We start from the raw sequence: 72,089 nt of genomic DNA, 5'->3' as shown, positions 1-72,089 counted from the left end.
AAAAATTGGAAAGGAAGAAGTCAAACTTTTAATAATTGCAGATGGTATGATAGTTTACATGAGTGACCCAAATAATTCTACCAGGGAAGCTCATACACCTGATAACACCCTCAGTAAAGTGACAAGATACAAGATTAAGTCAAAAAAATCACTAGCCCTACTATATATAGACAACAAATGAGTTGAGAATAAAATCAGAGAAAAATCATCCCTTACAATAGCCACAAACTACATAACATATCTTGGAGTAACTCTAACCAAACAAGTGAAAGACCTGTATAACAAGAACTTTGAGTCTTTAAAGAAAGAAATCAAAGAGGATACCAAAAAAAAAAATGGAAAGATCCCACATGCTCTTGGATAGGTAGAATCACTATAGTAAACATGACAATCATAACAAAGCAGTCTGCAGATTCAATGCTATCTCCATCAAAATCCCCACACTATTGTTCACAGATCTTGAAAGAATAATACTCAGTTTTATATGGAAAAACAAAAAACCCAGGATAGCAAAAACAACTGTGAACCATAAAGGAACTTCTAGAGGCATCATCATCCCTGACTTCAAGCTCTACTATAGAGCTATGGTAATTAAAACAGCTTATATTGGCACAAAAATAGACAAGTATGACAAGAAAGTCGAATTGAAATCCCTGATATTAATCCCCACTCTTACAAACACCTGATTTTTGACAAAGAACATAAAATATTACAATGGAAAAAAGATATCATCTTCAATAAATAGTGCTGGCATAACTGAATGCTAACATGTAAAAGATGGCAGACATTTCCATATACATCACCATGCACAAATGTAAGTCCAAATGGATCAAAGACCTCAACATAAACCCAGCCAAACTGAACCTCTTAAAATGGAAAGTGGGAGGTACAGGAGACTACTTCCTGAACATAATACCAGTAGCACAGACACTGAGACTGACAATTAATAAATGGAACCTCCTGAAACTGTGAAGTTTCTGTAAGGCAAATGACACAAGTCAGCAAGACAAAACAGCAGCCCAAAGAATGGGAAAAGATCTTCAACAATCCAATAGGTACAGAGGTCTGATTTCCAAAATATACCAAGAACTCAAGAAGCTAGTCCCCAAAATGGCAAACAATGTAATTAAAAAGTGGGGTACAGAACTAAATAGAGAATTCTCAATATAGTAATCTAAAATGGCTGAAAGACACATAAGAAAGTACTCAACATCCTTAGCCATCAGGGAAATGAAAATCAAAACAACTCTGAGACACCATCTTTCTCCAGTCAGAAAGGGTAAAATCAAAAACAGCAAGGACAATTTATGCTGGGGAGGATATGAAAAAAGGGGAACTTTCCACTGCTGATGAGAGTACAAGCTTGTACAGCCACTTTGGAAATCAGTATGGCAATTCCTCAGGAAAATGGGAGTCAGTCTACCTCAAGATCCAGCAATTCCTCTCTTTGGCTTATACCCAAAGAATTCACATTCACTCTCTCTGCTTCTTCTCTGCTCTCTGTTTGCCTCTGCTTCTCTTCTCTCTCTCTCTCTCTCTCTCTCTCTCTCTCTCTCTCTCTCTCTCTCTCTCTCTCTTTCCTCTGTCTCTCTCTCTCTCTGGCGACCAGCCGTGGCAGACAGCCTTTACCCCTGTTCCTCTTATCTCTTTGTCTCCCTACTCGGTCAGGCCTTAAATAAACTAGTCAATATGTCTCAAAAAAAGATGCACATTCATACAACAAGGACATATATTCAACTATGTTGATAGCAGCATTAAGCAAGTCTTTGTGAGTGTTTATATTGTTAATTTATTTCAGCATTGATTTTTGTTTCTTCCTGATTAGTGTTTTTCTTAATGTTTTGTTTTTTAAGAAAGCATAGCCTTGGTTGTCTAAAAATTTATCATGTATACCAGGCTGGTCTTGAATTCACTGATATCTACCTGTCTCTGACTGCTGAGTACTAGGATTAAGAGCATGTACAAACCAACTTGGTCTTCTTCCTATCTACATTTTATGATATTATTTGTTCATTTTTGAAGATTTTTTAGGTGAAACATTAACCTATTAATTTCAGATTTCTCAAAATTTTTGTATAGTCTAGCTCTCATAATGTTGGAATGTGCTATGTGGGCTACTAAATAAAAAAGTAATAATCAATATTGCCCAGCTCTAAACTGTGCAAGTTACAGTAACAGCTTGCCTGGCAAGGCATATCAACAGGTGCCAAAGTAGCATGAGTATCTTGGAAGTTACAAACAGCATTCATTTTCAGTTTAAGGCCTGTTCCCCGAGGAAAATTCATACTTGCATCCATTATCAGGCTAAGGTCCTGTGCCTAGACATATAATCAACCTTGATGGAGAATCTACTACTGTTTCTCTGCTACATGGTTATAGTATTAACCAACACCAAATAATGTCACAATACCTATTCATTACTGCATCTCTCAAACCACATCAGAGAAACTCATAATGTGGTAGATGATTAATAACACAGAGAGCCACAGCCACTCAAGTACAGAGCAAAAAGAGACTGTGGTAAGCTCAGCCATACTTGGAACAACTGTATCTCACAGCTTCTTCCTAAGGCTTAGTGATCATTATGGACACAGGAGCAGAAAATAGCAGAGGTGGTATGAGAAATAGTGTCTCATGAACACATCAAGGCAGCTACAAATGTTTCCTTGCAACAGTTGAGACAATATTTACAAGACCCATGTAAGTTTAAGCCAGACTGAATCACAATATGGAGAGAGTAGGTAGGTACAAAGTCCCAATAATAATCAGGAAGCTACTGGCACTATTTAGCTCTCCAAAGTTGAGTCAGTTTTTTTTAAGGGTATAGCCCCTGGTAAGTAAAACATAATCCAAAAGAAAGCCAGACATAAAATACATGTCTCCATGACCACTAGAGAAGCTTTTGTTTACAGTAGATGATAACAAATACTGAGGCTACAAAAGCTGAAGGCACACAGAGAGGTCTTGGAGAGATCATGGATACAAGGAACATAGCTAAACATAATAAAGGCAGTATACAGTGAGATTACTGCAAACATCAAACTAAATGTAGAGAAATTCAAAGCAATCCCACTAAAATCAGGACCAAGACAAGACAGTCCACTCTTCCATATCTATTCAATATAGTATTCAAAGTTCTAGCTAGAGACATAAGACAACCAAAGGAGATCAAGGGGATACAAATTAGAAGGGAAGAATTCAGACTTCTACTATTTACATATGATATGATAGTATATATAAGTGACGCCAACTACTGTACCAGGAAAATCCTAGAGCTGATAAACACATTCAGTAATGTAACAGGATACAAGGTTAACTAAAAAAAAAGTAACCCTCATGTATAGAAATGATAAAATGGATGATAAATAAATCAGAGAAACATCACTCTTCACAATAGCCACAAATAGTATGAAATATATTGGGGTAATGATAGCCAAATAAGTAAAAATCTATATGACAAGAACTTTAAGTCTTTGAAAAAGAAACTGAAGAAGATATCAAAAATAGAAAGATCTCCCATGCTCTTGGATAATTAGGATATACATAGTAAAAGTGGCAATGTTACCAATAGAAATCGACACATTCAGTGCAATCCACATTAAAATCCCAAAACATTTCTTCACAGACCTCGAAAGAACAGCTTCATATGGGAAAACAAAAACCTCAGGGACACCATCCCTGACCTCAAGGTCCACTATAGAGCTGCAGCAATAAAAACAGGTTGGTATTGGCATTAAAACTGACAAATGGATCAAGGGAATTGAATCAAAGACTCAAACATTAATCCACACATTTATGAACTCCTGATTTTTTACAAAGAATGCAAAATTGTGCAGTGGAAAGAAAGAAAACAACTTCAACAAATGTTGCTGGGTTAACTGGTGGTTGACATATAGAAGAATACAAATAATTCCATATCTAGTGCCATGCACATACTCAAGTCTAATTGAATCAAAGACCTCAACAGAAATCCAGTTACACTGAACCAGATAGAAGGGAAAGTGGGAAGTAACCTTGTACATTTGGGCACATGGTAACACTTCATGAATATAACAGCAATAGCACAGATTGTGAGAGCAGCAACCAATAAATGGGACCTCCTAAAACTGAGAAGCTTCTCTAAAGCAAAGGACATGGTCAACAATATAAAACAGCAGCCTACAGAACTGGAAAATATCTTCACCAATCCCATGCAAGACACAGGACTGAACTCCAAAATATATAAAGAACTGAAGAAACTAGACACCAAAACAAAAATAATCCAATTTATAAAATCAAGTACAGACCTAAACAGTGAATTCTCAACATAAGAAACTGAAATGGCCAAAAACATCTAAGGAATTGATCAACATCCATAGCCATCAGGGAAATACAAATCTAAACAATTCTGGGATACCATTTTACAGCTATCAGAAGGGCTAAGGTTAAGAACATTGATGACAGTAGAGTAATGAGAACACTCCTCCATTGCAGATGGTAGTGCAAACTTATACAGTCACTTTGGAAATCAGAATTGCAGTTTCTCAGAAAATTGGGAATCAATCTACTTCAAGACTCACCAATACCATGCTTGGGTATATACAAAAAGGATGCACAGTCACACCACAATGACATTTGTGTAACTTTGTTAATAGCAGCAGCGTTATTTGTAACAGCCAGAATCTGGAAACAACCTAGATGCCCCAAAACCAAACACTAGATAAAGAAAATGTTGTACATTTACACAATGGAGTATTACTCATCAGCAAAAAAAATGACATCTTGACATTTTCAGGTAAATAAATGGAACTAGAAAAAATCCTGAGAGAGGTAACCCAGAGCCAGAAAGGAAAATATAGCATGAACCCACTCATAAGTAGATATTAGATGTAAGGGGAAAGAACCAGGCTACAGTTCACAAACCCAAAGAATCTAGGTAAAAAGGGAACCCTAAGAGGGACACACACGGAAGCCCGCAGGAAGGAAAAATTGTTACGATCTGCTGGGTATACAGAGAAGGTTGGTATAAAGGAGGGGATGTGGAATGGGAACATAAGGGATGAAGGAGAGTTATGTCAGGGGGTGGAGGGTGGGAGCAATGAAAGAGATACCCTGATAGAGGGAGCCATTATGGGGGTAGGGGGAAACCTGATGCTAGAGAAATTCTCAGGAATCTACATGGATGACCTCAGCTAAGACTCCTAGAAATAGTGTAGAGGGAGTCTGAATGGACCTTCCCCTTTAAAAAGATTAGGGACTACCCTAATTTTCATCATAGAACCTATATCCAGCAACTGAATTTAGCAGATGCAGTGACTTATAGACAAGCACTGGTTTGAGTTCCTGGAGTTCAGCTGAAGAGAGCGAGGAGAAATCATATGAACAAGGCAGGGTCCAGAGCATGATGTGGATAACCACAGAGACAGCTGACCTGAACTAGTGGGAGCTCATGCACTATTTTACTGGCAGCTTGCAAACCTGTGCAGGACCAAAATAGACTCTCTGATTGTGGGTGAGCATTATGTGGCTTGATCTTTTGGGTGGGGTGGAAGTTGTATACATATGTGTCTATGTACATGCACATATACAATAATACTCAAAGACAAGTGGCTAACAATTAAAGAATGGGAAAAGAATGAAAAGGGGCAAGGGAGGGCATATTGAAATGAATAGATGGGAAAATAGGAATTAATTCTATTTCAATTAACACATACTTTTAAAGAAGTAAAGAATTGTGAAAGCACTAAAGAAATTTTTCTTTAAAAATCATATAGGTCAAGTGCAAGTCAGGTTTAGTTAATAATAAATAAAGAAACTTCACAAAGTAGGATAGATAGGAAAGTTGGGGTATGTCTCTGAAGAGTTGCTGGGGGATCATGATCTAAACACAATTATGTAATATTCACAATTTAATAAATAATTTTTCAATAAATAACAAAACAATTTGATATCATGTTATAGAAGACACAGCCATTGATAAAAATTTGATACACTCAACTGAGAAAGGAAGCCATATATAACATCATTGTTACCCAGGACTGAAAACATGGGCCTAGAAGAATCCCTGTACAGCTCAGTTAATTTACTCAAACCACTGTGATCCAAGAAAATGTAAACAAATGTCCTCTGATTCTGCTCTGTCACTATTAACATAACTACTTATTCCATGGTAAAATGAACCACAAAGACAAATTACTCCTGTGCTAATGGAAATGCTTAGTTCTAGAGCTCAATGAAAAATGAACATGAAACATATAATCATTGTTTATGATTTCAAAACAAAAAATATAGATAGGATATGATTAATATGACATACACACATACCTAACTGGATTGCAAATGTTTAAACCTGAACTTAAAATTGGTTTTCTTCAGTTCCTCCACAAGGCACTGTGCTTCCTCTTGAACACAATCCCCTATGCTCCTTTTGCCCATGCCCAGATTCCTCAGAGTCTTGACTGTGAAGCACCTTGTCTCTTTAAATATGCTTCCATTGCTAAAAACAACGCCTGAAGAAATGGTAAAACACTGAAATAGATTCTGGGAACAGATGAGAGATCTGATAGTTGAAACCATAGAGAAGGCTAACTTTTCTCTCAGGAAGAAGTCCAGCCCCTCCTTTCAGTCTTTACTTTCACCGTCAATACTAGGCAGCACTCACATGAACATGCACACTTACTTTCCAAGACCTTTATTAAGTCTTTCGGCCATAGGTAAGCTTCCTCTTCCAGCAAACTCCTCCCCATGGTCAATCAGAGCTTCCTTCACTGCTTCATACCCATGCAGAACCACAGTGGGCTTCATATCCAGGTACAGTGTGAACACAGGGCCATAGGCTTTTGAGAACTGGAAATAGGAAAGAAAATTTTAAATACTAGCAAATAAAAGTTACTTTAATCTCCATGGAGTCAACCTCCTTCACACTAACATTATAATTCACTGTATTTTAATATTTTTGCTCTGGCAAAACTCAGCTTCCAATGGTTCTGAAGTCTATTTATATCACATTATAATGATTATCAGTTATTGATCACCTACAATGAAGTACATAACTTCTGAGAGCTCATGTACTTGTTGCACAAAGATTGCAAGGAATTTTCACATCAAAACTGTCAGCAAGAAGCTGACCACCAAAACCCATGTAGACCACATACTTGACTGTTGACTGCCCCCTGTTTCTCAGTGCCTGCCTCCCCTGCCAAAATCACCCCTCCCATCCTTCCCACCATGTCCCAGTCCTCTAATTTGGGCAGAAATGCCCTGTTTGAACAAAGGGCACTCCACTCCGACATGCAGAAGTCCATCCCACAGGTGTGGGGATGCTCTACTCTAACACTCCAGCCAGTAGACCAGAGAAGAAGCAGAAACCAAGGAAAAAACACCCAATGTACTAAACCCGTACATCTGTATTTTTACATTGAATGCTATGCATCAGATTTCTGATGCCATATTTACAGTTTTAGAAAAAAACAGAGGACTTCATATGGGACCACAAAGAAAGAATAATAATCAAGGGACTCCTAAGAACAAAAATTCTGTTCAAGTTATAACAAGACCTGACCTCAAATTATATTATGGAGCTATAGTGATAACAGCAGTCTGGCACTAACAAGAAATAGAAATGTAGACCAAAGAAACAGATGAACTGATGCAGAAATAAAGCAACAAACCCAAGCCCATTTAGATATGGGATGAAAATTTACAAGTCAGCACAAAAGATTCTGTTGAGTAGTCCAAGTTTGGCAGCCTGCTATTACAAACATAGAGTGTGGGCTCCACTGACACTGCACATAGGCATGCAATATTTCCTGGAAAAATCGTTCCTGCTCTGGCAGCATTCTTAGCCCCAGACTTAGATTTTACAAATATTAAAGCTAGATATAAATATCACCAAATATGCTGGAAGCTTGACTTATTTCTTGAATTTCTTGTGTTATTAGAGGCCAGCATCATATAGATAACCTCAGTAAAAATGGATATCTAAAATTCTACCTGACTTACTGAATAACCTATTACTCGATATTGACATTCAACCAAAATAATAGAAAAAGCTGTTTAAGACAGGAAATGGTCACAAATTTTGCAATTTTATGGGATTTTTTTTCTTTTTTATCAAATGCAATGATGTAAATGTCCTTTCACCTGAAACTTCTCTCATTACTGAATTACTGCAAAGACCTGCTGTATAAGTCATAAAGAACACAATCCTTTGAAAGCATTTTGACTTCATGGCTATCTAAACGGCATACTTACTCCCCAAGGTTTACCATAGATTCTTAAAGAAAGGTATTTGAATTCTCCTAGTTCAACCAGTGCAAATGAAAACCGGGATGAGCACAATAGTCTATAGTATGTAACAATAATTGATATAATCTAACCTCCCGACAAACAGCACCACCAAGTGGGTACTAAGTATTAAAATTCCTGAGCCAAATGGGGCATTTATAACTTAACCCATATTTCTTACATATTACCCACTTGCCTACATAAAGACATAGAGTTCAATTATATCCATCATAAATCCTTAACTGTGAAATATGGCACTATACTGATCAAAATTACTAAAATTCATAGAACCACGAACCTAGTTAATAATTATGCCATCATTGATTTAACATAGAAGTCAGAAAAGGTTGCTCAAGTTTTGTGATCTTGCTCAAACATTACAAAAATAGGTACACAGGGAGCTAAGTTAAATTTCAGTAACCCAAACTCATCATTATCCTCATTATATACAACACAGTAAACAATAAATTGTTGACCAAATAATATTACTCTAAAATCCCAGAGAGTAGGTTTGAATAAAACAGTCTCAGTAGATTTCGTTTTATGCCTGGCGTGATACTTGGTCTGTCACATTTTTAAGTCAGCATGATGCTTTGGATTAACTTTTTCTTTTATAAAATATAAGAACTGATGAACACTTAGAGATGGGCCACTGAGCTCAACTTGTCTGCATTTTGCTTTGCTTTTTAAGGAAAGAGCTGATGGTAATACATGGAGCATAACCAATCACTGTAACTCAATAAAATTGAATTGACTCTTGAGAAAACTTTTTATTTATTAGTTCAAATTTGAAACAAGCCTGCTTCACATGTCAATTCCTGCTCCCTTTCCCTCCCCTCCTCCCCCATGCCCCACCAACCTCCCACTCCATCTTCTCTCTGCTCCCCAGGGAGGGTAAGGCCCTCCATGGGGCATACCCTAGGTCTGTCATATCATCCTGGGCAGGGCCAAGGCCCTCCCCAATATATCCAGGATGAGAAAGCATCCTTCCCCATGAGATGGGCTCCGAAAGTCCTTTCTTACTACATGGATAAATATTGATCTACTACCAGAGTCCCCATAGAGTGCTGAGGACTCCTCACTGACATTCTGACTCCTCACAGACTGTTCAGGGGTCTGGGGTAGCCTTATGCTTGCCTCCCAGCCATCAGTCATAGTTCCATGTGCTCCCCTTTGTTCAGGTCAGCGGTTTTTGTGGTTTTCAAAAGCCCAGGCTTGACCTCTTTGCTCATTACTCTTCTCTCTCTGCACCTGGGTTTCAAAGTTCAGTTCAGTGTTTAGCTGTGGGTGTCTTCCTCTGCCTCCATCAGCCATATGATGAAGTCTCTAGGGTGGCATGTAACGTAGTCATAAGTCTCATTATAGGGAAAGTGAAGTTATGTAGCCTCTCAACTATTGCTTAGATTGCCAGATGGTATAATCCTTATAGATCCTTGGAATTCTTCTTAGTACCAGATCTCTCCTGGAATCTATAATGTCTCCCTCTATTATGATATCTTTCATCCTGCTATCCTCTTATTTTCCCCTGCTCAACCTTCCTTTTGCCTCATATCATCATCTCCTCTCCCATCCTCTTCTCCCCCTCTCTCCCAGCTCCCTCTCCTATACCCACAAGCTCCCAATTAGCTCAGGAGAGCCTGTCCCCTTCTATTTCCATCCATTTGCCTGCAAATTTCAAGATTCCATTGCTTTTTCCACTATGTAGTGCTCCATTTTGGAAATGTACCACATTTTCTCTATCCATTTTTCAGTTGTGGGGCATCTAGTTTGCTTTCAGGTTCTGCCTATTACAAATAACACTGCTATGAATGTAGTTGAACACATGTCCTTATTGTATGAATGTACATTCTTTCAACATATGCCAAGGAGAGGAATTGCTCAATCTTGAGGTAGACTAATTCCCACTTTCCTGAGAAACCGCCATACTGATTTCCAAAGTGGTCATATAAGTTTGCACTCCCACAAGGAATGGAGGAGTGTTCCTCTTTTACCATACCATCCCCAACTTAGACCATTATTGGTGTTTTTTATTTTAGCCATTCTGGCAGGTGTAAGATGGCACACCCAAGCCACACAAAGACACAACTAAAAAAATAGAACTACAAACCAATATCCCTCATGGACATTGATGTAAAAATACTCAACAAAATACTGGCAAATCAAATCCAAAAACACATCAGAAATATCATCCACCATGATCAAGTAGGAATCATCCAAGGGATGCATGGATGATTCACCATATGAAAATCCATCAATGAAATCCACCATGTAAACAAACTGGAAAAGAAAAACCCCGTGATCATCTCACTAGATGCTGAAAAAGCCTGTGACAAAAGCAGACAACCCTTCACGATAAAGGTCTTGGAGAGATCAGGGATAAAAGCAACATAAACAAACATAATAAAAACAATATATAGTAAACCAACAGCCAACATCAAACTTCATGGAGACAAACTCAAAACATTCCTCTAAAATCAGAAACAAGATAATTCTGTCCACTCTCTCCATATCTTCAATATTGTACTTGAAGTTCCAGCTAGAGCAACAAGACAATAAAAGGAGACCAAGAGGATAAAAATTGGAAGGGAGGAAGTCAAATTTTCAATATTTCCAGATGATATGATAGTTGACATGAGTGCCTGGAAAATCTCTACCAGGGAACTACAGCTGATAAACACCTTCAGCAAAATGGCAAGATACAAAAATTAACTCAAAAAATCATTAGCCCTACTATATACAGATGATAAATTAAATGATAAAAAGGGATCAGAGAAACATCACCCTTTACAATAGCCACAAATAATATAAAATATTTCAGGGTAACCCTAACCAAACAAGAGAAAGACATGTACAGTTAGAACTTTGAGTCTTTAAAGACAGACATTTAAAAAGATACCAGAAAATTGAAAGATCTCCCATGCTCTTGGATAGGTAGGATCAACATTGTAAAAATGACAATCTTGCCAAAAGCAATCTACAGATTCAACGAGATCCCCATCAAAATCCCAAAGCACTTCTTCACAGACCTTGAAAGAACAATACTCAACTTTATATGGAAAAACAAAAAATCGAGGATAGCCACAACCCTGTACAATAAAGGAACTTCTGCAGGCATCACCATTTTACTTCAAGCTCTATTATATAGCCATTGTCCTGAAAACAGCTTGGTATTGGCACAAAAGTAGACAGATACACCAATAGAATCGCATTGAAAACCCTGATACTATCCCATGCAACTACAAAAACCTGATTTTTTAAGAGAAAAAATTTCATTGACACTTCCTACATTTTGTTTGTCAGCTTCTCTCCATTCTCATCAGCATCACATAATGCTAAAATGGGTTTTTTTGGTATTTTTATGAAAAAATTACTGTTTATATTCATTACACTGGAAAAGATTTCATAGTGACATTTTTCAAGTATATCATGATTTTGACATTAACACACCCTTTCTTTTCCGTATTTGTTCCTCCTCATTCTGGCTCTCACTCACCTTTTCTTCTGAAATAGTCCCTCTTCTGTGGTTAAGAAATAGCTGTCACTCAAAGGATTTAAAAGAAATAGTTTATTCTGGAGTCAAACATGAGGTAAAATGGCTGAGAAAACTGGAACAATGTTTCCTGCAACACCTTGTTCAACCATGGGAACAATTTCAAAATAAAAAACACAAAAACATTTGTTAAATTTATGAATGGAAGCTTTAGATTAGGTGATTGTGAAATATGGAGAAATCTCAGATACTCTCTGACACGATTAGCATTTTTGTTAGTAGAAGATAGGGATCCATTTATATATTCTAAAAGATTACCTAACACTCACAAAGAAGATACATCATAAAAAGACTTGGGAACAATCACTGCAAAGGAAACTAAGATGGTCTGAAATCATTTGATTCTGGACTTCTAAAGTTCTAGCCTCTTCACAACACTGAGGTTCTTCTTTTTTTTTTGAACATGCAAAAATTTATTAAACAAACTTGGGATGAGTATTATTACTGTATAAATTAGACTGCAGAAGAATTTTCCTAGAGCAAACATATTGTGATACAAATAGTTTTAAAGAAAAAACACAATGGTTTTTAATTGTTCAAAGGGTTAGATTTTTTATAAAGGATTTATCATTCTACCTGATGAATCTGAGGTGCTCAGGAAGAGGGGGCCAAGGGAGGATCTGCAAACTCTATATGGTATCTGTTACCACATGAAGAAACATGATCAGTCCCCCCACTCTAAGAAGGACTGATGCCACTACCAATAGGGGTTGAACCTGACCTGTGAGGACCAGGGTGAGGAGTAGGAGGCCACAAAGGCTCCTGCCTATTTCCCCTAAGTTATAGGTAATGATATGTATTACAAATCAAGAAAATCAAACATCTCTGCCACCCTGAAATGGCAGAGTGTAGAGGAATGCAAGGCTGTGAGGTTGTCAAGGAAAACTTGATGGGAATATGTCAGTTTAACCAGTCAGTTGGCCTTCATGTTTACCTCTTCTTTCTAGGAAGTAGCATTCACAGGCAGAAGCCTATAGAGAGATGTCTTTTTGACATGTAACCTCAAACCATTAAAATAAAGCAAATAGCTGTATTGCCAATAGATTAAGTATCTACCTTAACTTATGGAGGAATTTCAATCCAATGCCTTAAAAATAAAGAGGTATGTTATGAATTCGCTGTGTATTCTTGTTGTAATTAATACTTTTATCATTTTAAGAATCTGTGCTACCAGGCTGGATGTTCTTATAACTTACAGACAGCTTTTCAAAGAGTAATGAGTAAGGTCCTCCTGTGGGTCAGTTTCCCAAAGACACACTATTTGAATAGGTATTCTTAGACCAAGTTAAAAGCTAAGTCATTCAAGTGAGAATATATAATGCCCAGACTTAGTATAATAGAAGCATAACAGTCGGGAATGTCAGAATCAAGGATTATGCCTGTCACATCTACTTCCCTGTAGCTAGCCAGTGGCAGTGGATACATTCATAAGATGGGAAAGTCAATGCCATGGACTCTAAACCATTATTGAGCGAGTCACGATAACACTTCATTGCCCCATTCCCATTGTGTGTCTGTCTATTGACGTTCTGGAATAACATTAACCTGCCAGCCATGAACTATGACCACCACCCTCCCCCACTCCCTGTGATGTGAAGAGAGATTAAGACTGCACCTGTGGGGTGGCACAGAAACTTGAATTGGACTCAGTGTTTGCTACAATTCTGTGAGCTATTACAGGCAGGGACTGATGTGCCTATGCTTAAGTCAAAGCTTACACATGGAGCCATAGGACAGACATGCCTTATACCACTAGGAGCTTTATCATGGCTACAAAACCACAATATGTCTGAATGGAGTATTGGTGGGGAACTGACTCTCTACAAGTCTTCCCACACAATTCAGGCCCCAAAGCCAGGAAGCAAAATTTAATATAATCATCCTTTGTGGGAAAAGAATTAACATGTAGCAACAGGTGGTGTTACAAATGTCTGGTAATTATCTCTTCATGGTTATTCTGCCAAGAGCCATGTAGAATAGTACAGTTCTTGACCACATGCTAGTGGCTATGGAAAATGTGTATGGGATTATGCCAACCCAGAAGACAGACTTTACAGGTCATGTTGAAGCACAAATAACCTCTGGACTTAGGAAAACCTGGCTTTGGTCTTTCTCTACTGGTAAAATAGCAAAGACATACAATGTAAGACTGTCAGCAAATCTTAATTGAAGTATGCAATTATCTCTTCATGGTTATTCTGCTAAGAGCCAAACCAGGTCCAAATATTTTTATGCATCAGTTTAAAGTAAATTCAAAAATAAAATAATCATATCCATGTTTGGTTATCTTGGGGTCTTTTCTGGATTATGTTTTAGTAAAAGAAGTAGTTAATTATACAAAATGTAAGTATTTGAGTCCACATTTATGAAGAACCATGTTTTCTATTGGACATAATCTTTGTGTATATTGTATTATATGTGAGAACACATGCCCATGTGCTCATGTATTTGCAGATATGTGTCTGGATGAGGCCTTCATATTGTGACTTTTAAATACCAGACTAGGAGATGAGGAAATGACTCAATAGTTAAGATCACTAGCTACACTTCCATAGTTCCTGGGTTCAATTCCCAGCAACAACATGGTGGCTCACAACTGTCTTTAACTGTAGATATAAGGAATACAATGCAGACATACCTGCTAACAAAATGTCTATATACATAAAATAAATCAGTAAGATAAAAATATTAAACAAAAAACAACAGAAGGTTAAATATACCAATCAAAATATAGGAAATAATAATATCACACCAAAACCCTAAAGAATGGAATCTTGTACACACACACACACACACACACACACACACACACACACACACACCACCACCACCACCACCACCACCACCACCATCAAAATGGTAGCAACAACAAAATAACAGAAAGTAGTAATCATTAGTCATTGATATGTCTCAATACCACTGGACCAATTCCCTATTAAAAAGACACAGACTAACAAAATAAGTATGAAAACAGAATCCTGTGCAGCCACCTGAGACCATGTTGATGTCTGTGATCTGTACTGCAACCAGGACCGTGTCTGGGTCCATGTTCCTGCTGCAGCTTGGGCTATACCTATGTCCATGTTCTGGGTTATCACTGAAGGCCATGGATATCAATGGTCTGTGATGTGGAGTAATGATCTTGTACAATGTAAAGATTTGTCACTCATTTGGTTTAATAAAACTCTGACAGGCCAGTAGCCAGATAGTACTACCAAACTAGGAGAATGTTGGAAATAGGAAGGCATAGAGTGAGTTGCTAGCCAGACATAGAGAAAGTAAGATGAGAACTGTTTACTGAGAAAAGATACCAAGCCACATGGCTAAACATAGATAAGAACTATGGGTAATTTAAATTGCGAGAACTTGATATTAATAAGCCTGAGCAATAAGCCAAGTAATTTATAATTAGTATAATATCTGTGTTTATTTGGGGCTAAACTGCTGTGGGACTGGGTGGGACAGAATCTTCCATCCACATGTCTGCGCCACTGTGAGTATTAACTGTTAAATAAAAGTGAATCAAACAACAACACATAGACCCATAGAGACTAAGTTACAAGGAGGGCTGGGGTTGGGGAGTGAACATGTGTCTCCCTGGGAAAGGGAAATAGAATTTATTTTTTGTGGACTGGAGATCCCTGTATATGAGAACAGGATGGATCAGGTGGGAGAGGGAGGGACAGGGAGGGAGTACATGGAGGGAAAAATGGAACGAGGAAATGCAGGGGGCAATGTGGAAATCTAATGCAATGGAAATTCCCTGGAACATATTAGGGTATCCCTAGTATGTTTTTCTGAAACTAAATCCCAAGCTTACAATATTACCAACGAAGACTTGGGAGACAGATGCTGGGCTGAAAACAGCTAGCAATGAAAGCCCAAGAAGCAAGCAGCTCACATTACTGCTTAGTCAGCATCTCAGAAAGGTAAGTGTCTCTTCCACTGTCCCAAAACAAAAAAGGCACTAAACTCAGCCCCTCCTCACTACTTCCTTGTGTTTTCCTATCCATTTTACAGACTCCCTCTTACTCTCTATAGCTGCTTCCTGTCAAATAGTTGCTGGCTGTACCTCTTGATCTAATGTTGATTTTATTTAATTAATGCTATCTCAGGGATCACAGTAGAATATCCCACAACTCTAGTGAAGACTCCAAGTAATGGAGGATACAGAGCCTAACCAGGTCATCTTCTGTAACCAGGCAAGTTTCCCAGTGGTAGGATTGGGACACCAATCCAAACACAAAGCTTTTGACCCATACCTGTCCTGCCTCCAATCTGTGCTGGGGTAAAAGTGGCTCAGAGCTTATGGGAGTGTCCAACCAATGACTCCTCTATTTGAGGCCCAAGCCACAAGAGGCAGCCCATGCCTGACACTGCCTGGATGGCCAGGAACTGGATGCTGGCTGGCTCAGAGACCTAGGGTAGAACCAAACACAAATGACTCCACCCCCTAAAAAGTCAATGAAATGATTCCTAATGGTTTTCACCTATACTCATAGATTGGTGCCTTACCCAGTCATCATCAGAGAGGTTTTCTCTGGTAACTGATGGGGGCAGATGCAGAGACTAACAGCCAAACATTATGCAGAGCTTGAAAAACCCTGTGCAAGAGTGAGAGAAAGGATTGTAGGGGTCAAGAACACCAGGAGAACAGAGCCCACAGATTCAACTAAGTAGTGTTCATGGGGGCTTGCAGAGACTAAAACAGCTGTCACAGAGCCTACATGGGTTTATGCTAGATCCTCTGAATACCGGATGTGATTGTTTAGCTTATTTTTTATGGGATTCTTAACAGTGGGAGTAGTGATGTCTCTGACTTTTTGCCTGCTCTTGGGACCCTTTTCCTCATAGTAGGTTGTCTTGTCCAGCTTTGATATGAGGTGTTGTGCCTAGTCTCATGAGATCTTGTTATGCTGTGTTTGATTGATATGCCTAGGAGGCCTGTTCTTTTCTGAAACAAATAGTAGGGAGTGGGTCTTAGTGAGAAGGGAGGTGGAAGGGGACTGGGGGGAAAATAGAGGGCGTAGAGGCTATATTCTGCATGTATTGTATGATACTAGTAAATAAAAATAATTAAAATGTTACCTTTTAGCATTGTAAAATGTTAAAGCAGGGCACAACCCCCACCCTATGTGTTTATTTCTCCCTGCAATTTGTCCTCACTGTATTTTTCTATAGGGTGCTTCTGCTCTGGTTAATGTTTATCTGTTTCAAATACAAACACTGACAGCTACTCCAGTGGAAGCTCAAAGAGCTTTCTTACTGTCTTTCACCTTACATTCTCTTTTGTGTTTGGGAAGGGGAAGGTAGGGGGTACATGATTAGGTGCTGTTTGAGAACAAAAACATCCATGTAGAGGCCAAAGGTATTCCTTAGGTGCTGTTTCTCAGGAATTCATCTTGTTTGTGGGACTCTATCAGAGACACTAGGACCTAAATGTGAGTAAGCAGTTATCCCAAGGGATCCTCGTGTCTCTGCCTCCTAAACACTGGGATAACAATTATATGCTACCATGCCTGGACGGTGATTGAATTCTTTCCCCAGGACTACCTGTTTACATGTTCTCTTCTCCCCCTTACATGGATCAGCATGATATGTTGAGAATCTATGTTGTTTTGTTTCTAGCCTGAACAGTAATAAAAGTCTGAGCAAAGACTTTTATCAATCAAAAGACCTTATTATTGATAACACCCATAAGATAATTTACTATGAATTATCATAAGATAATAAATACTTGGTGTTATAGGTTTTTAATTCTTTAATTACTACTCATATTTACATATCCATCTCCCCATTCCCTTGCCCTCCAATCCTCCCATGTTCGCCCCCATCTCCCAACCCACACCCAACTCCTCCCCAGGGATAGTGAGGCCCTCCATGGAGGACCTTCAAGTCCATCATATCATTTATGGGAGGGACCTCGTCCTACTTGCTGTATCTGGGTTGCAATAGTATCCCTCCATAGGTAATGGGTTCCCAAAGTCCATTTGTACTCTAGGGTTAAACACTGGCTCCACTGTTAGAGGTCCCCTAGACTGTCTTGGCCTCCTAGCTGGCACCCTCATTTAGAGGGCTTGGTTTCGTCCAATTCTGTTTCCCCAGTACCTCTGGCAGTGTGGATTATACACTGGAAATCCTTTTCTCTATGTCTAAAAATCATATATGAGTGAAAACATACCATGTTTATCTTTTTATGATTGAGTTACCTTGTTCAGGACGGTTTCTTCTAGTTCCATCATTTGCCTGCGAATTTCAAGATTCCATTGTTTTTTTTTCCCACTGGGTAGTACTCCATTGTGTAAATGTAACACATTTTCTCTATTCATTCTTCAGTTGAGGGGCATCTAGAATGCTTCCAGCTTCTGGCTATTACAAATAATGCTGCTGTGAACATAGTTGAACATATGACCTTATTGTTGAGTGTGCAATCTTTGGGTATATGCCCAAGAGAGAAATTGCTGGATCTTGAGGTAGAATGATCCTGAGAAACCACCATACTGACTTCCAAAGTGGTTGCACAAATTTGTACTCCCACCATCAATGGAAGAGAGTTCCTCTTTCTCCACATCCTCTCCAGGATAGATTGTCATTGGTGTTACTGATTTTAGCCATTCTGACAGGAGTAAAATGGTATTTCAGAGTGGTTTTGAGTTGCATTTCCCTGATGGCTAAGGATGTCGAGCACTTTTTCAAGTGTCTTTTAGCCATTTTGGATTCCTATGTTGAGAATTCTATATTGAATTCTGCACTCCAACATTTAATTGCATTGTTTGGTGTTTTGGTGGCTAGCTTCTTGAGTTAATTGTATATTTTGGTGATCAGCCCTCTGTCAGATGTGGGGTTGGTGAATAGCTTTTCCTACTCTGTGGGTTGGGATTTTCTTGATGACTGTGTTCTTTGCCTTATAGAAGCTTCTCAGTTTCAGGGGGTCCCATTTGTTAATTGCGATCTCAATGTTTGTGCTACTGGTGTGATGTTCAGAAAGAGGTCTCCTGTACCAATTTGTTCAAGGGTACCACCTACCTTCTCTTCAAGGATGTTCAGTTTGGCTGAATTTATGTTGAGGTCTTTGATTCATTTGGATTTATGTTTTGTGCATGGTTGTAGATATGGACCTAACTGCAATCTTCTACAAGTCCAAATCCAGTCATAGCTACACCATTTGTTGAAGATACTTTCTTTTTTCCATTTTATAACTTTAGCTTCTTTGTCAAAAAATCAGATGTACATATGTGTGTGGGTTAATATCAGGGTTTTCAATTCAAATTCATTGGTCTATCTGTCTATTTTTGTGCTAATACCAAGATGTTTTCAGGACTATGGCTCTATAATAGACCTTGAATTCAGGGATTGTGATGCATCTGCAAGTTCCTTTATTGTACAGGGTTGTTTTGTCTATCCTGGGCTTTCTGTTTTTCCATATGAAGTTGAGTATTATTCTATCAAGGTCTGTGAAGAATTGTGTTGGCATTTTGATGGGGATTGCGTTGAATCTATAGATTTCTTTTGGCAAGATTGCCATTTTATCTATGTTGATCCTACCTTACCAAGAGTATGGGAGATCTTTCCATTTTATGACTTCTTCTTTAATTTCTTTCTTTCTTGGTTCCCAGACTGATACCTGGGAAACCAACAGGGGACTGATCCAGAACCCTTGAATGTGGATGTCAGTGAGGAGACCTTAGAATTCTATGGGACCTCTTGTAGTGGTTCAGTACTTATCCCTAGCATACGAATGGATTTGGGGAGCCCATCCCACATGGAGGGATACCACCTGAGCCTAGACACAAGTGGGTTGGCCTAGGCCCTATCCCAATGAATAAGACAGATTTTGAAGACCCCATATGGAAGGCCTCACCCTCCCTTAGGAAGAGAAAGGACAAGGGATAGGTAGGGTGTTAGTTGGGGGGCAGGGGAGGAGGGGAGGAAAAGAGACCTGGGATTGACATGTAAAATAATTTTCTTTTTAATTAAAATAAAAAGAAAAACAACAAACAAAGAGAATATATAATTTTCTTTCTTTAAAGACTCAAGGTTCTTACTATACAGGCCTTTCACATTTTTTGTTAGTGTTACCCCAAGATATTTTACATTGTTAGTTGCTATTGTAAAGGGTGATGTTCCTCTGACTTTGTTCTCAGCGAATTTATCATCTGTATATAGTAGGACTACTGTTTTTTTAGTTAATCTTGTATCCTGAAACATTGCTGAAGGTGTTTATCAGAAGTAGGAGTTCCCCGGAAGACTTTTTCAGGGTCACTTATATAAACTATCATATCATATGCAAATATTGAATGTTTGACTTCTTCCTTTCCAACTTGAATCCCCTGATCTCCTTTTCTTTCCTTATTTCTCTAGCCTGAACTTCAAGAACAATATTGAAGAGGTATGGAGAGAGTTGGCAGCCTTGTCTTGTTCCTGATTTTACAGGAATTGCCTTGAGTTTCTCTTCATTTAGTTTGATGTTGGCTGTAGGCTTGCTGTATATTGCTTTTATCATGTTTAGGTATGTTCCTGTTATTCCTAATCTCTCCAAGACCTTTATCATGAATGCATGGTAGATTTTGTCAAAGGCTTTTTCAGCATCTAGTGACATGATCATATGGTTTTTCTTTTTCAGTTTGATTATATGGTGGATTACATTGATGGATTTTCATATGTTGAACCATCCCTGCATCCCTCAGATGAAGCCTACTTGATCATGGTGGATGATTTTACTGATGTTTTCTTGAATTTGCTTTGCCAGTATTTTATTTGCTTCAATGTTCATGATGGAGATTGGTCTGTAGTTCTCTTTCTTAGTTGTGTCTTTGTGTGGTTGGGGGACCAGGGTAATTGTAGCCTCATAAAAAGAGTTTGGCAATGACCCCTCTGCTTCTATTGTGTTGAACCCTTTGAGGAGTATTTGTATTGGCTGTTCTTTGAATTTCTGGTAAAATACTGCACTGAAACAATTTGGCTCTCAGCTTTTTGTTGTTGTTGTTTTGTTTGGAGACATTTGATAACTCTTTCTATTTCATTAGGTATTATAGGTCTTATTTAAGTTGCTTATCTTTGATTCAGTTTTGGTAAGTGATATCTATCCAGAGAATTGTCCATTTCCTTTAAAATTTTCAATTTGTGGAGTACAGGTTTTCATAGTATGACCTAATTATTCTCTGAATAACCTCAGTGTCTATTGTTATGTCCCCCTTTTCATTTATGATTTTGTTAATTTGCATATGCTCTCTCTGCCTTTTGGTTAGTTTGGATAAAGGTTTGGCTATCTTGTTGATACTCTTGAGAATCAAGTCTTTGTTTCATTGATTCTTTCTATACTTTTCTTTGCTTTTTACTTGATTGATTTCAGCCTTCAATTTGATTATTTCCTAGAGTGTACTCCTGGGCAAGTTTACTTCTTTTTGTTCTAGAGCATTCAGGTGTGCTGTCATTTCTCTAGTGTGACTATTCTCCAGTTTCTTTATAAGGGCACTTAGTACTATGAAATTTATCCTTAGCTCTACTTTCATAGTGTCCCATAAGTCTGGGTATGTTGTGTCTTCATTTCATTTGAATTCTATGAAATCTTTAATTTCTTTTTTATTTCTCCCTGGCCTACAAGTGATGCAATTGAGCATTGTTGAATTTTCTTGAGCTTTTAGGTTTTTGGCAATTTGTGTTGTTGTTAAATTATAGCTTTAAGCCATGGTGATCTATAAATATATGGGGGATTATTTCAGTTTTTTGGTATCTGTAGAGGTTTTCTTTATTAATTAGTATGTGGTTGATTTTAGAGAAGGTTCCATGTGGCACTGAGAAGGTATGTTCTTTTGTGTTTGGATGGAATGTTATAGCTGTTGGTTAAATGCAAATGGGTATAACAAGAACTTGGAGACTATAAAAGGGAAATCGAAGAAGATTCCAGAAAATGGAAAAATGTCCCATGCTCTTGGATAGGTAGGATCAACATAGTAAAAACAGCAATTTTACCAAAAGTAATCTATAGATTCAATGAAATCCCCTTCAAAATCCCAGAACAATACTTCACAGACCTTGAAAGAACAATACTCATCTTTATATGGAAAAAACCCATGGGAGCCAAAACAGCCCTGTGCAATAAAGGTAATTGTGAAGGCAACACCATCCTTGATTTCAAGTTCTACTATAGTAATATAGTAAAGAAAAGAGTTTTGTATTCATACAAGTACAGAGAGGTAGACCAATGAATGGAAATAAAAACCCTGATATTAATCCACACACCCATGAATATCTGATTTTGATATTCATGAATGTCAGAGAAGCTAAAATTATACAATGGACAAAAGAAAGCATCTTCAACAAACAATGCTGGCATAACTGGATGCTGACATGTAGGTATTGCAGATAGATCCTTATCTATTGCCATTCACAAAACTTAAGTTCCAATGGATCTAACAACTCAACATAAATTCAGCCACACTGAACCTCTTAGTGAAATGTACCATTGAATAAATTGGTACAAGAGATCACTTCCTGAACGTAACTACATTAGCACAGACACCGAGATCGACAATTAGTAGATGGGAACTACTAAAACTGAGAAGCTTCTCTAATGCAAAGGACACCATCAACAAGATAAAATAGAAGTCCACAGAATGGAAAAAGATCTTCAACAACCTCACATCTGGCAGAGGACTGATTTCCAAAATATACAAAGAAGTCAAAAGCTAGTCAGCAAAACACATAATGATCAAATTAAAAAGTGGGGTACAGAATTAAATAGTGAATCCAGAAAAGAGGAACTTAAAATAGCTGAAAAACTATTAATAAATTGCTCAACATCCTTAGCCATCAGGGAAATGCAAATCAAAGCAAGTCTGGGATATCATCTTACACAAGCCAGAATGGGTAAAACTTAAAAAAACACCTATGGCAGTCTGTGCTAAAGAGGATGTGGAGAAAGGGGAACACTCCTCTACTGCTGGTAGGAGTGCAAACTTGTGAGGCCACTTTGGAAATCAGTATGGTGGCCTCTCAGGAAAATGGGAATCAGTCTACCTCAAGATCCATCAGTTCCACACTTAGGCATATATGGAAAGGATGCACATTCATACAACAAGTATATCTGTTCACCTACGTTCATAGCAGCATTCTTTGTAATAGCCAGAACCTGGAAGTAACCTAGATGCCCCTCAACTGAAGAGTGGATAAAGAATATTTGGTAAATTTACACAATGGAACAAAACGAATGAAATCTTGAAATCTGAAGGCAAATGCATAGAACTAGAAGAAACCATTCTGAATGAGGTAACCCAGTCAAAGAAAGACTAGCATGGTATGTACTCACTCATATATGGATATTAGATATAGAACAAAGGACTACCAGCCTACAATCCCCTCCTCCAGAGAAACTAGGAATCAAGGAGGACCCTAAGAGAGACACATGGACCCCTGGAGAAGGGTAAAGTGACAAGAGCTCCTGAGCATGGAGGGCAGGATGGGGGAAGGTGGGAAAAAGAGAAGGCAAGAAGAGGAGGGGGAGAGGAGAACATGAGGGATCAGGAAGACTGAGCTCAGGGAAGAATAGTGGAGAGCAAGAAAAGATACCTTGTTAAAGGGAGCCATAATAAGTTTAAAGAGAAATCTTGCTCAAGGGAAATGACCAGGGACCCATAAAGATGACCCCAGCTAAGAATCTAAGCAATAGTAGAGATGCTACCTTAAATTCCCTCCCCCTATAATGAGATTGATGACTACCCTAAATGCCAATCTAGAGCATTCATGCAGTAGCTGATGGATGCAGAAGCATACGCTTACAGCTAAGCTCCTGGAATCCTTTTAGAGAAGGAGAAGGGATGAGAAAAGAGGTCAAGACCATGAAGGAGAAACCCACAGAGATAGCTGACATGACGAAGTGAGAGCACAGGGATCCCAGTCATAAAGAGGAGAACCAGCACTGGAGCAAACTAAGCCCTCTGAATGTGGGTGCTAGTTAGGAGGCCCAGGCAATCTATGAGGCCTCTCAAAGTTGAATCAGTATTTATCCCTAGTGCACAAATGGACTTTGGAAGCCCATTCACCAAGTAGGGTTACTATCTGAGCCCACATACACAGAGGAGGGCCTAGGCTCTACCCCAAATGATGTGACAGTCTTTGATGATTCCCCCATGGAAGGCCTCACAATCTTGGGACATGGGTGTGGAATGGGATGTGTGGGTCGGTGGAGGGCATGTGAGGATGGGAGGGAGAGGTAACTGGGATTGATATCTAAAATAAGATTGTTTCTAAATTAAATAAATACATTTAATTAAAAAAACCCAAATACTCCAATTATTTTAAGTGATGCTCAGCCAAAGAACTTTGATACCTTCCTCTTCACATCCTGTTTTGCATGTATGTATGTGGGTATGCAGATGTGTGTGCATAATCAGAGGCATATATGGAAGAGAATGTATGTACTTGTACATACACATATGTGGAAGTCAGAGGTGAACTTTTGGTGTTATTTGGAAGATAACAAGCTTGCTTTTTGAGAAGGGGAAATGGGACTCACTAATTAGGCTTGGTTGGGTGTCCAGCAATATTGAAGAATCTCATGTTCTGTCTCCCCAGTATTGGTATAACAAGCACATACCACCATGCCTGGCCATTATATACATACCAGAGATTAGATTTAGGTTTCAAGTTTGTGTGGCAATCACTCAAGTGAAGGAAACATCTCTCTAGCACTCACCCTTGCATTCTCTACCCTTCACAGTATGTAGTCCAGCACGATGTGTTGGGAACTGTGTTTTCTTTCATTTCTTAATTAAATTGTATGCTACTCTCAGAACAAGTACACTACTAAAATACATTTATTATTTAAATCATGAAGAAGAAAAATGACAATGAATTATATTATTACATTAATTATATAACAGTAAAGTTCTATTTTAGCTCAAGACAAGAAACATTAGCCCAAGGGACAATAACACTGTTCAAAGAATAGAAAATAGCAGTATATTTGTGCAGTGACTCGAGAAATTTCAAAATTATTGACAGGTGTTTCTTGGGATATGACAGAATGGGAATAGATAAGAGGGGAGGAAGGACACTTTGTCCCTGATGGAATGAAGGTCTAGAGGGGATTGCAGAAAACAACAGAGTCTGGGCCAGGAAGCCTAATCTTCTTTACACTGGAATGAAGCAGAGCTTGTAGGGGGGTGGCAGAGAGCCAAATCCATTTAGCGCTGGGGTTGTATCTATGTCCTTTGGTTGAACCAAAGATTTCAGCTTAAAGTTCTGTAAAATGGTGGTCAGGAATAGAAACAGCTCCATATGTGCCAGACCCTCTCCTGCACACATCCGTTTTCCTAGGGGAAAATGTCAAAAGAGATTATTATTATTGTTTGAAAATGTGAGAATCACTGTACTTGTAACTGACACAGAGGCTATGAATGAAGGGTAAGTTATTGGCTGGGTTGGTAGAAAGATGGCTACATGAAAGAACAGATACCTAGGCAAATAGAAAAATGTGGAACAAAGTGGTTGTCCAATTAACCTACACTATTGAAAATTACATTGTTTAAAAATACTTTTTAGTTAGGTGTGGTTGTTCACATCTGTAATCAGACTGCCTTGGAGACTGAGGAAGATGGATTCTGTGTTCATTATCAAAAATAACAAAGCTAATATATCAAACATATCAAAACATATCAAAAATAACACATACAATGGCAGCATGCACAATGAAGATGCTGACTCAATATCCCTTACTCTCACCCTGAATAAGAAGGAACAGGGTTCTCGATCATTTGTGCTGACAGAGTGTCCTGCCACATCGACAATGTCTCCATCATCTCATGAGATCTAGAAGCTTCTGTCATTCTGAACTGTGTAAAAATGCTCTAATCTAATATCTCATGAACTTCTTTTAATGATATGTGACTTCTTTTTATAATTCTTCATTAACCATGCTTTGAGGAAGCAAAGAATTCATGTATTATAATGTTGCTCCATTTTTGGCATTAACATATAAAGTTTGTGTGATAAATGTGCTGATTTATTCATAATAATCCAGAGATCTGGGAGACCTTCTCATTGCCCTAGTCCAATTGATAATTGATAAGTATTGTTCATTCAGGTGTTTACGAAGGCCACTTGAGACTTTGAAGAAGTGTCTGTGTATTTGGCGACATGTAATTACATAGTTGACCAAGAAGGTGATTGACACAGCAAAACAGACACGAATGTAAGTTATAATGTCTCCATTTTCATTGTGAATGAAAAAAAAAGTTTAAATGGAGTTTGCTTTCTTTGGTATTACTGTGATGTAGCTAAAGGAAGAAAACAAATAGTCTGCATTCTATCTTTCTCAATTTTGAACAATGATTAAACAATCAAGGCTTCATTTCAATATCCTGACATGGAAGGAATCTCTTTTTCATGACAATGCATGAACACTGAAAATCATACCCCTGATCATTGCAAGTCTTCTGGCCATTAGGGAGCCACTATGTAAGCCTTCACAGATTCTCATGTCAATGGATTCATGGAAATGAATTTCTCTCACCTATTGAAAAAGGCACGAAGTAGTCACTTTTCTTGAAGTTTCCATCCTTATCTAGAAAGTGGCCAGGGTCAAATACCTCTGGGTTGGGGAATTCCTTGCTGTCAAGCAGCACTGATGTCAGTGATGTGATTACCATTGTTCCCTATAACAACACACAGAGAGAAATCAAGGTACAAAAAGATCATAGGGCTAAAACACATTAGGGAAATAACCTAGTTCACTTTCAGCTCCATAGTTGGGATAAGATTCAAAGAACAGTAGGAAACTTTTAACACAGAGAGCAGATTTGGAGCATGGAAGATTTTGAGGCCAGGCATAGTGGTGAAGCTAAAGAGCCATCAGTGACATTTCACATGAGTACTTAAGCTAAAACTCCTGAGTCTCTTCTTCCTTTCCTTCAGATTAGACTCATGCTTCTCTGACTACTGTCTGATATAACTCATCACATCTGTCTATATACCCCACATATGAATAATGTTCCAGATGGAATAGTTCATTGAGTGTTTTGAACAGAATAGGAGACCATTCATTAAGAATAATGTGGAAAATTTGGGAAGAAAAATATGACTCCTTTCTTCTCATTTACAGAATCGATCCATCTATCTGTCTATCTAGATATCTATCTATCTATCTATCTATCTATCTATGTGATAAGAAGGTAAGTGTAGGGCTAAGTACCAGAGTAGATGTGTGCAGACATGTATCCAATCTATCTATATGAATGCACAGAAACAAGCAAAGAAATGCACATATGTCTATGTGTCACACAACAGGATGAAGACTATTTGGGAGAAGGAAAGGAAGTAATGGAATGGGAGGATATGGAGAAAATAAAATAAAATCCAAATAAGATGAAGGGTAAGTTATGATGTCATGATCTGATGACAGCTGAATCAATATAACTTCGGAATATATACAGAAATTGCTGTAGCTGGTGTTTACAAGGTCTTATCAACTATCACAAAAACCAACCTTATATTATGTCAAAGTTTCTGTGATCATGGTCTAAAAGCTTTTACAGGGTGGCCACACAAATTAGAATGTGGCTAAACTAAATACGTTTATGTTATTAAACCAAAAAGACTGACATGTCTAAATTACATGAAAATTAAATTCTAGTGTCAATAGGACTTGAATGAATTATACCCATAAGCATCTGTTTACATGCTGCCTGTGACTGCTTCTCTGCTATAATGACAGCATCTCTAAAGGGCCAGCACATTTCTTATGGACTAGAAAGCCTGAAATCTACCAGAACAATTATGGACAAGATCATTGGTTCCTTCATATCTTATTAGTTCTGTTGAGATCAGTGACTCCATTCTGATAAAAAAAAAAAAACCACTTATCCAATTTTCAGAAGGGAGAATCAGCTGTGAAATAGCCAGATGTTTCATAAAGGAAAAGAATGCTATATTCTACTGGAATAGACCCCAAAGACACCAGTCATAACATCATCCACCAGCAGAGGACAATGGGATATAAGTTTAGCTGAGGCAATACTCCCCTTAAAATGGGCATTAAACCAAAGGAACCTATGAGAGGATATACTGTTCTAAACTTTTTCTTTGTTCAACTTATCATTTAGTTGGGATAATGACATAAGCCTAACCCAGTTTTATATATTAGCCATAGGCCTCAACAGTCTTAACTCAGGAGTGTTATTTTTAGCCAAACAGAGCACACTTGCCACCGAACCCATATACTAAACCTGTTTTCACAAATCCATTTCTGCATGAAAAAATTAGTTCCTTCATCACTACATAATGTTAGTAACTGGAACCTTACCAATGTCTTTTTGACAGACCCCACTCTGAAGAAATACAAGACTTTCCAGGAGCGAGCAACTTCATCCTTTATGAATGAAGATATTCTTATAAAAATTCTGAATTTTTCATCAGTAGTATCTGGCACACAATAAGAAATTTTATAGTGTCTTCAATGTAGAACTAAGTGGCCACAGAAATGAAATAAGTACAAACAGAACCAAATCAGGGAATGTTTTTAACTTAGTTTTGTGCCAACAACTTGGTTTTAATACAAAAATTCTACCAACCACGAGGAAGAAAAAAATATGGACAGAATTTTGTTAACATAGAAGTCATAAGAATTATGTGGTAGGGAAAAACCAATATACTTATATGTTTGCAACATGTACAGCCAGTGATCAAAAAGGAAATAATACATAGAACCAAAAATGGGTTCAGAGGGCTGTTTTGAAAAAAATGGACAGACTTTTGAGAATAAAAATGATCTCAATGTAAAACTCTGTTTTCCTGGGACATGCTCATTTATAATTGGATCCCGATAAAGTGCCTCTTGTATCCTTATGAAAATTAGAAAAAAACTTTTCATCTGATCTACACAACTATCTTTGTATTCCTAAAACATCAAACTTGATAGGGAGATATTAAACTTACAATTGTCATTCTCATGAGAAATGTGACAAGTTATGTGCTGTGGAATAATCCTTTTGCACACTGTGAAGATTTGCCACACAGATAGACTAATAAAATGCTGATTGGCCAGTAGGCAGGCAGAAGTTGTAGGTGGGACAACCAAATTAGGAGAATGATGGGAAAAAGAAAGGGCAAATAAATGATTGAATGAAGTAGCTTTATTATGGAGTTGAAGATTTCAGGATATAGATTCTTTCCATTTTGAAGATATTTTTCTCATAATGATGAAAATCTAGAAAAGACTTTTAGGATTTTGACAAAATATTTGAACATTCAGACAGAAAAACCTAAGGTTGGCCCAACAGTTTTTGGAAGAGAGAGCAAATGTGGAAGTATCATTACCAGATATCTGTGTATCTGCAGCAGTGCTGCCTTCAGATCATGGAGCAGTACAAACCACAAGCAGCCCTGGGTGGCTCAGAGGACTGGAACCACACTGTGAACCTGGGAGCATCAAGAGGACACAGGGGCAGCAGAGAAGAGACAAGCTTACCTTAGGGATGTAGTAGTCCCTGAATTTAATGTCATTGGTCACTGCATGGGGCATATTGGTGGGGACCAGTTTTATGACTCTCTGGACCTCATGAACCGTGTCATCTGTGTAGGGCATATGGCTCCTGTCCTGCATGGAAGGGCTTCGGTCTCTGCCAACCACTTGATCAATCTCTTCCTGTACTTTAGCTGGTTGGTCACAGTGAGAAATGGAGGGATAGAAAAGTGACATTTTTGGCACAGTGTCAGGCCATACACAGCATAATGTAGGTGTTCTAAGAGAATTATAAATGTTCATTATTTCATTTAAGGGTAAAATTATTTATACATATATTTATGCAGAAATGCTGTATAGTAGGTTTATATTACTATCTTTCTGTATACATATTTTAATGTCTCAGCATATAATTTTTATTTAGTAGCCTTAATGGCAAATAAAGCATAAGTAATTAAAATTATCATGTAAAACAATGTAGTCACAATGTTTTAGACTGTGGTAAAGGACATGAGAAGTCAGATAGTAAATCTCTATCTAAATACAGAGTTCTCTTACAGTCACATTCTATTCTGTGTATATTTATGAGCTTGTGTATTTGTTGCATGTATACAATATAAGTCTTTTTTTTCTCACATCATATTGAACAAATTGAAACTCTTCAACTATTTCTGAAATCTATTCATATATTTTATATGCCCACACATGTACAACATTTATGTCTTTCAGAAATGGGAAATGGATTTTTCAGTTTTATCTACATCATCTATATGAACAAGCATATGCAAAACACATAACCTTCCCTTTAACCCTCACTTCATTGCCAGTAGCATATTGGGACCTCTTGAAACTGAAAAGCTTCTGTGTGGCAAAAGACACCATCATTAGGACAAAAATGGCAGGCTACAGAATGGGAAAAGATTTTTGGCAGCTACACATCTAATAGAGAGTTAATATCCAAAACATATAAACAATTCAAGCAACAAGACACCAACAAATCCAATAACCCAATTAATAAATGGGATAAAGTTATTAGCAGACAGTTCTCAAAAGTTGAAACTCAAATGGCTGAGAAAAACTTAATAAGCTTAGAAATATGATCAAAAACCTTTGTCATCAGAGAAATGCAAATCAAAACTACTTTGAGATTTCATCTTACACCCAACAGAATGGAGAATATCAGTTTTTAAAAAGTGACAGCTCATGCTGGTGAGGATGTGGATCTAAAGGAATATTTGTCCATTGTTGGTGGGAATGCAAACCTGTACAGCCACTATGGATATCAATGTGACAAGCATTAAGGAAGGTGGGAACCAAGCTACATCATGATGCAGCTATACCACTCCTGGGGATTCATCTAACAATTGCTTCATCCTATCGCAGAAATACATGCTTGTCCATGTTCATTGCTGCATTATTCATAATATCCAGGAATTAGAAACAATGTAGATGTCACTAAACAGAAGGATAGATGGAATTTTAATGTGATACATTTATTCAATTAAGTCTTACTTAGCAACTAAAAAAGAATAAAATCATAAAATTCTCAGGTAAGTGGATGAATCAAGAAAAAACACCCTGAGTTATATAATCCAGACCCAGAAAGACAAATAAGGTATGTATCCACAAACATGGATATTACTTGTTAAATCAATGATAACAAAGCTGCATTCTCTAGAACCACAGAGGTTAGATGTAAGTACGTGGCTATGGATAACAGATAGATCTTGTTAGGAAAGGGAGTTCGAATAGATAAATATGGACATATGGGGGGAATTAATTGGGAAGGGAGACAGGCATGAAGGAGGGAATAAGGGAGAGACAGTTAAAATTCAAGACCATTTGAGGGATAGAATGGAATCTTAATACAGTAGAAACTTCCTAAATATATATTTGGAATATATATGAAGGTGACATAATGAAATAGCCAAATATTTAGGAGACAGAGCCCCAACTGAACATCCCTTGTCATCAAATGAAACTACTAGTACTAGGGTATCAAAAGCATTCTGTGAAATCCCCAAACAACCAAGGCTATTGCCAAGACAATGGGTTGCTCTCCACAAAATGACAGCTAGACCCCATTGATGAAGTAACACTTACACAATCTGTGAACATGGAGAAGTCAAACAAATGCCTATATAGAACCTTCACCCCTATGTTCCAGCATCTTAATACAAGAATGTACTCTGCATACTATCAAAAGAGAAATATAAACACCAACCCAACCACAAACCCGTTGATCAACAATGGAGTCTTGCCTCTATGACATGACAGGACAAATGTGGCATAAAACATGTGGGAATAACCAACCAAGAACTGAGTTGAATTAAGGCCAACCCCATGATATGAAACCCATTCCTGAAACTGCTTGGGTGGCCAATAATGGGATATTAGACAGCTCAGAAACCTATGGTAAAACCAAATTCTTCTTTTCTAAAAATAAAAAACAACATCAAAACAGCAATTAAATGACTCCTAATGAAACCATGATATACTCTTAGATCAGTGTCTTGCTTAGCCATCTTTAGAGAAGATTTGTCTTGCAGCAGGTGGCAAGAAACAGAGAAGCACTTTACTAGACATTATATAGAGAATGAGAGACCTTGTAATATTTAGCCCTAAGTAGAATGTCTCCATCAAATCCCTCATCTCAGGGATCAGAGAAACCTATTATATAGGAGGCACAAAAGTATGAACGAGAGGGGATGGAGAATATTAAGAAAACTGAGCCCTCTAAAGTCAAAATAATCAAAGAATATTTGAACTTACAGAGACTGAAGCAACATGCACAGGGCCTGGGTAGGTCTGCACAGTCTTTTACATATATAGTATGGTTTCCAGTTTGTTGCTTTTATGGGATTTGTTGTTGTATAAATGAATGGGTGTTGTTTCCTGTGCCTTCTCTTGTGTTCTTTTCCTCTGTTTGTTTGCCCGATTCTGATATATTTTGTGTCATATTATATATATACATATATATATATATGTATATATATAATGTAGAAGCCTAATTGTTTTCTAGTGAGTCAGGAAAGAAGTGCATCTAAATGTGAGAGAGACGGGGAGTAACAGGAAGGAATAAAGAGAGGGGAAAGTATAATCATAACACATTATGCAAGGAAAAGTCATTTTAAATGAAAACAGGAGAACAGCAGTTTGGACTATAATACTTTGTTGTAACAATATCCATTGTTAGATTAATTGTAGTTACATATATATTATTAATTATCATGAAAATTATTATTGTTTTCCATTATTAGCAGTGTTTTGATAAATGGATACATTCTTATTTTTTGTAATTTTCCATTTCTTGAGTTAGAATTATACTGGAAATTTAAATAGATATTTTTAAATTCTGGAAACATACACTTAATAAAATGAGCATTATACTACAAATTGTTTTTCTTTCACCCCTCACTGTATTTGTGAAACTCCTACAGGACTCACATGGTAAATACTGAATTGGGAGCTTCCTAGACCTGGTACTCAGCAACCTCTCTGATAACCTCACCTACCCATAAGAGCCATTCAGATACCTGGAGTCCATGACTTCCTGTGACTTTACTTCAGATATTAGTATGAAAAAATTCTCACAAGTATCATGAAGAAATAGTAAGTTGAATAAAAATTATGGCAAACCTAGAGTTCTCATCTCCACTAAGCCAGCTGATCTGGTGAATTCCGGTGTAATCTTGACAAGAATAGTTTACATGCAACTGAGGGATCTCTCTGAAGGGCTTCATGCATCTATTCAGTCTTAAAACTCTATGAGTCTGTCTTGGGTGAATGTTTTGAATATATTCAGATTAATACATAGAAAATATTTTCTATTAAGGTGGTAAAATAAGAAATGCTGATTTATTCCTTTTATCTGGAGGATAGACCCTGCTGATCACATTCTTTGAATAAAACAGAAAGGGCACTGACATGCACAATTCTGGGATTCAAATGTTGCCAGCTTCCTCTTTGATCCCCACACATTACTCATCCCTGTGAATCATAAATGTGTCAGGTAAAGGGCTTGTTTGACTTAGTTTCTTTTAATAATTTAGTTTGCTAGAGGGGGTTCACCTGCTGAATGGGAATAGGAAGGGAACATCAGCAAGGCCAGCATCCTGTAGATAGCATTGTTCTCTACTAAACTTCCATTGCGTTGGAACAAAAGTCTTCAGGGTCCTGTAGATACAGATTCAAAGGTAGTTTTTTTTACAACATGCATGTTTATCTAACATTTGTGTTTCAACGTCATATTTCCTGCTCTATATTTTTCTTATTCCTCATACTGTTGTTTCAGTAATTTGGTGAAGCCTTCTGGATTGCTTGTTGCTTTCTCTTCTTATCCTAAAAATATACATTTTGATACATATTTCTGCTTTTATCATGCAGTATATGTTGGGCACAGGAGAGAGGGTGTGTTTCATATATGCTGGAACACTGGAGCTGTTTTAAAGTACAATGTAAAAGGACACACTATTGGTAGAGTTGAAGTAAATCATTGGACTTCTGAAGTGATAAAATTTCTTAATCTACATTTTCTGCATCAATGGGAAATGTCTTAGAGGATCTAAATATTTAGGATACTTCTCAAAGTGAACATTATCTCACACAGTCTCAGAAATTTCTATACTTTCTGCTTACGCTTCAGAGAGGTGAGTTTTCTTTTCTCCATCCCAAAGTTAGATTCATCTGAATGAGGAAAGGAAACTAAAAGATTTTAGCTGATCTAAACACATGGATTTTAAGAAGAGAACATGTTTCCACAGGGCAATGTACCCTGGCCATGCCTGTAGCTGTTTACCCTCCAGAGAACTCAGACACGAAGCAGAATTTGATTGCTCTTCAGACAGTCAGAAACCATTTCTCTTAGTCATCTCTCCATTACAGCCAGTGAGTGGCACAGAAGGTGAAGCTCTGAGACTTCTCTAAGAATAACAACACACATGACACTAGAAGTGTCTTTCCACCACAAGACAGGAGCACTGTGGGTCACTACCTGTGTCCTTACCTGTGACATGTGGGTGCTTCAGCAGGAGCAGGAGAGCATATCTCAGCATTGTGCTTGTTGTCTCTGTCCCAGCAGCAAACAGATCACTCACAGTGATTGTCAGATTTTCAAGTGAAAGTTCAGATTGTTGATTGTGGATTGACTAAGAATAATTTGATGCCAAAATTTTATAAATTATTTATTAGCACATCTACCTAATGTCTGTACAGTTTTACAAAAGCTTATGTATTTGTTACTGAAAGTGTAAAATTTAAAATAAAACTCCATAGCTCCCATTCCAAATGGTTATTGTAGCTGTATAGAAATTTACTGAGTTGTATACAGTTTGTTCTAGTTAACTTGACATGGTGTTTTATTTATGTACAAGTTTATTCATAATAAGACATCTACAAAATTTTTGTTTTACATTGGTGCCAACAAAGATCCCGGAAAATAGATTAGAGGAGAAATTATCATATGATTTCAAAGACTATGCACAGATTTTTATAACTTTCACGATTATTCCTGAGTATCCTAACTCTTGCATTGATGTGATTATCTTCGCATAAGTATATACAGTTTTGTACTTTTATGCCTTAAAAACATGAAGGAAACATTTATTCATTTTCTATTTCCTCCTATCAAAACCACATGAAGAAGAATGTGTGGTAGGTCTAATCTTGGGTTACATGACCCAGGACAAGTAAAAGGCTACATCCTTTTGATCCCTTGGCCAATAGAGCCATGTGTATCTTTAAGTATCACAGGTCATTGCCAATATCCTTGGCTAGTCTCCAGAACTTGACAGTAAAACCCCGTTTTGTTGATACTATATATTTCAGTCACAGAACACAAAGAAATCAATCTGATACTATTGGCTAGTATTTGTGGTGCTGGAATGTGCTATGTGTGCTACTGGGGGAGAAAAGTTATTCTCAGTCTCACCCAGCTGTGAACCTGTAAGTTACAACAATGTCTGCCCTGATAACAATGCCCAGTAGTGAAATAGTTACACCAATCCACTTTCTCATTTAATCTAAGACCCACTTCTTTATGTAAGACCCATATATACATGGTTAAAGAGGGTTACAATTGGTAGTCAAATCCATTAGTCCAATGGACTAATGGGCACAGTGTTAAAATGATCCTTAATGACATACTAATATATCCATAGATGAGAACTCTCTCACTTTTTCATCACAGAAAATTCTCCTTACAGAAGGTGACAATTAATACAGAGACACCCAACTGTTCAATGTGCAGAGAACAAAGTATTCTAACTTGATCACTCCTAAATCATGACACACTCCTCCCCAGAAGACTGAAGTATCTTGGAGAAGAGGGGACATTAATGTCAAGAGCCATAAGTGATCAATAACATCAAGGAAGCAATGTTTTCTGGACCCAAAAGGACAGATGAACATGAGACCTTGCAGTGACTGTGACCTGCCCAAAAACTGTGTAGGCTTCATCCAATAAAAACCCAGCACAAAGTGTAGAGAGGAAATAGGAAATCCAGCCTCTAGAAGATTAGCTTCTGGAATGGGAGAGTCAATTTCCTTCAATGATGTGACTCCTGGTAGGTTGACCATATGACAGGCCTGAGGTTAGTTGAGCAACAGAAAATGGACTCAGTGGTGGAAAGTAGGAAAAAACAGAAATGACAATGTTTGATAGGAAGAGATTAGAGGATGGAGTGGAGGATAAAAAAAGTTGAAGTTATGCTCAAATTGCATCATATGAGATTCTCAAAGAATAAACAAATATTGCAAATTAAATTAAAACAGATGTATCAAACATAAAACACTTTTTAAAAAAATCTTATTGAAGAGCTTCAGTGATGAAAGTAGTGAAGTGTTGACAAAAAATCCATATGAAACCCAAGAGAGCTTTGATAGCCGGGAATTAAAATAAACATCTATGACCAAGATTTTTACAACTGAGTTCCAAGATTGCTCCTTCTAAAGGAAGGGTCTTCAGCAAGTGATGACAGAACCAGCAATATAATTACATGAATAGAAACATTCTGGAAGAGTAAAATTGGGATAAGTTTCTGCTGGTGGTTGGTGGTACACAACTTTAATCCCAGTACAGGGGAGGCAGAGACTTGCAGATCTCTGTGAATTCCATGCCAGTCTGGTCTACAGAGCAAGCTCCAGGACAGGCTCCAAAGCAATACAGAGAAACCCCGTCTCAAAAAAAAAAAAATAAAAAACAAAAATACAATAGGAGTAAGCCTCATTCCTTCTGATTTGGACTTATAGATTTCAGAACAAATTACCAAAAACATAGATAAACCAGATTTCATCCATGACAAAAATAATACATTCATGACATAATTAAGAATGTGAAAAGGACAATGAACAGGATGTAAATATGTTTCCATGTCATTTATATGGAAATGTTAGTACCTAGATACACACACAATCCTGTAGTTCCATGGAAACAATGGAAAAAATATTGGAATAAAAATTCTCTGTAGACACAGGAAGACAAAACAGCACCGTAAAGAATGTCCATTTTCACTGTTTTTTTAAACTACCCATCAAATCTGTGCTGAAGTACCACTTCATACTCGCTGAGTTGATGTTCATAATAAAGTTTCAAAATTAGAACTCTTTGCACATATTTGGATCTCAAAGATACAAAAGAGTATATTAATGTGACTATTTTAGCAGTTGGTCAAGAAAGAAATGTATTATCAATTGACTCAGATACCCCATTCCTGGGGAAATAGACAGATAAAGTGAAAATAAGCTATAAAGAAATTTGTCCATGTATATATGAAGAGCCACAGGTAGAAATAACACAAAAAACAAAATATGAGTAATAAGTGCATTGTGCTATTAAATTATGAAAATGAATTTTGCTACAAAGAAAGTTGGAAGTGCTGAAACAAGGTGAATTTAGATGAACATTCAAGATTTTATGCAATTACAAGAAGGCAGTACTTTGTCCTTGCTTTGCATCACAGTGGTGTTACCAGGAGCACTTGTGCTTCATTGTTGTGAAAAACCTAATAAACCATTTTAAATGCCATATCTTGTAGGTCTTTGAAAGGTTTTGAAGAATACCTACCTATTTGAAATCACTCTACATCTAGAAAACCTAACTAACATAACTATTTCAGTGACTATTTGTAATCTGTACTTAAGCATACACTGCATTTACATAAACAAGGTTATAAATATACATATAACAAAAATGACCTTGAAATTTTATCAATAAAACAAAGTCCATACCAATACAAAGGATTAGTTTCTACAACATATTCCTTTTTTTATTTAAAAAGAGATTGACTGCGATCATTAACCATTTATAACCAACCCCATTTAAATGAAGACTAACATTTATAAACAATATGTGGGAATGTTGACATATTTTCTCCAAACTGCTTCATTTTAGACTTTACATATTATCCTTCTGGGGTCTTTGATGGAGTTGAAGACAGATACTTATGGTTTTCCTAAGTTACAATAAATGATGTTACATATAAAAGTTTAGACTCACAAAGATAGATGATATAACATTTTCATTAAATTTTGCCAAATATTAGTGGACTAAATTTTGGAACTGTAATTCTTGCTTGATAACTGTTTTGTTACATAAGTTTTACTATGTTAAAATAAAAACCATCCTTTTATTTAAACAGAAAAGAGGAGGTGATGGAGGATGTCCTTCTGTGTGCTGTGAATATATATTTCTCTTATTGATTGATGAATAAAGCTGTTTCAGTTAATGAAGACAGGATCAGCCCATTTACCCTGAGGGAGTGGTAAGAAGCTAGTGGCCAGCTGCTTTGACTTTCTGATATTAGCTTGAAGTTTGAAACTCAGTAACAGTCTCTGGGTCTTTACCTTTCATTTCACAACTGACTTAAACCATCCCTGATGAATATTTTGGTGTCCAACAAGCCACAAAATATTCAAACAATAAGACAAATTTATATTAACATTTTTACCTGCTTTAATTTAATCAGGTAATAATCAATAAAGTCCCGAGGGTTTGCAACATCCAATGATACCTGATGTTCTTTGATTTTCTCTGAGATGTAACTTCTGATATATCTGACATTTTTTGTTATTGTGTGATGACTTCCTGGACAGTAGTCAATTAGTGAAGGGAAATTATTGCAGACCTACAAAATCAAAGAAATTTTTGATAAGATGCATTGTTTTATTTTAGTGGTATGTGTGGAATGGGTATGCATGCATACATACATGTGTGTGCCATGTATTTGTGGATGCCTTAGATGCCAAAAAATCTGATCCCCAGAAAATAGTGGTTTTGAGTCACCTAACTTAAATGTCTAAAATTGGACTTTGGTCCTTTGGAAGATTAGGAAGTTTAGCACACACTCTTAATCACTGATCCATATCTCCAGCCCTTGCCATAAAACTTTTTAAAAGAACAGACATTGGGAAATAAATATACATATCCATAATATATTGTATAACCAACTTTGGTTTATATACCAATTATAGATTGGTATATATATATTCATGAATATAACATAGTTTCCCACATAAGATTTAGGTGTTTTACTTCATGTGTGTAGCAATTATCTGTGATAATAAAGAGATATATATGGGTATGGGGTTTCCTGACCAAATGATTAAAGATCTTAATCAAGTTTCCACATTCACAAATACTTTTCAGTTTAAAGAATGTTTAAGAAAATTGATATCTTATTCCTTTTATTCCATCAATTATAAAATAGGATATGATGTAAATAATTGTCATTTACAGTTTTTAGGAGATAGCAGCAGTGAAGACAGACACCTTTATTTATAGCAAAAAAAGGAGCACATGCATTTTGAACCCTTGTAAACTGGTCTATGATATGGAATTAAGTGCGTGAGGCTCCAAGAGACTTTGATAGCAAAGTGCAGCTCATAGCTTAGGGATTTCTCTGTAATCACAGCCATTCTTTTTTTAACTTGCTTTGTATTTATTTTTGTGTCCCTCACACTGTGCACCTCCATCCCATCTACCTCCACATTTCCTAGCATCCACCCTCAGTCCTTACAACCCCCAAATAAAATAAAATGAATTTAAGAGAAAAGATCTCATCATGGAAGCTGCAGTGTGACACAGAGAGTCACACAGCAAACCCCTTTATGCATATATCTTCACTCCAAGGACTTAATGGTCTGGCACAAGGCCTCTGATTTCTATTACACTATCCATTCCAGGCCCTTATTAGGAGTTTACTTGGATATCCTGTTGTTGTCCTGCACTGTGAAGATCTTGTAGCCCTGGGCCTGCAGGACCAGCCCCTCCATGTTTCCAGCAGATCACAGATGGTGTGGATGTTGAGATGCATCTACTCATAACCCTAGTTCTGGGTCTGGGTAGTTGCTGTGCTGGCCAACTCTCCACTTAACTCATGACCAGGTTCAGCTCTCTGGAATTGCCCTGACTAGTTCACCCTTATAGCAATGAGCTTCTTTCATACCCTAAAGTTGCCTCTTACACACGTGCAATATTAGTGGAAGATCTACTGTGCTACCCAGGCAAGATGCAGGGCCACTCTTCCAAATACTGCAGCTGGTAAAGTTCAGGGACAACTCTCCCACTCTGAAGACCTCAGGGCCAGCCCTCCTACCTAACAGAGGCTGCAAGAGAGGGGAAGGAATCTCTCCCCCTCACATATCACCAGAAGATAGATGAAGGGAGGAACCAGATCTCCCATGTTCACATTCTCTAGGCTGGTTCACACTCATCCCCCGACCCAAATCAATGGGTTCAATAGGGACAGCTGTGCTGCAAGGTGGCCCAGGGAAGGTGCAGGGTCCACTTTCCCAGGTGCTGAAGCAGGTAAGGAGAAAGGACATCTACCTCAGCCAACACAGGTGGCAGCAGCCAGGCGAAGAGGGCATCTTTCCCTCACTCTTAACACCACATGGGAGATGAAGAGGAGTGGTCATCATTCCTGTTCTCACACCCTCTGAGCCAGCTTTCCTGAGCTTCTGCCAACAGGGTCAGCTCTACTTTGCTGCCTGGGCTAGGAGCAGGGCCTGCTTTCTTGAGTGCTACAGTCTGAAAGGGGAAGGGTCAGCTCCCTCATCTGTCTCAGGCAGTGAGGAGAAGAGGGCAAAGGGTACATCTCTCCCCCAACCACACCATCACTGGACAGACAGGTGGTGGGGCCAGCTCTCTCTCCCTCCTCAAAATTTCTGGGTTGAGTCACCTGCACCTTGGGCTCTTCTGGGCTGCCCAAGCAAGGTGCAGGGTTTGCTCTCCTGCATTCTGCAGTGGTGGCATCAAAGGCAGTTCTCCTGCTATTACCAGCTCAGGGATAGCTGTCCCACCTGCCACAAGCAGTGGAGGGGGAGGTCAGTTTTCCCGAACCCAAGCCACCTTATGGCTGATGAAGAGTAGAGTCAGATCCCCGAAGCATGCATTCTTTCCACACCACTGCCAGCTAACTAGAGGAAATACAGAGCCTACTCTCCCTAGTGTTGCAGCCAGTAAGTGCCAGAACCAAAACTGTGCAGCCCTTTCCTCTTGGCCTTCAGTGGTATCAGGAGATATGGATATCAACACAGACCATGGTACAATAAGGTCATGAATCTTGGCAACATCAGAGTCCCAGATTTCACCAAGGCCTGAGTGGCAATCAAATCACCCACCTCAGCCCTCTTCAAATCTATTAAGCTCTGCAGCTTTGTCTCTCTCAGCAGGACATGAACCATTCTGACTCTATTTTTCCCGTACCATATCATATATTTGCTTAACATAGTAGTGTCTTACTGGTGCCTTGTTACCCTGAATGCCCAGAACATAGCCATTCTTTATGGAGAGTTCAGGAGGTGCCACTTCTGCTTAGGACAACTATGAGAAGATGGATGTGGGCCACACAGCATTAAATAACTCATCTTCTCTTGTCTACCTCTCTGTTTGTCTACTAGGATTCTAGCTGACACATCAAACCACTGAAACTACTGTGTTTCCTGGCAGATTTCATTGTCATTAATATTCATTATCCTTTAAGCGAATATACTTTCTAAACAAAAATATTCCTGCCTAGTAATATGATGAGGATATATATATATATATATGTGTGTGTGTGTGTGTGTGTGTGTGTGTGTGTGTGTGTTTGTGTGTGTGTGTGTGTGTGTGTGTGTGTGTCTGTTTAATAATAGAAAAGAGCATAAGATTTATTCATAGAGGAATGTCCTGTGAAAAACTGGTAACACTTCTAGATTTGAATGCAATCTTTCATACAAACAGTTCTCTGAACATCAATTGGAAATGCATAGGGAACTAGCAGGCTTGAGCCAACCTGAAATTTGCCCTTCATCTTTGCTATTTGTGTAGCAAAGGGCTTAGACTTGCCTTCCAAAAATTCTTTCCATAATATGTTGTTCAGAACCGTGGTGTCTGGTCACCTCACTTCTTTGTCCATATTGAATTTGACCTGTGAGAATGAAAGACTTAGGGCTGTTTCCAGAAGGAAAAGATCTTTACTTCACCTGCAGCCAGGGCGAGCTCAGAATCCTGAAATTTTCATTTAGTTTTTTAAGGAAGTCAAGAAAATACTTGTCTTTATAATCAAAACGATTCTGGAAAATAATGGAACAGATCACATTGCAGGGAGCACAGCCCAGGATGAACGTGGGATCACAGGGTGAGCCTGAAGAATTAGAAACAATTGGAGAAATAACATTAAACTATACAAACAAGACATTTTGCTTTTGTTTGCAGGGAAAGATTTAGTAGTTTTAAACCATATCTTATCTACAATTTTCCTAACAGCTAAGCATCCATTAATGTAGAATCAATGTATCCCTTTAACCTTAAACTTGAAATGGCCTCACCCTCACCAGTTAAATAAGAACAGATCATATCTGTTACACCAAGTTTTACACTTTTCATTATCTGGTATATGAAAAAACCCAAATTTCTAGTATTTGGAACAGAATTATTTATTACCTAAATGCCTAATTACCATATAACATGGGTTTAATTAGAAGAGTGTACAACTCTAAGATCTGCAGCCACAGTGAGTAACCAAAGCAAGTATTGATCCAAGGAAGGAGGAAATGGAAACCCTGCAGGTAAGTTCTCATATTAGAATGAAAAACATGGGAAGAATGCCTCCTAGATACATGAGAATAATGTGTAAACTCAAGAACATCCACTTGCATGTGGATTTGTTTGCCTTACTAAATAAAAGTAAAATTTTATTTTATAGTTAATTGCAAGAGGGAGAAACAACATTAGGGAAGTGATAGAGACATTCCTTTTTCTCATTTAATCATTTAAAACAATACATTTGTTTCATAGGAAGTAAACACAATATTTGAAATGTAGACACAAAGTATAACAAGGTCAGTGTGAGAAAGATAGGTCTTCATTCAAAGTACTTCCTGCTGTTTGACAGAATGAAAGTTCAGTTCTGAGCAGTCTTCTGGTGGCCCATAACTTTCTGTAACCCCACCACCAAGGGAATATGACACAATTTTCTGACTTTTGTGGCACCAGCTACCCAAGTGGCACACACTTGGATGTGTAGGCAAATATTTATACACATAAAAGAAAAATAAACAATATTCTTAATTATAACAAAGAAGCCTGGGAGAGAATGCAATAGGGTAACTGGGGAGTAGGTGTTCCAGATAGAAGACAGCAGGGAGTCATTTTCAAAGCACATTTTACACTACTATGAAAAGTCTTCATAAATCACACGCTGCATACAATATTACAGACAATAATGTTTATTTTTAAAAGAAATAAATGATGACAGGTTCAATAAAAGTCTACACAGAATATTTGGGGAAAAGTGGATTTGTAAACATTTCCCCAAATCACCTTTATTAAATTACTATTTCATTATCATGCTTGAAATTTGTGTGGAACATTTGTGTGTGGTATTATAGCTCATATATCATAATGAAATTTCTTTTTAGACTTATTTTTATTTATGTGCATGTGCTCACATGTATGAGTGTGTGTTTTTTGTGCACATGTGTGTGTGTGTGTGTGTGTGTGTGTGTGTGTGTGTGTGTGTGTGTGTGTGTGTGTTGTATATCTGGAAAGGCTAAGACAGCACATCTGATCTCATGGAGCTGCCTGGCATGGATACTGGGAAGACATTGCTGCTACTCTGAAGGAGTGTTCTCTTTCAAGTGATAAGCCATCTCTCCAGCTTTTAGGGCAGTTTCTTCTGGCATCCTTTCTATAGTGAATTTCCTTTGAGCAAATGATAAGTACACTTTACATTAAAGCTGATCCAAAATTTAAATCTGTAGACCTCCCATAAGGATCACATCAATTAACAGTGTTGTAAATAAACTATTAAAGATATGAGTAACAGCAAACTCCTTAATATTGTTGTGACTATGCCAGGGTTTAAAAACATGATTAACTTCTGTGCTATTGTGAAATGTTTTATTTAAGCCCCAAACAATGAAGAGTACCATATTGGGACTTACATGTATATATGTCATTCACAGGATAAATTTGCTGTTTAGTCTTTCCTTCCATTTTATTTGGAAGAGACAACTTAAAGTCCCTAGAAATCAAAAAGTTGAGTAAATGATTAGGAACTACAGATGCAAGCAAAACCAACAGAATGCAAGAGATGGAAGAAAATCTCAGGGGCTGAAGATAAACTAGAGGAAACAGATTCATCAACCAAAGAAAATCTTAAATTCAACAAATCCTTAACACAAAACATCCAGGAAATATGGGACACTGTGAAAAGACCAAACTTAACACTAATAAGTATAGACACTGATGGGAGTCACCTGAGACCTAGGGACTGTGGATCCTATGGGGGGGGTGTCCAACCCAGCTAAAGTCTGCCAGCCAGTGCCATAGACCCTTGCTCTGCCCACTGAACAAGGTAAGTTTCGGCCTGTTTTTGGCCCACTCTCTGGTACCCTGCTCAGAGCCACCTGAGGCCTGGGCACTGCAGAACCCATCTCAGAGGTATCCAGCCCAGCCTGAGACTGCCAGCCAGTGCCATAGACCCTTGCTCTGCCCACAGAATGAGGAAAAGAGGAGATATCTAAAGTATTGGAACTGACTGCACCCACTGCAAGGGAACCTTGGTCCCATACCCACCAGGAGAGGAAGAAACTCCTTTTGCACCCACTGGAAGAAGGGATGGGAAGAAGACAATATAACAACACATTCAACAACAGAAAAACCAATATGACATCAATGGAGACTAGGGTCTCTATACCAGTAAGACCTCAGCATCCCAAAGGCAGATGAAGCAGAAAAGAATGACCTTAAATAAAACTTCATGAAAATGATAGAGGCCCTCAAAGTGGGTATGAGAAAATCCCTTAAAGAAATGGAAGAAAAAACAAACCAAAAAATACAAGAAATCAACAAATCTCTTAAAGAAAGCAAGGAAAGCCAAGAAAAAACAAACAATAGATGGAAGAAACAGTACAAACAGTTCAAGATATGAAAACTGAAATAGAGGCGATAAAGAAAACACAAGCTCTCTCTCTGCTTCTTCTTTGCTCTCTGTTTGCTTCTGCTTCTCTTTTCTCTCTCTCTCTCTCTTTCTCTCTCTCTCTCTCAGGTGACTGGCCATGGCGGTCAGCTATTAACCCTGTTCCTCTTCTCTCTTAGTCTCCCTACTCTGCCTGTCCTAATAATAAACTGGTTAATATGTCTCATCTTGCACCTCCTCTTTTTCTTTATGTCTAATTTAAACAAAAACATAAGCCTTGATGCCCAACTTCATTTAGGCTCTCTCCATAAGCTCTCTCAAAGCTTGCTGGCAGGATAGGCTTTCTCTGTAACCTCTCCTGCCAGGGGCACGGGAAATTTTGGGGATCCTAAACTCTGAACTCATAACCTGCTTTCCATCTCAGCTTTCCCTGGCACTTCCTCCTGCCTGCAGCAGCCTGAGATGCGTGGGACTCTGTACACTTCAAATTGCCACTTTTCAAACTAAGGCTCTCTGGAACCCACTCATCTGCCTGTTCGCTACAACAGCTTCAATTTCCCGAGGGTCAGGCTTCGGATCCTGCTCTAGGAGTGGTGCTTTTTTGCTTTTTCAGTTTGGACCACTGGGTCCTTTTTTGGTTTCGGGGACAACTCTGTCCCCTTCGGGGCCAGGCCCCTGGCAACTCCCATGGTCCAATGGGCATCCGGAGAGGATCTTTTTTCAGTTTTTCCACTTGCCTCTCCCATGGGAAATGCATAGAGGAACCATTCTAGTTGCAGCCAACAGGCAGGTAAACAGACAAAAAAGCGGCTTATGGGCGACGCCATCTTGGCCATGAGGTCTGACCTGGGGGCCACCATCTTGGCCATGTGGGCTAACCTGGGGGCCGCCATCTTGGCCATGTGACCTACCTGTAGGCATGCCCACTCCGGAGGCCTGTGCCAGCAAACCTGGCTGCTGGACTTTTGCTTTCTGCCAGATTCTTTCTTGCTTCTTATTTTTTTTGTCTCTGATTTCTTCTTTCACTGGCCTTGTTGCTTATGGCTTGTTTATAGAATACTGTATCTTTTCAGGACCCAACAGTCTACTCTGTCCTTTTAAATCTCCTGTCTGTTTATTACAATGTATGGATCAGAGATTGCATTCTGGTTCCCCTTTTACTGTTACCCAGTCTTGCTTGTCTCTGTACCTGTAATTTAACCTTATACCTATCTAACTATAGATAACTTAAATTAAACTGTGCTGTCTCATATTTCTAAATTGCTATGTATCTTTAAATGATGGTAAACATTTAAAGTCATAAATTCTAATTAACTATATTTAAAATATAACCTAAGTCTATGCAACTTAAATTTAACTCATGTATCTTTAAATGATGATGAAAGTTTAAAATCACAAAGGTCTATTTCAAACTAACAAAATATTTATACCACTCAGTCCATCCTGTATGCCATTTACAAAGGCACAGCCTTTATTATAAAAAGGGATTTTTCTCTAACTGAAGGCAAACTTTTGACTGCTGAGATACTAAACAGACAGACAGTCCTAAAATGCTCAGAGATCTAGAGAACATGGCATTTAAAATGTTTTGTTAAAAAGTTTTTATAACAGAGAGATAGGCCAGATGCTGGCTCCACCCCAATTCCTCCAAGAAGACTGATGGGCACTAAAGAAACTTCATTTTGAGTCAATGACAATGCTAGTAACTGAGCAACCCTGCCCTTCACCTCAATTGCTGCAAAGTACTCCCGACCGTGGACAAGAGGACAGTGGAATAGACTTTCCCTGCGTTGCTTGGGCCAATGGTAGGTGAGCCTGCCTGTAGTCCATAATCCACAGGTCACATGATTTCAGCAAGAAGGCAGGTGTCCTGCAGCCCACTACTATGGATGGATGACCTTGGGGATGGCTGTCCATGCAGCCTGCTGGCAAGTCTCTGTTATTCTTTAATCATTAACTCAGGTAAAATCTTATCCTTCTCAAGAACTCTGATGCTTTTGATGACTGGTAGTCTTGCCAGCTTAAAGCAAAACAGATTTCAGAAACAGGTATTTTAGGGTTTATCTATATGAAGATAGGAAAATGTAAGGCATATGAAGATCTTGGAATGTAGTTACAAAGGTATGAGGATGGAAAAGTCTAACACGGTGGATAAATGCAAGTTATGAAGGTTTGAGAATGGAAGGTATAAAGGTATGAAAATGGAAGGTCTAAGATGGTAATGTAAGGTGTATGAATTAAAGTTATGAAGGTCTGAGAATAAAACAGTTTAAATGATGATAAAGTGAGTTGAGACATTAAAAAGAATGAAATATGTTCCTGATTTCTCTTGTTTTTCATGCTACTGTTCATAGTAAAGTCCTATAATACTACTATAGAATCATAACTACAAGGTCAAGAATAAGATGCTTTTCATTGTCCTGTCAATTTTATCTGTCAATTTTAAAATGTTAATGCTTTCAGCCAAGTTGCTTCTAACAAGAATATTCTGCTAATGTATCTAGTACTTACGTTTCCCCAAACTCTAAGGATTCTTGTAAGTTCCAGGGAGCTGAATTTGATCCAAACAAACATCTCAGATTCACTCCAGTTATTCAATCTTTCCCTGGTTCCAGGACTCGCTTCCCTCATGCTGGGACTCCTTGGGAACTCCTCCCTCATCTTATAATCATCCCCTCAAGTGACAGGACCTAAGACAAAATTTTTTTTTCTGAGCTTAACCTTGTCCTCTGCTGCCAACATCTTGCCAGGTCTAAAAGTCGCCAGGGAGTTCCGTAGAGCCTGGACTGCAATGAAACAACCAGCTACCCCAGGATGTGGCAGCACCCCAACCTTCTCAGGTCCCCCAAAGATGGTCAATGCCCCCATGTCAGCAGGAAGCAATCTTGAGAATTCGACGCCCTTATTCCTTAAGCTGCCATGTCTAACACCCCACCTTTTTAAATAATAAGATGTGGGAATGAAATGTTCAGGCTTTAATGCTGATCATCTCTACCTCTTTAAGAGACAGACCCCGCCCTGTGACAACAGTCAGGGCATGCACAGGGACGTGCCATGACCACATCACCCACCACGCATTTACAGCCTGCATGAGGACTCTGGGCATGTGTGGAACCTCAGTGCACATGTGCAGTCTTCCCTTTAAAAGTTCCAACTTCCCTGCTTTTCTCTCTCTCTCTCTCTCTCTCTCTCTCTCTCTCTCTCTCTCTCTCTCTCTCTGTCTGTCTGTCTCTCTCTCTCTCTCTGTCTCTCTCTCTCTCTGCTTCTGCTTCTCTTCTCTCTCTCTCTATGGTGACCAGCCATGGTGGTCAGCCATTAACCCTGTTCCTCTTCTCTCTTAGTCTCCCTACTCTGCCAGGCCTAATAATAAACTGGTTAATATGTCTCATCTTGCACCTCCTCTTTTTCTTTATATCTAATTTAAACAAAAGCATAACACCTCTCCCTTTATCTTTCTCTCCACCAGACATAATCCACTTTTGACTTTCGGTAAGCCACCCATTTCCTAGTCACCACCTAAAGAGGTACAGGGCACCTCTTCCCAGTTCCAGGACCTTCAGGTTCCCCTACCAAGCCAGAGCTGTGCCAGGGCAAGCCCAATATGTGCAAAGATGGTCTCTGTTTCAGGGGGTGCTTTGCCTAAGGAGATACCATTCCCAAAGGCTACCCCACACCCACTGCTCAACCCCAGGCTATCTGGTGGGATGCTTTGCCATAGTCTTCACTCCAGCACAGTCTTGGAAATGAGCAATGCCAGGTCTAAAACCAATCCTCAGTCAGTCCTGAGGTTTCTGCTGTGAATTTTATCCAAATTGGTGCTGTCTTACACCATACACCCAAAACAAATGGTTTGAGCTCCCTTATATCCACGATTTTTTAATTTTGTTTTGGTTTTTGGTTGTTGTTTAAAGTGGGAAATTACCAATACAGAGCCAAGTAGAAATATAAGGGTATTTAATAGGGGAAAGCCTTACTGACAGAGTGACCTAGCTAGCCAGCGCAGCAGCAGTCTGTACAGCAAGCCAAAAAGGAAAACCGTAAGTGACTAGCCACTGAAACTCTCACTCTATGTCACCCTGACCATGCCCTCGCAGGCGTGGTCAGACACACCTGTAGCCAGCCCCTAACTAGACATGGCTACATCTTCCCCTACAGTTGTTGTTACTGTTTGGTTTTGGTTTATTTATATTTATTTCTTTACTGTGTTGTCTTTGGTTTGCATGTTTGTCTACAGGCCAGAAGAGGGTACCAGATGTCACAGATGGTTGTGAGCCACTAGGTGGCTGATGGAAATTGAACTCAGGACCTCTGGAAGAGCAGTCAGTGCTCTTAAACTTTGAGCCATCTCTCTAGCCTATGTCCAGGTTTTTTGAGATCTGCACTTCCACCCCTTCCTCTGTAACCAGTGCTCGGCAGCCCAGGTTCTCTTGGCCAGGGTTGTGGTGGGTCCAGATGCTTTTTCACCCAGAGACTAATCCTGAGCCCTCCACAGTGATGGAGCCACCCCTGCACCCATACACACATGTCTTCTTCTTCATCTCTCATCTTTCTTTTTGTCTGTCTGCTGCTTCTCTCATGTCCCCACTCTGAGACAGCCTTTCGCTTTTCACTTTCCCTATTCCCTAATACACCCCTTGTATTAACTCTATTGCATGTGGTGTGTTCTCTTAGTGGCATACCTTGGCCCACCAAAGGTACCTACCTCACCATTTTTCTTTTCATCGATGCCAAAGACTAAGCTCCCTGGGTATTTAGTCTGGCCATGCTGGGATCCTACCTGTCCATTTCACCCACACAGATCTGATTTCCCTGCTTATTTCTGTCTGCTGATCCACCATACCATAGTAGGATCCTACCCACCCACTCCACCTGCAACAAATGGGCTCATTTGTTTCTGTCTGCTTTCCTACTCTAAACTTCATAAATGTCTGGTCTATACATTTGTTGTAATGTGGGAGTCAGAGCCAGAGTGGCCAGCTACTGTGTGCCCAACATACACCTGTTCTCCCTTGCATCATCTACCGATATAATAAAACATACCAGCTCCTGGCAGCACCCCTATATCCCCCAAAGAAAATGGATGGTGCAGCACCAAGGCAATAGGTTTTCTGTCCCCCAATAATAGTTTTCTCCACCAACAATCAAGCCAAATTGAAGAAGTATAACAGTTTTCTTTGAGCAATGCAACTTGGTGTTTCTCTTTGTTCTGTATATTTAGTGTGTAACTATAATACAATATGGAGAGTTAAAAAAGAAAAAAACACAAACTGAGGGAATACTAGAAATAGAAAAGCTGAGTAAATGATCAGGAACTACAGATGCAAGCATAAACAACAGAATACAAGATGTAACTGAGAATCTCAGGCATTGAAGATAAACAAGGAGAAATTGATTAATCAACCAAAGAAAATCTTAAGTCCAACAAATCCATAACACCAAATATCCAGGAAATATGGGATACTGTGAAAAGGCTCAACCAAGAATAATAGGTATAGAAGAAGGTGAAGAAACCCACCACAAAAGTGCAGAAAGCATATTTAAATCATAGAAGAACATTTTCAAACTAAAGAAAGACATGCCAATGAAAGTACAAGAAGCTTACAGAACACCAAATAAAGTCAAATCTATCAGAATTACACCTGACTTTTCCATGGAAACCCTGAAAATCAGAGGTCTTGGATAGACATTCTGCCAACATTCTTCCAACACTAAGAGCCCACAGATGCCAGCCCAGACTATTATATCCAGCAAAACTTTCAATCACTATAGATGGAGAAAATAAGATATTCCACAACAAAACCAGATTTAAACAATACATATCCACAAATCCAGTCCTACAGAAAGTACTAGAAGGAAAACTCCAACCCTAAAAGCATAGGCAATAGAAAATCCCAATTAACCAACAGCCAAAAGAAAAAAAGGAAAGGAAATCCACACACAAACCCACCAATACCACCAAATCCAAAACAAACAAGAGTGAACAATTAATGGACATTAATATCCCTAAATATTAATGGTCTTAACTCACCTTTAAAAAGACACAGCCTAACAGAATGGATATGAAGACAGAATCCATCCTTCTGCTGCATACAAGAAACACCTCAACTTAAAGACAGACATTACCTCAGAGTTAAGGGGTTAGGAAAAGATTTTCTAATCAAATGGACCAAGGAAACAAGTGGGGGTAGCAATCCTAATATGTAACAAACTAGACTTTAAACTAAAATCAATCAAAAGAGATGGAGGAGTTCATTTCATATTCATCACAGGAGAAATCCATCAAGATGAAGTCTCAGTTCTGAACATCTATGCCCCACATACAAAGGCATCCACATTCATAAAAGAAACATTACTAAAACTCTAATCACATATAAAACCTCACACACTTATAGTCTGAGAATTCAACACTCCATTCTCACCACTAGACAGGACTATCAGACAGAAACTTAACAAAGAAACAAAGGAACTAATAGAAGATATGATCCAAGTGGGATTAACAGACATCTATAGAACATCCCATCCAAACACAAAAGAATAAACATTCTTCTCAGCACCTCATGAAACTTTCTCTAAAATTGACCACATACATTATCATTGCTGTTTTTTTTTTTTTATTTTAGCAATCCTGACTGGAATAAGATGATATGTCAGAATTATTTTGATTTGCATTTCCCTGATGGCTAAGGATGTTGAGCACTTTCTTATATGTCTTTCAGCCATTTTAGATTCCTCTGTTTAGAATTCTCTATTTAGTTCTGTACCCCACTTTTTAATTGGAATTTTGTTTTGGAAACTAGCTTCTTGAGTTCTTTGTAAGTTTTGGAGATCAGCCCTCTGTCACATATGGGGTTGGTGAATATCTCTTCCAAATCTGTGGGCTGCCACTTTGTGTTGCTGACTGGGTCCTTTGCCATACATAAGCTTCTTAGTTTCAGGAGGTTCCATTTGTTAATTGGTGATCTCAGTGTCTGTGCTACATGTGCAATGATTAGGAAGCTTTTTCCTGTAACAATTCGTTCAAGGGTACTTCCCACTTCTTTCTCTTCTAAGAGGTTCAGTGTGGCTGGATTTATGTTGAGGTCTTTGATCCATTTGGGCTTAAGTTTTGTGCCTGGTGCTAGACATGGATCAATCTTCAGTCTTCTACGTGCGAGCATCCGGTTATGCCAGCACCATTTGTTGAAGATGCTTTCTTTTTTCCACTGTATATCTTTAGTTTCTTTGTCAAAAATCAGGCATTCGTAGGTAGGTGGGTTAGTATGAGGATTTTCATTTCAATTCCATTAGTCTACCTGTGTATTTTTGTTCCAGTACCAAGCTGTTTTGGGGACTATAGCTCTATCATAATGCTTGAAGTCAGGGATGGTGATGCCTCCAGAAGTTCCTTTATTGTACAGGGTTGTCTTTGCTCTCTTGGGTCTTTTGTTTCTCCATATAAAGTTGAGTATTGCTCTTTCAAGGTCTGTGAAGAATTGTGCTGGTATTTTGATGGAGATTGTATTAAATCTGTAGATTATTTTGGCAAGATTTCCATTTTTACTATGTTGATCCTATATATCCAAGAACATGGGAGATCTTTCCATTTTCTGGTATCTCCTTTAATTTCTTTCTTTAATAACTAAAATTTCTTGCTATACAAGTCTTTCAATTGTTTGTTTAGTGTTACCCCAATATATTGTATGTGGCTATTGTAAAGGGGAGAGGGAGCTAGAAGAAAGAGAAGCAGAGAAGAGGAGGGGAGAGGAGGACATGAGAGAGCAAGAAGATTTAGTCAGGGGAAGAATTTTGGAGAGCAAGTAAAGAGATACCACAATAGAGGGAGCTATTATAGGTTTAAAGAGAAATCTGGCACTAGGGAAATGTCCAGCGATCTACGAGTTTGACCCCAACTAACAATCTAAGCAGAGGTTGATAGCTTATCCTAAATGCCCTTCTTCAATAATGAGATTGATGACTACCTTATATGCCATCCTAAAGCCTTCAATCTAGTAGTGGAAGGAAGCAGAGGCAGACACCCACAGCTAAACACTGAGCTGAACTCTGGAATCCAGTTGCAGAGAGGGAGGAGTGATGAGCAAAGGGGTTAGAACCAGACTGGAGAAACCCACAGGGAAAGTTTCCTGTACAAGAGGTTCCTCATGGACCCCAGACTAACAGCTGGGAAACTAGCATAGGACTGTTCCAGACCTCCTGAGTGAGGATGTCAGTTTGGAGGTCTGGGCAATCTATGGGGACTCTGGTAGTGAATCAATATTTATCTCTATTATAAGAATGGACTTTGGGAGCCTTCTCAACATAGAGCGATACTCTCTCAGCCTAGACACACAGGGAAGGGTCTAGGCCCTGCTCCAAATGATATGACAGACTTTGAATATCACCCATGGTAGGCCTCTCCCCCCTTGATGAGAAGAAGGTGGTTGGGATGTTGGGGGGGTAAGGAGGAGGTTAGGGAGAGGAAACTCGGATTGACATGTAAAAGAAGCTTGTCTCCAATATAAAAATTTTTTAAAAAGGGTAATAGGTATAGAAAAAGGCGAAGAAGCCCAGTTTAAATGTTCAGAAAACATATTCAACAAAATCATAAAAGAAAACTTTCTCAACCTGAAGAATGACATGCGTATGAAAGTACAAGAAGCTTACTGAATACCAGATAGACTGGAACAAAAAAAGTGTCCACTCACCACATAACAATCAAAACACCAAACATACTGAATAAAGAAAGAATATTAATAGCAGTGAAGGAAAAGGACAAGTAACATATAAAGGGAGACCTATCAGAATTACACTTGAATTCTTCCTGGAATCTCTGAAAGCCACAAACAAGGTCCTTTATAGATGTTCTACAAACACTAAGAGACCACATATTCCAGCCCAGGCTACTATACCCATCAAAACTCTAAATCACTATAGATGGAGAAAACAAGTTATTACATGACAAAACCAGATTTGTATCATACATATGCACAAATCCAGCCATACAGAATGCTCTGGAAGGAAAACTCCCTCCCAAGGAAGTTAACTTCACTCACAAAAACATAGTCAAAGATAATTTCATTTTACCAAAATACCACCACCAAAATCAAATCCAAAACAATTAAGATTTAACAATCAATAGTCATTAATATCCCTCAATATCAATGGTCTTAACTCACCTATAAAAAGACACAGGTTAAGAGAATGGATACAAAGACAGAATCCATCCTTGTGCTGTATACACAAACACACCTCATATTCATAGACAGAAGTTATCTCAGAATTAAGACTTGGGAAAAGATTTTCCGATCAAATGGACCCAAGGAACAAGCGGGGGTAGTGATCCTAATATCTAACAAATTAGATTTCAAACTAAATTTAATCCAAAGAGATGAAGAAGGTCACTTAACATTCTACACAAGAAAAATACATCAGGTTGAAGTCTCAATTCTGAACATCTGAAGATAAACGCATGCACATTTGTAAAAGAAACATTACTACTCAAATTACATTAAACTCCACACACTTATAGTGTTAGACTTCAACACCCCACTATCACCACTGGACAGGACTATCAGGCAGAAATATAACAAATAAACAAAGGGACTAACAGAAGTTATGACCCAAGTAGGTTTAACAGACATCTATAGAACATTGCATCCAAACACAAAAGAATACATCTACTACTAAGTATCACATGGCACCTTCTCTAAAATCAACCACATACTTGGCAATATAGCAAACCTCAACTGACACAAAAAAATGTAATAACTCCTGTATATTTTTGGACCACCAAGGCAAAACTTTAGAATTCAACAACAAACACTGCAGAAACACCACAAACTCAAGGAAATTGAACAATGCTCAATTGCATCACTCTTGGGTAAAGGAAAAAATAAAGAAAGAAATCAAATACTTCCTAGAATTCAGTGAAAATTAATGCAGAACATACCCAAACCTATGGGACACACTGAAAGCAGTTCTAAGAGCAAAGTTTATAGAACTAAGCACCCACATCAAGAAACTGGAGGACAGCTACACAAGAGAATTAACAGAACACCTGAAAGCTCTAGAACAAAAAGAAACAAACTCACCCAGGAGGACTAGATGCCAGGAAATAATTAAATTGAGGGCTGAAAGCAATGAAGTAGAAACAAAGAAAACAATACAAAGAATCAATGAAACAAAGAGATGGTTCTTTGAGACAATCAACGAGATAGATAAACAATTATCCAAACTAACCAAAAGGCAGGGGAGAATATGAAAATTAACAAAATCAGAAATGAATAGGGGGACATAACAACAGACACTGTGGAAACCCAGAAATCATCAGGTCATACTTTGAAAAGCTGTACTCCACAAAATTAGAAGTTCCTAAGGAAATGGACAATTTTCTAGATAGATATTATTTACCAAATTTAAGTCAAGATAAGATAAGCAATGTAAATAAACCTATAACCCTTAATGAAATAAAAGCAGTTATCGAACACTCCTAACCAAAACAGCACAGGGCATGATCGTTTCATTGCAGAATTCTACCAGAAATGCAAAGAAGAGCTAATACCAATACTCCTCAAAGTGTTTCACACAATAGAAGCAGAAGGGTCATTGCCAAACTCATTTTTATGAAGCTACAATTACAGTGGTTCCCAAACCAAAAAAAAAAAAAAGCACAGCTAAGAAAGAACTAAAGACCAATATCCCTCATGAACATTGGTGCAAAAATACTCAATAAAATACTGGCAAATTGAATCCAAGAACATATCAGAAAAATCATCCACCATGATCAAGTAGACTTCATCCCAGAGATGCAGGGATGGTTTAACATATGGAAATCTATCAATGTAATCCACCATATAAATGAACTGAAAAAGGAAAACACATGATCATCAAACCAGATGCTAAAAATCCAGTGACAAAAGTTAAAACTCCTTCATGATAAAGGTCTTGGGAAGATCAGTGATAACAAGAACATACCTAAACATAATAAAAGCAATATACAGCAAACTAACAGCCAACATCAAAATAAATGGAGAGAAACTCAATGTTACTCCTCTAAAATCAGGAACAATTCAATGCCGTCCACTACTAATATCTCTTCCATATTGTATTTGAGGTTCTAGCTAGAGCAATAAGACAAAAAAAAAGGAGATGGAGGGGATACAAATTGGAAAGCAAGAATTCAAACTTTCAGTATTTGCAGATGATATGATAGTTTACATGAATGTCCCAAAAATTCTACCAGGGAACTCCCACAGCTGATAAACACCTTCAGTAATGTGACAGGATACAGGATTAACTCAAAAAAAATCAGTAGCCCTACTATATATAGATAATAAAGGGGCTGAGAAAGAAATCAGAGAAACATTGTCCTTTACAATATCCAAAACAAGATAAAATATCTTGGAGTAACTCTAACAAAACAAGTGAAAGAACTGTATAACAAGAACTTTGAATCTTTAAAGAAACAAATTAAAGAAGATACCAGAAAATGGAACGATCTCCAACATTTTGGATAGGAAGGGTCAACATGGTAAAAATCTTCCCAAGGCAATCTACAGATTCAGTGAAATCCCCTTCAACATTTCAACACAATGCTTCACAGCTCTTGAAAGAACAATATTCAACTTTCTATGGAAAAACAAAAATCACAGGCTAGCCAAAACAACCCTGTACAATAAGGGAAGTTCCGGAGGTATCACCATCCCTCAAGTCAAGATCTAGTATATAGCTATAGTACTAAAAACAGCTTGATAATGGCACAAAAACAGACTGGGAGAACAACAGAAAGGGAGAACAATGGAATCAAATTGAAGACCCTAACATTATTCTACACACCTATGAACACCATATTTTTTACAAAGAAACCAAAATTGTACAATAGAAAGAAAGAAAACTACTTCAACAAATGTTGCTATGATAACTGGTTGTTGACATGTAGAAGAATGCAAATAGATCCATATCTATTGCCATATACAAAACGCATGTCCAAGCGAGTCAAAGACCTCAACATAAGTCCAGTTACACTGAACCAGTAGAAGATAAAGTGGGAAGTAAACTTGATCACATAGGCACATGAGACCACTTCCTAAATATAACAGCAGTAACACACACTGTGAGAGCAGCCAACAATAGATGGGACCTCCAGAAACAGAAGCTTCTCTAAAGCAAAGGAAATGGTTAACAAGACTAAACAGTAGCCTAAAGAATGGGAAAATATCTTCACTAACCCCACATCTGACACAGGACTGACCTCAAAATTACACAAAGAACACAAGAAACTAGACAACAAAACACCGAATAATCCAATTTAAAAATCATGTACAGATCTAAACAGAGAATTATCAACACAAGAAACTGGAATGGCCAAAAAATATTTAAGGAATTGATCGACATTCTTAGCCATCAGAGAAATGCAAATCAAAACAAGATTGAGATACCATCTTTCAAGTATCAGAATGGCTCAGATCATAAACAGTGATGACTGAAAAGTAAGGAAAACAGTACTACACTGTTGGAGGGAGTGCCAACTTGTACAGCCACTTTGGAAATCAGTATGGCAGTTTCCCAGAAAATTGGGAATCAACCTACCCCAAGACTTACCAATATAACTCTTGTGCATATATCAAAAGGATACACAGTCATACCACAAGGACATTTGTTCAGCTTTGTTCATAGTAGCATTATTTATAACAGCTAGAACCTGGAAACAACCTAGATGCCTCGCAACCAGACAATGGATAAATAAAATGTGGTACATGTACACAATGGAGTATTACTCTGTGGAAAACATGCAAACAAAAAAACAATGACATCTTGAAATTTGCAGGCAAATGGATGGAATTAGAAAAATCCTGAATGAGTCAACCCAGACTCAGAAAGTAAATAAGAGTAGGTAGTCACTCATAAGTGAATATTAAATGTAAAGCAAAGGAAAACTTGGCTACAGTCCACAACCCCAAAGGAGCTACATAAAAAGGAGACCCTATGAGGGACACACATGGAGGTCCCCAGGAAGGGAAAATAGTTAAGATCTCCTGGGTATACAGTGAAGGTTGGCAGAAAGGAAGTGATGTGGAATGGGATCATGAGGGATCAAGAAGACAGAGTTGGGGAGGGGAAGGAGTAGAGCAATGAAAGAGATAATCTGATAGAGGGAGCCTATACGAAATCAGGAAGAAACATGATGCTTGAGAAATTCTCAGGAATCCACATGGACGACCCCAGCAAAGACTCCTAGCAATAGTGTAGAGGGAGTCTGAATGTGCCTTCCCCTTTAATCAGATTAGTGACTATCCTAACTGTCATCATAGAACCTATATCCAATAACTGAGTGAAGAAGATGCCATAAAACATAGACAAGCACTGGGCTGAGTTCCTGGAGTTCAGCTGAAGAGAGGGAGGAGAAATCATATGAACAAGGGGTGGGGGCGCTGCGTCAAGGGCATTATGTGGATAACCACAGAGACAGCTGACCTGAACTAGTGAGAGCTCATGCACTTTGAACCAATGGCTTGGGAACCTGCAAGGGACAGAAATAGACCCTATGATTTTGGGTGACAGTGCTGCGGCATGATAAGTTGGGCAGGGTGAAAGTTGTATACATATGTGTCTATGTATATGCATATATATAATAGTATTCAAAGACAAGTGGCTAATGATTGAATAAGGGAAAAGAATTTAAAGGACACAAGGGAGGGCATCTGGAAAGGAATAGAATATGAAAAGGGAGGAATTGTGTAATTCTATTTCAATTAAAATATATTTTTAAACAAGTAAAAATTCTGAAACCACTAAAGAAAATTTTCTTTAAAAATCTTTTATGTCAAGCACAAATCAGGTTTGGTTGATATTAAATAATGAGACTACACAAAGTAGGATAGATAGGAAAGTGAGGTTATATCTCAGAAGAGTTGGTGGGGATCATGATCAAAACACATTATGTAACATTTACAATGTAGTAAATAATTATTAAACAAATAATAATACAAGTTGACATCATGCTATAAAAGATACAATGATTGATAAAAATTTATTACACCCAACTGAGAAAAACAAACATTTATAACATCATTGTTACCCATGAATGAAAACATGGGCCTAGAAGAATCCCAGCATTGCTCAGTTAATTTGCTCAAACCACTGTGATCCAAGAAAATGTAAACAAATATCCTCTTATTGGACTCTGTCACAATTAACACAACCACTTATTCCATGGTGAAATGAACCACAAAGACAAATTACTCCTGCACTAATAGAAATGCTTAGTTCTGCAGCTCAAGAGAAAATTAACGAAAAATTTATAATCATTGTTTATGATTTCAAAACAACAAAAGCATGACATACACACATACCTAATTGAGATGTAGATATATAAAACTACACTTACCATTGGTTTTCCTCAGTTCCTCCACAAGGCACTGTGCTTCCTCTTGAACACGGTCCTCGATGCTCCTTTTGCCCATGCCCAGATTCCTCAGAGTCATGACTGTGAAGCACCTTGTCTCTTTCCATCTGCTTCCATTGCTAAAAATAATGCCTGAAGAAATGGTAAAACACTCAAATAGATTCTGGGAAGAGATGAGAGATCTGATAGGTGAATCCATAGAGAGGACCAACCTAATGCTAACCCGCAGGAAAAAGTCCAGCCTCTCTTTTCAGTAATCACCTTCACAGTCAACACTAGGCAGCACTCACATGAACATGCACACTTACTTACCAAGGCCTTTATTAAGTCTTTCAGCCATAGGGAAGCTTCCTCTTCCAGCAAACATCTCCCCATGGTCAATCAGAGCTTCCTTCACTGCTTCATACCCATGCAACACCACAGTGGGTTTCATGCCCAGGTACAGGGTGAACACAGGGCCATAGACTTTTGAGAACTGGAAATAGGAAAGAAAATTGTAAATACCAGTGAAAAAAGTCACTTAAAACTCTATGGCGTCTACCTCCTTCACACTAACATTTTCAATCACTGTAGTTTAATATTTTTATTCAGGCAAAAATCAGCTTCAAATTGTACTGAAGCCTATTTATATCTCATTATGCTGATGATCAGTTATGGATCACCTTCAGTGTACCTTGTAACTGATAAGGGATCAGGTGTTTGTTACACAAAGATTACAATGTGTTTTCACATTAAAACAGTCAGCAAGAAACTGGCCACCAAAACCCCACGTAGGCCACCTACCTGCCTACTCTCTCAGTGCCTGCCTACCCTACCCACAATCACTCCTGCCATCCTGCCCACCATGTCCCCATCCCCTAAATTGGACAGAAATGCCCTATTTGAAAAGAGGCCACTCCACTTTACTTGTGGAAGTCCGGCCCACAGGTGTAGGAACACTCTACTCAAACCCTGCAGCCAGAAGACCATAGAAGAAGAAGAAACCAAGGAAAAAAACACACATACTATTAAACCCATGCTTCTGTATTTATACATTGAATGGTATGCATCTGACTTCTGATGCCATATTTACAGATTTAGAAAAACAACAGAGGACTTCATATGGGACTACAAAGAACCAAGCATAGTCAAGGGATTCCTAAAAACTGAAACACTGTTCAAGGTATAATAATACCTGACCTCAAAATATATTACAGACTTATAGTGATATGATCAGACTGGTACTAATGAAACATTGACAAGTAGACCAACAAAACAGACGAAATGGTGCAGAAATAAGCAGAAAAGCCAGGCCCACTTAGGTTTGTAATGTAAATTTGTAAGTCAGTACAAACCATTCTGCTGAGCAATCCATATTTGGCAGTATGCTACTACAAACAGTGTGGGCACCACAGATGCTGCACATAGGCATGTAATATTTCCTGAAAAAAACAGGTCCTTCTTTGCAGCATTCTTTGCCCCAGACTTAGGTTTTAAAAATATTAAAACTGGTAGGGTTTTAGTTGGGGGGGTGTGGTAGGGGAGGAAGGGAACTGGGATTGTCATGTAATTCAATCTTGTTTGTAATTCAAATAAAAAATATTAAAACTGGTTATACTTATCACCAAATATGCTGAAAGCTTGACATCTTTCTTGAATTTCTTGCATGATTCCATGTCCATTGGTATTTAGTTAAATTAGGCATCAGTTCTTTTAGGGTACAGCATCAAATACAAATAACCTCAGTAAAAATGGATATCTAAAATTCTACCTGACTTATTCAATAATCTATTACTTGCTACTGACCTTCATCCAAAAATAATGGGAAAAGCTGTTTTTTAAGATTGGAAATAGAATCAAATCATGCAATTTTATGGGATTTTTTACTTTTTATGAAATGTAATGCTGTAAATGTCCTTTCAGCTGAAACCTCACTTATTACTGAATTCCTGACAAAGGCCAATTGTAAAAGTCATAAAGTCAAAAAAGGTTTTGTCTTTATGGTTATTTATATCAATACTGCCTCTGATACAGCCTCTGAAAGCTGTTTTCAATAAAAGCAGCTTTCAATGAATCTTCTTCATCAACATATTGGAGGAGCACAAAGAATTCTTACTTTGGTCAAGGATTGGCTGATATTCTTCACATCTATTTGGAGGAAATTGCCAATAAGTGGGAGAGGAGTGGGGCCTGGAGGGAGATTCCTTCTCTCAGAGCTCTGTCTCCAGAATGAGAGGAGAACCAGACATGTGAGCATAAACACCAACACCACAACTGGATCCATGGAGACCCTTCTCACTGACACAGCTGTGATCAGTCAGCATGGAGCTTTTATAACACTATCTGCTGGATCAACATGTTCCTCTTGAAACATCATTGACTGGTTAATCAGATAAACTTTAATCTCTCTCACTCAAGTAGACTTTGTCCTTTTGATAGAGATAAAATAAGATGGTATTTGCACTTGTCCTTTGTTCCAGGGTACCTATTAAGAATTTCATTAATTTAAATTTAACAATACTCATCATTGCCCAAATATTTCTAATAAAAGTAAATAAATATATTTATAATGTGAAAATACTCTTGAGAAGCAATAGATTAATTTTGAGATTTAAGAAAACTACTCAACATTTATATTGTCAGTTAGTGACCAGGGAGGAGATTGAGATTTAAGAGAGTTTATATATTCTATGAAATATATTTGTTTATCAACAAAGTGTTACTAAATATCTTCCGGTGACCTCAAACTGACAATTCTTCTACTACATTGTTCCATGGTCATGCATACTTTAGTTATTTGTTTGTTATATTAAACATCTGGACATACTTTGTTCAACAATATAAGCCTTATATCTCTTTATTTCACTCTTTGGCTATTTATAAAACCAAGGTAACAAAACATAGCTATGAGTAACACACCTTGAATCAGAAAATAAATATTTAGCTTTTAGGTAAAGAAAGTTCTTTGTTTTCAGTGTTGTATAGTTCACCCATGAAATACCTACAGTTTTCTAAAGGTGATGGGACAGAAATGACTATCAGTGTCTCACATCTCAGAGCCAGAAGAATTTAGAAATCAAAGTGACTATCTAAGTGGCATACTTACTCCCCTGGCTTTACCATATATCCTTAAAGAAAGGTATTAGAAATTCTCTTAGTCCAACCAATGCAGATGTAAAACTGGATAAGCACAATAGTCTATAGAGTCTGTAACAATAATTGATATAACCTAACCTCCTCTCAAACAGCACCACCAAGTGGATACCATGTACTTAAATGCATGAGCCAAAGGGCATGTATATCTTAACCCACATTTCATTCATTTTTCTCCCTTCCCTGTAAAAAGGCATACAGTTCAAATATATCCATCATAATTGCTTAACTATGAACTATGGCACTATACTGATCATAAGCAGTACCAGTCACACTGTGAATCTAGTTAATAATAATGTTTTAACATAGAAAACAGAAAAGTTTGCTCAAGTTTTGTAATCTTGCTCAGAGATTACAAATATACCTATATAGAGATCTAAGATAAAATTTCAATAACCCAAAGTCATGGTTATCTTAATTATCTACTTCAAAGTAAGCAATAATTTGTTGCCTAAGTGATATTGCTCTAAAATGAAGAATAGGTTTGAAAAAAATAACAGTCTCAGTAGATTTCATATCATACCTGGAGTTTAGCTTGGTTTGGTAAATTTGTAAGTCAGCATGATGCTTTGGATCAACTTTTCTTTATAAAATATGAGAGTCAAAGAACAATTAACAAGAGATGGGCCAATGAGCTCAACTTGCTGGCATTTTCCTTTGCTTTTTAAGGAAAGAGCTGAGGGTAACTCATGGAGCATAACCAAGCAGTGTAACTCAATCAAAGATGAATTGACTCTTGGGAAATATTTTATTGACCCTTCATTACATTTTTTTCTAGTTTGTCTCCTTTCTCATCAACATCATGTTTTGCTATTTAAAAAAAATTACTAGTCAATTTTCATTACATAATAGAATGGATTGCATAGTGCTATTTTTATTCAGTTCATCATGACTTTAATATTATACACACCTTTATTTCCCATATTGGTTCCTCTTCATTCTGACTCCCAGTTATCTTTCTCTTCTGAAATACCCCCTCTTCTGTGTCTAAAAAATAGCTCTCACTCAAAGCATAAAAAGAAATGTTTTATTCTGAAGCCAAATATGAGGCACAATAGTTGAGAACACTGGAACATTGTTTTCCCCCAAAACCTTGTTCCACCATGTGAACAATTTCAAAAATAAAAGAAAACAAAGACATCAAATTTATGAATGGAAGCCTTAGTTAAGGTTATTATAAAATGTGGAAAAATCTTGAGTACACTTCTCAGATACTTTCTGATACATTTAGCATTTTGGTTGGCAGAAGATATGGATCTACTTATATATTCAAAAAATAACCTAATAATCATAATGAAGATAGGTCATATATAGACTCAGGAAAATCACTACAAAGGAAACTAAGATGGTCTGAGGTCATAGGATTCTGGAATTTTAAACTTCTAGGTTCTTCACAACAACAGAAGTTCCTTTTTTAACAAAACACATGCAAACATTTATTAAACACATATGGACTCAGTATTATTATTTTATAAATTAGACTGCAGAAAATTTGTCCTAGAGCAAAGATATCGAGATATAAATAGCTATAAACAACAACCACAGTGTTTTTTTAAATTGTGCAGCAGGATTAGAAAAATTTTTAAAAAGACCTTCTCATTCCATCTGATGAATCAGCAAGTGCTCAGAAGGAGGAGACCGGGAATATCTGCGCAGTTCACATGGTATCTGTTTCCACAGGAAGTTATATAATGAGTCCCCCATCTATAAGAAAAATGGAGATCACCAACAAGAAGGGTTGAACCTGACCTGTGAGGACCAAGAAGAGGACCTGGAGGGTCACAAAGACTCCTGCCCCCTTCCCCTAAGTTACAGGTAATGATATATATTACAAACCAACAAAAGCAAACCTCTCTGCCACAATTAAATGAGAGAGTATAGAGGAATGTAAGTCTGTGTGATTGGCAAGGAAAATTTGATGGGAATATGTCAGTTTTAGCCAGTCAGTTGGCATTCATGCTTCCCTCTTCATTCAATGAGGTAGCATTCACAGGCAGAATACTCTAGAGAGATATCTTTTTGACATGGTGACCTCTGACAACTAAAATAAAGCAAATAGTTGTATTGGCAGTGTCTTAAGTATCTACCTTGCTTTAATCCATAGAGAAATTTCAATCCAACATCTTAACAATGAATAGAGAAAAGTAGAACTTATCCAAAGACTTGTTTAAATCTTTCACAGGTATGTTTTGAGTAGGGTGTGTTTTCATGCTGTAATTAATATTTTTATCATTTTATGAATCTCTGCTACTAAGGTTGGTTGTAATTGTAACTTATTCAGACACATTTCAAAGTGTAATGAATAAGGTTCTCCAGTGATCATGTTCCCACAGACACACTATTTGAGTAGGTATTCTTAGACGAAATTCAAGAGATATGGTAGCCAAGTAGGAATCTATAATGTCCAAATACAGTGTAATAGAAATATTACAGATGAGAATGTCAGAATCAAGGATTGTCTCTGCCACATCTGCTTCCCTGTACCTAGCCAAAAGCAGTGGATACATTTAGAAGAAAGGGAAGTCAATTCCATGGGCTCTAAACCAGTATTGTGCCAGTCATGATAATGCTTCATTGCCTCATTCCCTTTGGTGTCTGAGTATTGACCTCCTGGAATGACATTAACCTCCCAGCCATGAACTGTGACCACCACTATCTGTGTGAAGAGAGATTAAGACTACATCTGTGGGGTGGAGCCAGCACAGAAACTAGAATTGGTCTCAGTGTTTGCTAAAATTCAGTGAGCTATGACAGGTAGGGACATATGTCCCTATGCTTAAGTCAAAGCTTACAGATGGAGCCTCTAAAACTGCCATTTAGTCATGTGGGAACCTGTGCAGTGATGGGACAGACATGCCTTGCATCACTGGGAGGTTTTTTGTGGCTATAAAACCACAATATATCTGAATGGAGTCTTGATGGGGAATAGACTCTCCACAAGACTTTGACACCACTCAGGCCCCAAAGTCAGGAAGCACAATTTAATACAAACATCCTTTGTGGGAAAAGAATTAGCATGTGGCTACAGGTTATATTACAAATGCCTGGCAGTTATCTCTTCATGGTTATTCTGCCAAGAACCAGGCAGAATCATATAGTGCCAGACCACATGCTGGTGGCTGCAGAAAAGTTGTATGGGACTACCCTAACCCCAGAAGACAGACTTTTCTCTATATAGACTCTCCTACATCATGCTGAACCACACACTACTTATGGACTTAGAAAATCTGGCTTGGGTCATCCTCTACTAGTGATGGCTGTACAGGGCTGGCTCTGTCACATGAGTACTTCCTAACAAATCATCTGTTCTCAAACTAGTTCCAACTCCCTTGAAATCCACATTAATTGCATTCCACTTTAACTGGTGTCAGGAGTAGTTTTGATTCTGAACCCACAGGTGGGTCATAGCCTTTTGCAGGATTTATTCCCTTGACACATCGGCGCCCAGGTAATTTCTCACCTTTCCCTCCCAACCCCCTTACCGAGAACGCCCATGGCACTAATTGCCACAGAGTCTCTCTGGTACCATTTGTGCTGAGAGGAGCCTGTTGTGGCTGCAGCCACCTGGGGAGTTCATTCCTTGAGTCAGTCTCCCAGTCCGAGCACGGTTTCCGCCCTACACCTCCAATCCTTTTCCAGCAGGGCCTACAAATCTGCTGGGCAATTTTTGCCATCGTGCCCAACCATGTGCCTTCTGCAGATTTTCACCATATTTAGAAATTCAAGGTCCTCCCTTTCCATGTTAGCCTTTGCAGCCACTGGACACACACAATGACACCACCAACAATAAATCCAAAACAAACAAGAACCAATAATCAATGGACAATAATAACCCTCAATGTCAATGGTCTTAACCTGCCTAAAAAAAGATACAGGGTAACAGAATGGTTACAAAGACACAATCCATAATTCTGTTGCATACAAGAAACACACTTCAAAGATTGGCATTACCTCAGAGTAAAGAGTTGGGAAAAGATTTTCTAATCAAATGGACCCAAGAAACAAGCTGGTGTAGCAATCCTAATATATAGCAAATTAGACTTCAAACTAAAATCAATTAAAGGGGTAAAGAAGGGCATTTCATACTCATCACAGAAAAAGTCCATCAAGATGAAGTCTCAATCCTGAATATCTATGCCCCAAATTCAAAGGCACCGACATTTGTAAAAGAAACATTACTGAAGCACAAACCACACATAAAATTGCACAGAATTATAATAGGAGACTTCAACACTGTACTTTCACCACTAGACAGAACCACCAGACAGAAACTTAACAAAGAAACAAAGGATCTAACAGAAATTATGACCCAATTGCATTAACAGACATCTATAGAACATTCCATCCAAACACAAAAGAATATACCTTCTTCTCAGCACCACATGGAACCTTCTCTATAATTGACCACATACTCGGCAACATAGCAAACATGCACAGATTTAAAAAATTGAATTAACCCCTGTGCTTTATCTGACAACCATGCTTTAAAGTTAGAATTCAACAACAACAAAAAATGCAGAAAACCTACAAACTCATAGAAATTGAATAATGCCCATTTGCACCATTCCTGGGTTGAGGAAAAAATAAAAAAAGAAATTAAAGACTTCCTAGAATTTAGTGACAATGAAGATACAACATATCCAAACTTATGTGACACTTTGAAAGCAGTGCTAAGAGGAATGTTCATGGCACTAAGTGCACACATGAAGAAACTGGAGAATATTCACATTAGAGAATTGACAGAACAGCTGAAAGCTTTAGAACAACAAGAAGAAAACTCACTATTGAGGAGTAGATGCCAGGAAATAATCAAACTGAGGGCTAAAATTAATAAAGTATAAACTAGGAAAACATTATAAAGAATTAATGAAACAAAGAGTTGGTTCTTTGAGAAAATCAACAAGAAATAAAAATCTTTATCCAAACTAACCAAAAGGCAGAGAGAGAGCATGCTAATTAATAAAATCAGAAATGAAAGGGAAGACATAACAAAAGACACTGAGGAAATCCAGAGAATCATCAAATCATACTTTGAAAACCTGAACTCCACAAAATTCAAAAATCTAAAGGAAATGGATAATTTTCTGGATAAATATCCAGAATTACCAAAATTAAATCAAGAACAGATAATCAATTTAAATCGTCCTATAACCGACAATGAAATAGAAGCAGTCATCAAAAGTCTCCCAAACAAAAGAAGCCAGGGCCTGATGGCTTCACTGCAGAATTCTACCAGAAATTCAAGCAAGGGCAGTACTCCTCAAATTGTTCCACACAATAGAAGCAGAAGGGACATTGCCAAAGTCTTTTTACGAAGTTTCAATTACCTTGATACCCAAGCCACATAAAGACACAACTAAAAAAGAGAACTACTGACCAATATGCCTCATGAACATTGATGCAAAAATACTAAACAAAAAATTGGTGAATCAAATTCAAGAACATATCAGAAAAATTTTACACCAGGTAGACTTAATCCCAGGGATACATACATGGTTCAGCATACAAAAATCCATCAATCTAATCCACCATAGAAGCAAACAAAAAAGAAAAACCACATGATCATCACATTAGATTCTGAAAAAGCCTTTGACAAGATACAACATCCTTTCATGATAAAGATCTTGGAGAGAACAGGAATAACAGGAACGTATCTAAACATAATAAAAGCAATATACAGCAAACCAACAGCCAACATCAATCTCAATGGGCAGAAACTCAAAGTGATTCCTCTAAAATTGGGAACAAGATAAGGCTATCCATTCTCTCCATATCTTTTCAATATTGTACTTGAAGTTCAAACTAGAGCAATAAGACAAGAAAAGGGGATCAACGGGATACAAATTGGAAAGCAAGTATTCTAACTTTCACTATTTGCAGATGATATGATAGTCTACATAAGTGACCCAGGGAACTCCTAAAGCTGATAAACACCTTCAGCAAAGTGGCAGGATACAAAATTAACACCCAAAATAAGTAGCCCTACTATACACAGATGACAAACACAATGATCAAGAAATCAGAGAAACATCACCTTTCACAATATCCACAAACAACATATAATATCTTGGGGTAATGCTAACCAAAACTGTGAAAGACCTGTACAGTAAGAACTTAGAGTCTTTAAAGAAAGAATTTAAAGAAGATACCAGAAAATGGAAAGATCTCCCATGCTCTTTGATAGGTAGGATCAACATAGTAAAAATGGCAATCTTGCCAAAAGCAATCTACAGATTAGACTCTATCCCCATCCAAGTCACAACTTAGTTCTTCACAGACCTTGAAAGAACACTACCCAACTTTATATAGAAAAACAAAAAACTCAGGATAACCAAAAAATCCTGTACAATAAAGAAACTTCTGGTTTGACTTCAAGCTGACTTCAAGTTCTATTATAGAGCCATAGTCCTGAAAACAGCTTGGTATTGGCACAAAAGTAGACAGATAGACCAATGGTATATAACGGAAAACACTGATATTAACCTCCACACCTATGGACACCTGATTTTTGATAAAGAAGCTAAATTTATACAATGGGAAATAGAAAGCATCTTCAACAAATGGTGCTTGCACAACTGGATTCAGACATGTATATGATTGCAGATAGATCCATATCTACCACCATGCACAAAACTTAAGTCCAAATGGATCAAAGACCTCGACATACATCCAGCCACACTGAACTTCTTAAGAGAGAAACTGTGAGAGACCCCTGAAAGAGTTGGTAAAGGAAACTGCCTCCTGACAGTCTGTAGCACAGACATTGAAATCTGCAATTAATAAATGGGTCCTCCTGAAACTCTAAAGCTTCTATAAGGCAAAGGACACAGTTAGGAAGAAAAAATGACTAGGAAAAGATCTTCACCAATCCCACATCTGATAGAGGGCTGATATCCAAAATATACAATGAACTCACAAAGCTAGTCACCAAAACACCAAACAATGAAAATAAAAAGTGGGGTGCAGAACTAAATAGAGAATTCTCAACAGAGGAATCTAAAATGCCTGAAAGACACTTAAGAAAGTGCTCAACATCCTTAGCCATCAGGGAAATACATACCAAAACAACTGTGATATATCATCTTATACCTGCCAGAATGCCTAATATAGAAAAAAAAAACACCAATGACCATCTAGGCTAGAGAAGATGCGGATGATAAGGAATACTCTTCCATTGCTGGTAGGAGTGAAAACTTGTAAGACCACTTTGGAAATCAGTATGGCAATTTCTCAGAAGAATGGGAATCAGTCTATCTCAAGATCCATCAATTCCTCTCTTGGGCATATACTGAGGACAGATCTGGCATTAGCGAGATTTCATTCAGTGGCTAATGGAAGCAGAAGCAGATACCCACAGGTAAACACTGAACTGGACTCAGGAACCCAATTTTAGAGAGGAAGCAGTGATGAGCAAAGATATCAATACCAGGCTGGTGAAACGCACAGAAACAGCTGACCTGAACAAGGGGGAGTGGATGTAACCCAGACTGACAGCTGGGAAGCCAGCATGGGACTGAGCTACACCTCTGGTTGTGTATGCAATGAGGAGGCCTTGGCAATCTATGGGCCCTCTGATAGCTATTTATCCCTGGCATATAAAGGACTTTGGGAGCCCATCCCACATTGAGGGATGCTCTCTCAGCTGGACACATAGGAGGGCCTAGGCCCTGCACAGGATGATATGACAGAATTTGGGGATCCCCCTGGAATGCCTTACCCTCCCTGAGGACCAAAGGAATGGGTTGGGGGCCTGGTGGGAGGTAGGGAGGAGGTGAGGGAGAGGAAGCAGGGATTGACACATGAAGCAGGCTTGTTTCCAATTTTATCTAATACAAAAGACTCCCTTAATATAGGAAACAATGATGTGACTGAGAAAATATATGAGGACACTGAAAGTGGGTCCACGATCTAACACTAATGTACAAACTGACTTAGTGTAGCCCATTCTATATAGAGATACCTTGCCCAACCTAGACACAGAAGTGTGGGGGGGGGAGAGGTGCCTTGGTACTGCCTAAATGAGAATTTGAGACAGACTTAGTAGATCACCTAGCCTTACCCTCTCCAAGGAGCAGTTAAGAGGTAGAAGAGGACATTGGGGAAGCTGGAGGAGAAGAGGGAGGGGTGACTTAGAATGTAAAAAAATAAATTAATTAAAAATATATTGAAAAGAATTAAGAAAGAATGTTAAGAACTGCTAAGGAAAAAGGCAAAGTACCATATAAAGTCAGACCTATCAAAATTACAACTGATTTCTCAATGGAAACTCTGAAAGCCAGATAATGTGGAATGCAATGGAGTCAGAAATAAATTGGAAACAGATGGTTTATTAGAAAAGTACTCACACAACGGAGCCAGTGACCAGGAATACACTGATGGCATGCTTGTTTATTCAGTCAGGCAGGGAGGGAAAAAGAGGGCCACATGCATGAGAATCTGATATATTTAAAGGCTTGCTACATCACTCTGATAACTCCCAAGTGGGTGTGGTCAGCAGAGCCTGTGTCAGCTCCCAGGTGGTATGGTCAGCATTCCCCCTTACATTTCCCCTTTTAATCTAAGGAGAGTTTAAACATGACAGTGTAAGTTATCTATAATTAACAATCATAGAGATGAATTACAAGAAGATAAAATAATCTAATAATATCAAATCTTAATAATGTCTATTCCAAATGAACCTTAAACTCATCTGAAAGAGATGTCCAAGCTTGAACACCTCCTTCCAAACCCAACCTTAAACAATAGGAAACTAGCCCAACTAGGTGTCAACAGTGGGGAAAGGGGGAGTAGTAGTCTCCAACCTACTTCATGCTGAACTCTGATGCTGACAGGCTGGTGGGGTCTGTGGGAAGAAAATGTTAGAGTAGTGATAGTCTTAAGTGAATTATATCCAGTTCGTGTTTGCTGGGAGATGCTGGATTGAAGGTCTATGTTGAAGTCCTTATCTTGATTGAAGTTCTTGTGTTGATTGGAGGCAGTACCTGAAGTTCTGGCCACAGTCAGTTCAAATGAATCAAGTTGGATCCAGTGTACTCTAGAAGGCATTACCCATTTTCTTTCCGGAGCATCTAGGGATTGCTGTCAGGCAGTTCTTCACTGGCTGTGTGGGACTCAAACATAAATATTAGAAGAGAAATTTTTACTTGTATATGTATGTATGACAGGAAAGGCAACAATGGAAAAAACAATTATGAGAGTATGTATATTTTGAGAGAAAGAGCCAAGGAAAGACAAATGAGTCCCCAAATTTTTCTCTTATACTGTATTACATCTATTGGCTTTTTTGGTATAATACAGAAACTCTGAAGTTCATTTCAACAATATGCTTGGATTTAGAGGTTGAAAAGCCAAATCTAAATCCAACTAGAATGACCAGCTTTGGTTTAATTGAAGAGGGACTATGGAATAAAGAGAAATAGATGTAAATGCATATATATATATATATATATATATATATATATATATATATATATATATACCTTTTGTTTGATGGTTATAGCTACCTTCTTTAAGAATCTACCCATGATGCAGTGTCCTTTGACTTCTGGAGATGAGTTTTCCTGTGAAGATAAAAACAAAACATTTCTGTGTAAGTCCTTGTACCTTTTAACGGCCATTTTTAAATTCTTTAAGTCATGTCATTCCACTGCAATAATTTTCTGTAGTTGAGAAATTTCCCCTAGCAGCTTCTGAGGACTATTAAGAGTTGATAAGGATGTCTTCTAATTTGTACTTTTTGAGGCTTGATTCTTTGTAAGTCTATTTGTAACCTAAATAGTTCATTGAATCTCCCCTTTGTATCTTTTCTGGAGCAATCTGTAATCCCCAAGAAGGTAGAACTTCCTTCACTATTTCAAACATTTGTTCTAATGTTTCTTTATTAAAATCTGATAATAAAATATC

At 38.0% G+C, this 72,089-nt stretch overlaps 1 protein-coding gene across 2 annotated transcripts; it reads right to left on the bottom strand.

The window, feature by feature from the left end:
- Positions 1-24,946: 24,946 nt before the first annotated feature.
- On the bottom strand, positions 24,947-61,317 carry LOC100752358 (cytochrome P450 2C26-like). 2 transcript variants are annotated; one of them, XM_027407413.2, is made up of 9 exons: positions 61,150-61,317; positions 59,367-59,529; positions 59,037-59,186; positions 41,736-41,896; positions 38,219-38,395; positions 34,279-34,420; positions 29,280-29,467; positions 26,328-26,469; positions 24,947-25,128 (listed from the first exon to the last, which is right to left on the bottom strand). In XM_027407413.2, exons 1-9 carry the CDS (start codon positions 61,315-61,317, stop codon positions 24,947-24,949), a joined length of 1,473 nt encoding a protein of 490 aa, XP_027263214.1. The 2 variants fall into 2 exon arrangements, with proteins under 2 accessions (XP_027263214.1, XP_035298970.1); XM_035443079.1 differs by lacking the exon at positions 38,219-38,395.
- Positions 61,318-72,089: the final 10,772 nt, after the last annotated feature.

Source organism: Cricetulus griseus, chromosome 3 (assembly GCF_003668045.3).
Source record: "Cricetulus griseus strain 17A/GY chromosome 3, alternate assembly CriGri-PICRH-1.0, whole genome shotgun sequence".
Classification (NCBI taxonomy): domain Eukaryota; kingdom Metazoa; phylum Chordata; class Mammalia; order Rodentia; family Cricetidae; genus Cricetulus; species Cricetulus griseus.
The sequence above is the reverse complement of the archived record's forward strand: the minus strand, read 5'-3'. Positions and strand labels throughout refer to the sequence as shown.

What these genes read in the sequence shown, in the direction of transcription:
- LOC100752358 (XM_027407413.2), bottom strand. Translation starts at nt 61,317, where the DNA reads ATGGATCCAGTTGTGGTGTTGGTGTTTATGCTCACATGTCTGGTTCTC. An exon ending in TCAGCCAATCCTTGACCAAA is followed by an intron (nt 59,530 to 61,149) that starts GTAAGAATTCTT and finishes TCCTATTTCCAG; the next exon opens with TTCTCAAAAGTCTATGGCCC. An exon ending in CTTCGTGCCTTTTTCAATAG is followed by an intron (nt 25,129 to 26,327) that starts GTGAGAGAAATT and finishes ATTTTCCCCTAG; the next exon opens with GAAAACGGATGTGTGCAGGA.